Here is a 72089-nt window from a genome sequence, read left to right on the forward strand (position 1 = left end):
TTTGGCTATAACTGCTCTGATCACTGCTTCTTACCACAAGGGTTTTAGAACACAATTTTCATAGAATTTAAAGATGATTCAATCATTCTCTAGGATCACTGATTAAGATGCATTTTTATCATTCATAATTTTAAAATGTTTCTTTTAGGTTCACAATTTGCTATGGACGGTGTCATGTGAGTTTTTGGGATTTCTGCCAAATTTAGGAAAACTTCTACCAAATTTGTTCTAGACAAATTCACCCTCTGTAGAACTGCTACGTGCTTCTTTACTACCATCACAACAGTTTGGTGCATCCTGCACAATTCCTACCAGGAAAGAAAAAAAATACGGTACATTTATAATTGTATATGCTGAAAAATTGAAAATACTCCTACCAAGAGATCACTTCTTTTTTTTTTTTAAACTGAAAAAAATTTTTACTTTGATTGGGGAGATAATTGGGTTAATTAATTAATTTTTTTTAGTAGAAGTACAGGGGATTGAACCCAGGACCTCGTGCATGCTAGCTATGCACTGTGCCACTGAGCTGTGCCCTCCTGTTTTGATCGATCACTCGTGAGAATTGGACCCTCCATTTCCACTTATTGATCACTGGGAGATTGTACACAGACTAGCTTCTGGCTTCATAATCTCTGCTCTTTTCCCTTTATCACCCACTTCCTTGCTGTGTTGGGTGCCGTAGGGTAAATGTATTTCACTAACCTCTGACTCTCTCCTCCCCCCAGGGGGACAGCAGGAGGACCTTGGGAGCCAGTTTACCCTGGGGACCGCCAGCAATCACCAGACTAAACCCACAAGTCCCTGTGAACCACATACACTAAATTCTTCTAAGCACAAAGTAAGCCCCCCACCTTAGTTGAATCCAAAAATGCTCACAGGTACTTCAGTACCTCCTGATTTGAGGGGAAGCGTGCTGGAGTGCAAAGGGTCAGTGGTCTTCATCAATTGCTAATAAGATAGCTTATATTTTAATATTTAAAATAATTCAGACCTAATTTTATTTAATTAAAAATGTGACTGTGTGAGCACATTTCCTGTGCCTTAAAAGAGGACTATGTACGTGAGGGTCCTTTTGCTTCCTTAGCCTCATGGTAAATCCCCTCTGGTTCTCTCCACCCTGTCAAGCAAAGGGTGTTCAGCACACAGCTTTATGTCAGCATTTGGTTGCTGTGTTTGTTTCCTAGGGGAGCTGTAAAAGATAACCGTCAACTGGGTGGCTTGAAATGACAGGAATTTCTCATCTCAGTCCTGGAGGGTAGAAGTCTTTAATCAAGGTGTCAGCAGGGCCATGCTCCCTCTGAAGCTCTGGGTGGGATGGGGTGAGCCCTTTCTTGCCTCTTCCAGCTTCTGTTGGCTCCCAGCAATCGCTGGCTTTCTCGGCTTGTTGGTGTGTCACACCAATCTCTCCCTTGGTCTTCACATCTTCTTCTTGGTCTTTTTCTGTCTCTTCTAAGGGCACTTTCATTGGCTGTAGGGACCAACTCATGCAGGATGATCGCATCTCGAACCTCACCTTAATTGCATCCGCAAAGACTCTATTTCCAAACACAATCATGTTTGGGGTTTCCAGGTGGGTTTGATTCCTAGGTGCTGGGGGACACTATTCAACTCACGATGGTTGGGTAGTGAAGAGGGAGGACAGCCCTTGGTGGCCGGTAGGGGAAGGGCCATAGCCTTGCACAGAGAGAGGAATACTTCTGGAGATAAAAATCAAGTGTAGGGACCCAGAGGTGACCAGGGAACCTTAAGCATGCCTGTCAAATCGTGCGCAGAGAGCTGAACTTCCCCAAGTCATGGGCCGGGGCATTAGATGTTCAAACTGGAGGACCTGATAGCCACTGTTCAATTGTGTGCGCCTGTGTCCTGTGGGTTCTCTCTGAAATCTGGCTCTCTCCACATTTACCAGGTCTTTTCTGTTGAACCAGATCTGCCAACTCCAGAGCCTACAGAGATGATGATCAACAAGACCTCTAGCATTTCAACAAACTGCACAGAAGACTATTGTGCCATGCTTGGCCCTGTCCACCTTCTGGTCCGTTCTTCTCCTGTGTGCTAGGGTGGGGTGGGGAGGCTGACCTTGGAAGGCTGTATTTCTAGGATCCCACGTCAGGGGCTTCCCATCTCCCTCCCAGTAGGAAGCACTGGTGGGAAATTGCAAGGTGGGAAGAATGGTGAAGTCAAGGTAACCCTCCTCCTCCCCACCTTTGATCAGCGTCTCCGATCACAGCTTCATCTTCCTCTAAACTCCAACCCCACAACCACGCCTACTGCGTCAAGCTTCCATCGCATGATCCCAGTCCCTGGGCTCTGGGAACATGACCCTGTCCTTTGTCCTCCAGCCTAGGAATCACAAGGGCTTCCTGTTGCTCCTAATCTTTGCATCCCTCCAGCACTTCTCTGCTCTTCCTTCACTCCTGAAACCAGTTAGCCAATTATCTGCATTAAAATCCATTAGTTTTATATATGGAGATTGATATTTATTTTCCCAGTGGAAGCCTGACTGATGCAACAACCTGAGAATGCTAAGGGAGGAAAGAAGGAAATTTTCCATCCATGTAAAGTAGTATATTAGTTACAGTAGCAAACAAGGTAAGTCAGTGTATTAGCTTATACTGATAAATACTGAGTATCTATCTTTATATCTCTCTATATTGGTTATAAGTATCTTTGAAGATAAAAAGGGAGGAGGAAGTTAAAGGTCCAATGCAGAAATAATAGCCAATATAACTTTTGAGAACTTAATAATTCCTAATAGTGATTTCATAAAGGTTAACAGTTACAGTTTATGAAGAAAACACTTAGTTGATGCTCTAATCACAAGGAGACCTTTCGTGGTGGCTGATGGGGACTTTGCAGGTCAGTCCGGCACCCAGAACACCCTTCCTCGTAATAAGTGACTGGGCGGCTGCACGCTGCAGCAGGGGTTGGTCAGAGTTAGTCTGAGATCAGAGCTCAGGGCTAAGTCTCAAATCCTTTTCCTAGTGTATCAGCAAAATATGCCGGTATTTGAGGAATGTCACCTCCCAGGGACTCTTTAGTGTCACATCTCTCTGCCTGCCTGTCACCCTCAATAAAATGGTATCCCTAGTGATCACAGGTGTGCAGGGTCAGCCTGGGCAGAGCCACATGGAAGGCCTGTCATCAGTACTTCTGGCCTCTCTACTGTGACCTCTTTAGGGTTATTCCAGAGCCGTCTTTTCTCTCCTTTTTATTTGGGCTTGTGTGTGCTCCATGGCTTTGAGGTTTTCCACTTGGAAGGGGAGATCTCATCAATGCTTTGCTGTTAATTTGATTGGATGTCTCCTTTCCCAAGATTATTTACTTTCTCTGTTTCGAGGCGGGGAGGGGAAGGAAAGGAGACCACAAAAGAAAAATTCCAAATAACTTGGTACCTGTGTAAAGGAGATACTTTGCACAAGGACTTCCCACCATCCCTGGAGTCACCTTTCATAGGAAACAGTCCAGCCCCTTCCATAAAACAACTCAGCCCTTCCCAACCTGAAGTGCTAATAACTTTGGCATTTAGAAGACAGAGTGTAGTGTAGACATGGATGTCTCAGGCCAGGATTCATCATTCTCAACCCCAGATGGTATTCAAGACATGGGATTTCCCTCCTTGCTCCTTTAGTACTGTTCCCTCTTGCAAACAAAAGCTTTTTACATGTGAGTAATTTGTGAAGCATAAATTGGACTCATAAATGAGTATTTATTTTTACATAAATCTTGGCAAACTGAGGCAGCTACTTTACAGAGGTGATTAAAATTTAAAAGGGAGCATTGTGAGTAGAAAATAATAAAAGGTTGTTATTTATAATGGCCATATTTACAATAAAATGCTAAATTTATTTTAATAAATAATAATTTTATATTTATGGACAGTCATTTGTAGACAAGCAATAAAAACTTCCATTTCTGCTTACTGGATTTTTCTGTATGGCACATAAATCAAATCCTTCACTCAACACTGCATTCATACTTTGAGCTTGCTATGTTTTATCTGAGTAGTCAAGTCTGTTGTTTCTTAAATCTGTTTTCTTTATAATAAATGACTTTATTGATTTGGTTTGAGCTCAGCTCCAAATATAGCAGAATAACACTAATGGTCCAAGAAAGAGAAGGAAATGAGAGCATTTTATCAGCATGTTTCAGAGTCACAGGTAAAAACCAGGGTGGTTAGCAATTTCTTTGTACCGTAACCACTTACAAAGACTTTAAATAGGAAGCTGTTAATAGCAGAGTCCAAGTCACCATGTTTCCTTCAGCTTCTGACTTTGGGTGACTTTTTAAAAATTTTTTCACAAGTCTTTTTATTTTATTATTTTTAATAACCTCAACTGATGACAAAGGGAAAGTTTTCCTGGAGGAGAAAATATTGTGTGGTTGGGAGTTTTCCAAAGTTCTGCCTCATTCTATCATAGAAAAAGGACTATCTTAGTTTTAACCCAGAAGACAATATTGTCGAAGTAGGTTTAGTGGGTTGGGGAAAAAAAAAAAACCTCACTAAGTTAGACCAGTGAGAAAAGCCAACCTATGCTGAGATATTATTCCTGTGGTTTTCATTTATTGAGTCAAGAATTATTTATTGAGCACATACTATGTGCCAGGCTCTGCATTAGGTACTACATACAGTTAGAGCAAGTTGTCAGGAAGTTGGTCTATCCCTGGGAAGTAGCTGAGGGCAAAGTCATCCAGTGCAATAATTAATAGATAACATCCATGAAGATTTGCGTCTGTAGACAAAGAATGGGTGGGAGTAATCAAGACACTAAGAAGCAAATATCCTCTCATGGGAAGAGGGTGGAAGCAGTGGAATTTTGATGCACCAGGACTCTTATTTTAACACCTCCTACTATCATCACCTAGCTGGGCCTTAAAAGTAACTCTGACAACTGAGTGAGAATCTTGTGGACACAGGGATGTATTTGGGACTCCTGACTCCTGCTTTGTGCTTCTTTTAGCATCAAAATATCATAAGCTATAAAAAGTTACAACCAAATATGAAATGTTACAATTAAATAATTAATTCATTAGCCCAATTATCAGAGAAGTGCACATTGAAACTACAGTGAGGTAGCACCTCGCACCAGTCAGGATGGCCATCTTTAAAAAGTCTATAAATGACAAATGCTGGAGAGGGTGTGGAGAAAAAGGAACCCTCCTACACTGTTGGTGAGAATGTAGTTTAGGGCAGCCATTATGGAAAACAGTATGGAGATTCCTTAAAAAACTAAAAATAGATTTACCACTGTATATGATCCAGCAACTCCACTCCTGGGCATATATCTAGAGGGAACTTTAAATCAAAAAGATACATGACCCCAATTGATCATAGCAGCACTATACACAATAGCCAAGACATGGAAACCTTAATGTCCATTGACAGATGACTGGATAAAGAAGTTGTCCCATATTTATACAATGGAATACTACTCAGCCATAAAAATTAATAAAATAATGCCATTTGCAGCAACATGGATGGACCTGGAGATCATCATTCTAAGTGAAGTAAGCCAGAAAGAGAAAGAAAAACACCATACGATATCACTCATATGTGGAATCTAAAAAAAGAAAAAAGAAGACACTAATGAACTCATCTACGAAACAGGAACATACTCACAAACATTGTAAATAATCTTCGAAAATATGTATGTATATGCATGACTGGGATGTTGTGCTGCACACCAGAAACTGACACATTGTAACTGACTGTACTTCAATAAAAACAACAACAACAAAAACAATCTTATGGGTACCAGGGGAAAGAGGGTGGGAAGGGATAAATTTGGGAGTTTGAGATTTAGAAATATTAACTACCATATATTAAAAAAAAAAGATAAAAAACTAATTTCTTCTGTACAACACAGAGAACTATATTCAATATTTTGTAATAACCTATAATTAAAAAGAATATAAAAATGAATATATGTATGTGTGTGTGTATATATATATATGGCTGGGACATTGTAGACATTGTGCTGGGCACCAGAAATTGACACATTGTAACTGACTATACTTCAATTTAAAAAAATTAAAAAATAAAATTTTAAAAATTAAAACAAAACTCATACAAAAAAATTAAAAAAGTAAAAAGTAAAAAAAAAAAATTCATTAGCTCAGTTTATCTGTTTTTATGGCTGAACAATGACTCTAAACTTTACATCTATCCTTATTTCCAGTACTATAAATACAGGTGTGATATGGGGACAAAAACAGGGTTTTCTTCTGATATTGCACCATGGATCCAAAGTGCAGTAGACTGTGGCCCCAGTGACTCACATCTCCCAATAGTCACGCCTGTGTGACTCCCCCTCCCACATTGACTCTTGCCTTGGCCAACAGGATATTAGCAAAAACAATGTCAGTTGGAGATGAAGAAGTGCTTGCTCACTAGGGCTTGTCCTCCTGGAATGCTCACTGTTAGAGTCCAGCTGCCATGTAAAGAAGTCCACACTAGCCACGTGGAGAGAGAGAGAAATTTCAATCTTTAAGCCACTGTCACCAATGTCCCAGACATATGAGTGGAACTATCTAGGTTATTCCAACCCCAGACACCAGTTAACTGCAACCGTATGCAAGATCCTGAGTGAGACCAGGAGAAGAACCACCTAGCTGAGCCCCTGCCATCTCAGAGTCCTCAGAAGGTTGTTATTTTAAGCCACCGTGCTTTAGTGTAGTCTGCTACACAATAACAGATAACCTGAAACATCAAAGGATGTTGAATAAATGATAAAAAAAAGAAGAAGAAGAAGAAAGGGAAATAAGAAGAGGAAAAACAAAATTTAGTTCTATACATCTAAAAGTTTATTCCAAATAAACAAGTTAACAAGATACAGTTATAAGAGCTTTTCAGATCTTAACCATTTCCTCGGTTTATATATAGCTTTTAAAATTAATTATATTGTCACTGTCTAGTATATGTCTTCACAAATAGCAAATTCCAAAATCAGCCTCCCAGTGGAAAATTCACCCACACAGATGATCAGTTGTGAAAATCCGTGCGCAACTTTGTGCAAGAGCATCAAATTTAGAATCAACGGCAAGGCTTTGGGAAGCAACTCTTCCATCTCAGGGCCCATATTAGCTGAAAATTGCTCTGTTGGAGTTATAAGCTGACATCTGCAAAGAATTTGCAGCCACCACTGTTATCCAACACCTGCCTCTCCGATTAAGAATACTGACCTTTTCAAAGTTTTAAGGAAGGCTAGTTTTAAAATTTGTTTCTCTTCAGTTATTTTTTAATTGATCATTACATCGTCCTTGGACATTCAACCTTAAATCGCACAGTGCACTCTCAATTTAATCACACTGAGATGAATCTAGTGGTCAAGGAGGGATCGTCAGAAACAACTTACAAAGAAAGTCCTGAGAATAACGTAATGGAGGCAGAAAAAGCAGATACCGAGATAGAGTAGTGGTCCTCATTGTTTGTTGGTAATTCCTCTACAGTTTCTCTTCTTAACGGAGAACTGAGAACGCTTTATCCCTGTATTCCTCAGAGGATTCTGGGAGTTTGAAGAGGCCAAATTCTCTTACCTGCAGCCTGAAGATTAAGAACTTAGAGACTTCTTGATAGGCTGCTTTTCCCGGGTTACTGATAGACAGAGGACAGGAAATACTGATCGCTCTGAATGGGGCAAAAACAAGCCCAGTTTGGGGTCATTCTGCCCCGTAGACGAACTGCCTACCACGACATGATGGGATATTAGTGGTAAATAAACCACTGGTGCTTGGGGAGAATTTGGATAGAAAGGAGCATTAATCATAGATTATTAGATCTAGTTGGAGAAAGACATATTTAGAAAAAATATTAATTCATTAGAGGAACTGCTTTCACATAAAATCTAAATTAACCAAGCTCTTCCGGGAATGTCCATTTTGAAAATTTAACTTTCTCATCAACTGCATTTTTGTAAGCAGTGTTAGTTTCTTATTGCTGCTCTAACAAATCACCCCAACCTTAGTGGCTTAAAACAACACAAACTGACTAACTTACAGCCTGGAGGTCAGAGTCAGAAACGAGTCTTACAGACTAAAATCAAGATGTAGATAAAAACTGGTTTCTCTGGGAGACTCCAGGAGAGAATCTGTTCCTTGCCTCTTCAAGTTTCTGGAGGCTGCCGATACTCCTTGGTTTGTGGCCATGTCATTCCCACTCTGCTTCTGTCATTGTATTATTTTGTCATCTGACTCTGGCTCCTCCTGTGTCCTTTTTATGAGAATCCTTGTGATTATTTTGGGCCCATCCAAATCATCCAGAAAAATCTTCCCATCTCAAGACCCTTAATCCCATCTGCCAAATCCCTCTGCTATGTTAGATTACATTCGCAGAGTTCCGGGATGAGGATGTGGACACCTTCGGAGGACCATTCTTCAGCTGATGACACAAGTCAACACTTCTTTGTCAGCCTCTGCTGTTTCTAAATCTCTCTAATTAAATAATGCTACTTTCCTGCCTCGTAAGTTAAGTACTACGCTGAAAGACATGGAGTCTTTTTTGCTGTCCCAGAAACAACCTTGGGACGTTCAGTGTCGTAGGTCATTACTGGGAACAGCGAGTTTTCACTGTGAAGCATTAAAGACACAATCAAGGCAAGGTACTGCTCCACCCAGGATGGGGGGGCCTCTAGTGCTTGGTTCCGGTGGCCAGGACTCATTCAGAAGAGGGTGGCCTAAGGCAGGGAGCCACCCTCCAGTGGGAAGGAAGCCTTGGGACCCAGAAAGCAGGGGTTGGTTTGCCAGGGAGGGACATCCTAACATGGAGACCCCCTCTTATAAAATACCTTCCATCAGGGCACTTCCTAAGATGGACCGCGCCAGGGAGAATCACAGGATGCTAGACAGGGCTTTAAAAGGCATGGGCTCGGGTCCCTCACTCTGTTGATGAGGAAACTCGGTCCTGGGGAAGTGAGGAGACTCACTCAGGGGCTCTTAGGAAGACAGGGGTGGAGCCAAGATTCGCCTTGCCGCCTCACGTCTTCTATATCCACCATGTACCTCGCACAGAAGCGATGTCCAGTTCCCTCAGCCCAGGCCCACGGACTCAGGGGACTTGTATTTTGCCATCCATAGGAAAGGGGAACCTTTCCAACTTCCCACACCGCTTCATTTACAGGTGAGCAGCGGTCCACCTAGAACTCTGCCCTGCTCACAGCACGTGAGTGAGACTCAGGTTCGGCCGGCGTCCCTGCACTTCAGACTTGCCAGGGTGGGCACCTCCACTGCCCCACTGTTCTTCCCCGTAACGGCTGCCCCTCAAGGACATGCTCGCCCGTGTTTGTTGTTTTTAGCAGGCAACCCTGCTCTGGTCGGCTTGATACATCTCTCCCCGGACAGGAAGTTTCCTGCAAGAACAATCGTGGTGATCGGGGCTCCAGGCTCTTCCTGCTGCTTAGCTTCACCAAATTTCAGCGGCTAAAACCCTGCAGGCTGCCCCTGTCCCGCTCTTCCACAGTGAGTGACAAGGGTCCTGTGGACGGAGCGGGGAGAGGGGGCTCGTATTCAAATTGATAGAGCACTCACGTCCACTGCCCTGGTGCCCCTCGATACACCTGCATTCAGAAAACTTGTCACTCCTTTATCTAAGCCAAATGTCCGTTTATCAGGCACCTTTTTACCACATGCTTTAATCCCAAGAGATTTTGTGGCTCCAGTGCCTTTTAAGGGTTCTGTTGAGAATAAGAGAGGGGCTCCTTGCCTCCAAAGAAAGTGGCGCAGGGTTGATGAAGGTTGAAGAGCCCCGTCTCACCCTCCCGAGTTCCATGTGGATTCTGAGGGTGGCTTTGTTCAGGCCAGGCTGAGAGCAGTGACCCTGGTCTTCCGCACACCCCTGACAGCAACAGTAGAGAGGGCCATTAACTTTGAAGTTCACCATCCCAGCTCAGGGACAGAGCTGCCCTGGAGGCTGGGCGGGAGGGGGCTGTGCAAAGCAGCAGGTGTTTAAGGAGGCAAAGAGGCCAAAGCGTGTTGTTAGGAAAAAATTGTCCCCAAGCCCTGAATTGGCCTTTTGTCACTGTCACTCTGGCTTATAAACCCCTGTAACGTGTGGCTTTCAGGAATGGGGAGCTAAGCTCGGCGCCTGATGCCCTGCCAAGAGCTTTATAATGCATAGAATAAAAAAGACGAAATGTTTTGCAGCCACATGGCTCTCCCTCCCCACCCAGCTCCCTCCCCTGGGGGAGAATCAGAAACACAGACAGCAGAATGATTCGCCTTTATTATCTCTCGAGTTCCTTCTCTGCAGATGACCTATAGAAGTGATTTAACACAGATCTGCTGGAGTTCCCGCACTTTGCGTGGGCTCCTCCGGCCGAGGCGGGTTGATTTCTTTGGGGTGTTATAACCATGACCTGCTCCATTAAGTAGCAAACAAAGTCCAGCTGGATGTATCAAGCGCAGCTGGACTCTGCTTTCGCACAACCTTCTTGATTAGCAGCATGGCTGTGCCCTTGTCACACGGCGCCCGGTGCAGCCTGCAAATATTGGGCTGCCATTGATTTCTAAATAATACGGATTCAGACTGCTTTTCCACAGCAGTGTGGCTCTCACACCCCACAATAACCTAGCAAGGATTGTGGCTTTTTTTTTTTTCTTTCTTTTTTCCAGGCTTCTTCAGACTTATGCTGGGATTTAGTTCTAAAAACGTGTCACTCCTGGAGGTAATGTGTGGCTTATTACCCAGCGCTTTACGACGCTTTAATTGCAGCTTGATTTAGACATTTCCCATTTGGTGACTTAGTTGCAATCGTACAAACATGTCATGCTCTAAATCAATAACATGGGAGCAGAAAGAGAGCCAAACAATTTTAAGTGCCTCGTTCTTCTCCGGGGAAGGACCAGGGCAATTGTTACTGGAGCGTGGTGCTATCTTTTTATTGAGAAGTGGTGTTTATCTGGCTCTTTTTCTCAGAGTCGTTATTCATCCAGACCTGCCTTCAGGAGCCTGACCCCTCGTGTCTATGCCTCTTTCTCTGTTTAAAAAAAAAATATTGTGAAGTTTGAAAATGAGTGAGCAAGGTTCAGGGGTTTTATTATATATTCTAAGACGTGCTGCATAGTATACAAATCAGAGGGACAAAATACGAGATCTGCTGGCCAAAACTTACTTTATTCAATTATTATTTTAATTTATGGTGGCTTTTTTCAAATCACCAAGGAGGAGCAATTCAGAGCTGTGTCATCGTGATCATTTCAGCATATAGCAGTTATAGGATTTACAGGGAAAATTGGAAAATAGCATAAACATCCCACAGTGGGGATGTAATAAATAAAGTATGGCTCATTCATACTGTGTAATAATATTCAATCACTAAAAATTACGTAGACCTATATTTTAATTTAAAATTAAAAAATTTTAATTTTAATTTAAAATTTTCTTTAGTGAAAGAAACAAATTGAGAGTGGAATATATTTTTTGCTTAAAAAAAGAACAAAACACTTAAAATGTGAATCTACGTGCATATTTTCTGGGAACATATCATAACGTCACAGAAAGCATTTGAGAGATCTATATTCCAATATGTTATTAGATGCCATCTCTGAGTTGATGCTATGCATTTGAGGAGGTTGAACAATATGAAATTTCTGAGAGCCTACTATTTCACCCTATAAAAAAATGTTGTTTTCATATAGTTCAACCGAATTTCTTTCATTGTGATTTTATGCATCTTCTGCTTTGTTAATATTGATCATTTTTAGGCTTATAATAAGGAACGTTTCACTTCTCTGAACTTGTATGCGATGACATCTACCATCTTGTATTGCAATTATGCATTGGCTTTCTTCTTTCTCTCTGCCCATCCCTGCAACTCATCTAACCATTAAACTGAGGAATGCAAGTACCTTTTATTTCTGTATCCTCAAGGCTTAGCACAGTGCCCGACCCTGGTAGACACCAGTGAAATTTAGTGAATGAAAAATGCCTTATGACTGGGAGACTAAGACGAAGTTGCCTTGAGTCGGCGGGAGAGTGCTGAGCACACACACCTGCGCATGATGATGACACTGAGCAGGAATTCATTTGGAATTGTTTATCCAAAGTGTGTATCCAGAGCATTGTCCTGACCTAGTTGTATTCACTGCCCATCTTCTCTTGAAGAAGAGAAAACTAGATGTAGAATTTTGTGGCTATTGTTAGTTTTATCGTGTAGTCTTTGAGTTTGAAGATATGACATAACTAGCAGTTTAGTATTTATACAACATGATTAAATAACAGTCTTTGTTCTACATGGAGAGGTACTAAAATAGATGATCAAATTCTCACAGACTACAACAGAATCAGGCATTCTGAATAATACAGCTTATTTTAGTCATTTTTTTAAATCCTCTAACAATGTGTAGGTTATAGTGCTAATAAAATCATCAAACCCATAGATTGATGAAATCTGGCTTCATCTTCCCCTCCCGCATCCATGTTTGGGGAGGAGGAGTCTAAGTAAATGGAAAGTAGATACCAGAGAGAGACAGACAGACAGGCAGAGAAAGGGAGGGAGAGAAGAAAGGGAGGGAGATAAGAAAGGAAGAAAGGAGGGAAGGATGGAAAGAAGGAGGTTGAAAAGAAGGAAGGGAGGGTGGGAGGGAATGGAAACAAAAATACAGTAAGTCAGGTGGTTCTATATACCTGGATAATCAAACCCCACTCATCAGAATTTCCCTGCCCTGATATATTGCACATTATCTACAGAAGACTGTCCAAATATCTAAGACCTCCTAACCGTTTTCTAGAAGAAGCAGTTGATATGCTGGATTTAGAAAGCTGAAAGTGATTAACTTATTTGAAACGGATAGCATGGATAAGACAGGAATTAGTCAGTTGAGAGCAATTCTAGGAGGCAAACTGGGTAAACCAAACGAGAGCTACTCACTCAGGTGGGAACAGTGGGAAAATGCGACAAAGTCTTGCGAGAGAAGAAATAGCAGGCTTTGAAGTCCACTGAGAGGATTACAAGCTTGACAGAGTGTTTTAAGGAATCAAATAACGTGTCAAAGATGACACCTTTAGCGATACTGAGAATTGACTGTGCACAGGGAAATCATACCCAAATTCAGGATAAAGTTGAATATGATGGCAGGATTCCAGCGAGACATGCTATGAGCAGTAGGGGCAAAGGAGAAAGCACCAGATAATTTCAAACAGAAAAGAATAGCTATTTAACCACTTAACCTGAATCTTAAGGAAAATGTCCATTGCCAGAAAATATGGAAACATAACTGAATCGTTTCAAAACCTGAAGCACATCGAACATGTAGTTCCACCAGTTTTCTTTTTTAGGTTTTAAGTTCTTGTTTGGCATTTCACAGGCAGGCACTGGGCAGCTTGCAGGAAATGCTGGTAGAGTGACGCGCTCTTTGCATCATCCTCGCTCTGAAACCCACTGAAGACCCACTGAAAGATGGTGTGACCTATTGGCGCCATTTCTCTTCCCCAAATGTCACTTCTTCCTCAGAGCCTCACCTGAGTTCACCAACAGGAGTCTCTTTGGTTATGAGTTCTGTCCTTTCATGCTGGGTTCTAACTGACAGCTGCAGGGTACATGGGGCTTGATCTAAACCCTTGTGCCTTCCCACATTTTGAGTGAACAAGTCCAGAAATAAATAGGAGGCAACGTAAAAACTTGAGGTGAAAGAATAACTGGGAAATTTAATAAAGAAGAAATGACATGTTCAATTTGAGAATGAAATTGCTTTACCAGAACAAAATTCAATAAGATTTGAAGCCCAGTGCCTTCAAGGCTACGGCCGTGCCCAACTTCCTTAGAGACGAAGAAATTTGCCTTCTATTCTGAGCTAGAGTTTAAGAAGGGTTCTATTCATTAAAAAGCAAAGCAAAACAAACCAAAACAAAAACACAACTACTTGTTACAAGACTCCAAATCATTTGATATTTAAAAAATACTTTAAAAGGAGTGTTTCTTCCATGCTTTTTCCTATGTTAAACTTTATTACATTTATTTTTCACATCACACACCTGAATGCTGTTCGTTGAGCAAATATTCCAACCATTCTTTTTACATTCTCCGGTTTGCAGCTAAATCAATATTTTCTTGAAATGAAAATATAATTTGAATTCTCCAGAGGTCAAAAGTATTTGAGGCAAAATACGTGTTGTAATTACAACCCTCTAGTTTGATGCCAAAATCAATGGTGGCAACTTTTCACTGGGGAGGATTCCGTTTAGCACGGAGTTGCCCTCTGTCTTACTTCTTTGCGTAAATAGGTCAGGCTCGTTCAGTCCAAGTTCAGGACCAGCTGCTATGCAAGGAGCAGATACACTTTACATTAGGCCTTTGTAGCTCCTGAACGTTCCTTTCATGTCCCTGCTCTCATTTATTTATTAAAATAATTCTATGAATGCCTTGACTGTAAGAAACATGTCTTACCCTCTTTAACATCACCATGGCATAGCCCAGGGCCTGGGAAACATTCAATAATTATTTGCTGATTCAGTGGAATGAATGTTACTAGCCTCACTTTATAAGTGAAGGTACTTAGATCTAGAGAAAATAAGGAATGTGTTTGAGAATCACCCAGATCTTCTGATTCAAAATCTCGATCTTTTTTCTTTTCACTAGACAGTGTTGCTCCAAGATTTGCCATCCTAACAATTTTGCTGGCTAAGATGAGATGCTAAGATTCACATTCAATTCTATAGAAATGAGTAACATGGTCAACTCTAATCACTCTTTTTGCAGGATGTGAGGCAATATTCACGAAAAATGCAAGAATAGGCAGTCTCCACAGATTTAGTCTCCACTTGTCCGGCCCACACACCATTTAATTATGGGTTTGTGTGATTTAACAGTTCAGTTGAATTGATTAGTAAGATGAGGTGGTTCCTTAGTTTTTGAGAAATACTTTCCTTTAAGAGATTACGGCTGTCCTAGCACTGGGCTCCTGACTCATGCTGAAACTTGGACCTCTAGGGTACCACCTCCCAGCTTCCCTGAAGTAATAAACCCATATTGTTTGGATTTCCTGAAGCTCCAACTCTACCACTAAATCTGCTGCGTAGTCATTTGGAGAGATTGTTTCAAAACATTTTGCAACATCTATAAACTCTTCCTAACTTGGTTAACATCTAAAAGAAAAAAATATTAGACTGTAGGGGAGAGTTCCTTAAAACATGGTGCCTGGACCAATATTATCATCTGGGAACTTGTTCAAAACACAGGCCCTGTGGCCACACCCAGATGTACTGAATCAGAGACTAAGAGGTGGAAGTCAGCAGTCTGGGTTGTAACAAGCCCTCCGGGGGATAAGGGTATCTACTTAAATTTGAGAGTCACTGCTCTGTGATATCGACTACAACTTTTTTGGAGCCTAAGCCAGAAAAAAAATGAATAATAAAAATTAATTAAATTTATAAAGAGCTCCCTTAGCTAAAGAAGACAACCCAAATGGAGAAAGAGTGAAGAGAGACAGTGAGGTAATTTTGTTCCCAGAGGGAACTACCGGGTGCCCCCAAGAGGCTGAATTCCAGGGCTTCCATGTGTAGCTAAATAGTCCTTTGGGGTCCTGATAAAATGTCTCCTTAAATAGTCCCTTTGAGATTCGCCATCTCGTACATAGCGTAGCACTGATATTATCTAAAACAGCTCTTTTGGAAATGGCCGTGATTTGATGGAGCTTTTATTACTGGATTAATTTCTAACGGGCAAATTATAAGTGTAAATAAACTAGAATGGACCACTTTACTACTCAGGAGAAACTCCTTACGTTCAAACAGTAACTTTATAATGTCAAAATAACCAGTAGGTATTAATCAGTATCTGGGCTATGTAAATATTTGCTTGTTTCCATAGTGATTGGCAAGCCCAGATACAGGAAAAAAATCCACACATGTTATCACTTCCTAATAATATGATCATAAAAACACGACTCAAACCAGACTGAGAGGAGAATAAACACCATTAATTAAAAGATTTATAAAATAGAGGAGGAGGTGACAAATGAAGTATTGAGTGCAAAAACGCCACAAAGGAGGTAAAATATACCTTTTTTTTTTTTTTTAAATTCCGAGAGAAACTTGAGCAACCCTTAATTATCTTCCAAAATGCTATTTAGAATTTTCCAAAAATAAAACATCTGACAACTGCTCAAAGCACACCGCACCCCCACCCACAAAACACACACTTTTAAAGTGGATATACAGCCATGGCTGTGAAGTGTGTTTGAAAAAAAAAGTGAGACTGTTGGCATTTCACTTGAAATCAACTGAGAAGTTCTTTACTAAAGAAGTGAGAAGCTTAAAGCTGTTTTCCCAAGCTTTAGGGGAGTCGGCATACTCCGGAGGAGGAGCATTTGGTCAAAGAGTAAATTAGTACTGTGGTTCACACGTTGCACGAGAAATCTACACAGGAACCACAGTTGTCTTAAATAATCGGTCCTGTTAACAGGCCTTTGGTTATGAAATTTCTTCACCAAGCAGTCACCAGCGCAAAGGCTGTTTTTAGAAACACTTTGTTCTTCTGATATCTGCTAGGATAATGCAGCACCTTTTTTTTTTTCCCCTCCAAATGATTTCTAAAAATAAAAACAAGCACAAAAAGCACAAACACACCCTCAAGTAGCAGGAGAAGAAATGAACATCCCACAGAAGGTTATTTCAATAGGTGCTTAGTTAAATAGATGCTCAAGGAGGAGATGCAGACACAAGATCCTAAGTGGAAAAAAGTCCAAAAATGAAGATTAGTCTGCATGATCCTTGCCTGAGCACCTGGTACGACCAAGCTTAAAGCATCATAACAAAGAACGAAATGTAAGGAGTCACACAATTATTGGATGCTGTCTCCTGCCATCTGTGTGCAAATATACAAAGTAATTAAAAATTCAAATGTCATTAAAATAAATTATACAGATTATAAAAGAAAATTTCTAGGAAAGGTAGTGAAGATTTCCTAAAAAAAAAAAAAAAACACACAATATGCAGGTCACTGACAGACTTGGCCCTCTGGAGCAATATCAATTTTTGGACAGAAAACTGGATATGCAGAGTTAAGATACACAGCAAATTGGAAGAAAATATATACAAATACTATAGTGGGTGAATGTTTTACATCCTTAATATGTAAAAAATGCCTGTAAATCCGTAAGGAAAAGGTAAGCCACAGGGGGATAAAAAAAAAACAGACAAAAGAATGTAGAGGAAAGAAAGCCAATAAACATATGAAAACATGAGCATTTCACTAATATTTAGTGATTTTATCATTAGAAGCATAATAATACTATTTTCACCCATCAGAGTGACAACAATTTAAAGATTAAAAATATCCAGTGTTTTCAGATACAGGCTCACTCATGTATTGCTGATACAAATGGATAACATATTTTAGGAAATTTTTCATAGTGTGAAATGTGTTTACCTTTTGATCCAACAATTCAACTTCTAAGACTCCATACTGCACAAATATGACATACTTGGTCAAAGATTCATGTATGGAGATGCCTATTGTGGAATTTCATTATGATGGGAAAGTGTAAGCAATCTAAATGCCCATCAAGAGTGGAATAGCTAAAGAAATCAAGGTTTATATTCAACATAGTCTATAAAGAGCCATTTTAAAAGCTCCAAGATATATACTCACTAAATGAAGTAAAGCAAACTATTATAGGAATTACTCCTTAAGAGGAGATGAGAGAAAGGAGAAAAGGGAGCAAAGGAAGGGAGAATGTGGATTTTTACTTTGTTTAATTTGCAATCACTTTTTTAAAGACTTAAACCACGACAGAATACACATAACATAAACTTTCCCATTTACCCATTTTAAGGGTACAGTTCACTGGCAGTAAGGGCATCCACTTGTACAACCACCATCATCTCCAGAACTTTTTGCATCTTCCCAAACTGAAACACTGCACCCATTAAATGCTAACTCTCCATTTCCCTCTGCCTCCAGCCCCTGGAAGCCACCACCCTACTTTCTGTGTCTATGAATTTGACCACTCTTGGTACCTTGATGGAGTTCTGGGCGTAAGACCCCAAAATAGGACACCTTGGCACACTGAATATTTCAAGTGGCAGGGATGTGAGTTGCAGAAGGGCTTTTTGACCTTCCTCTGAAGCGTCACAAGACCCTCATGTGAAAGGTGCCCTCCCCGTACCCAGAGGGAAGGAACTTCATTATCTCCGAAGACAGGAACACCAAGAGGAATCTGAACAGAGGTGCTGCTTTTCCCCCAGTTTAGTACACTTAGCTCAGACCTATCACAGTGTCCCATTGCATTTTTCTATGACTCTCCACTCTTTATCAAAACCAGCATGGAAGCACTCGGGTTTAAAAACTTCTTTGGGTCCTCATTTCCTAACGAAGGCTCCTGTGTCACACAGAACTTACATTAAACAAATTTAATGCTTTTCTCTTGCCAATCTGTCTTTTGTTATAAGGCTCCCACCTGAGAACTTCGAAGGACAGAGAAGAAAGATAATTTCCCCCCCTCTACAATCTCCTTTAAGTGGAATTATAACATATTATAACATATTGTAACTGGCTTATTTCATTTAGCATAAGATCTTCAAGGTTCATCCATGTTTCGCATGTGTCAAAATTTCCTTCCTTTTTAAGGCTGAATAATATTCCACTGTCTGTATTCTGCATCCGTTTTTAACAATAAACCTGAATGGCTTCCATCCTATATAGCAATGAACGTTCAAATAAAACTTAAAACGGCTCCTCCAAGGGTACACTTATGCAAATCCTTGCGTCAAAATAGATTTGGGCAACAATAACAATACTCAAGGAAACTGAATATTAATTGAATATGTATTCCCACAGTCTGAAAACATTTATTTTACATGCTTGCTTTCACTTACGTGAGTTTGGTGGTAACTGTAGAAACTGGTGGAACTTGAGGATTAAGAGATAAAGAGAAGAAAGGAGAGAAAGGGTAGAAGGAGGAAGAGGAGAAGGAGAAGGAAGGAAGGAAGGAGAGAAAGAATATCTTTTTATTGAATGTTTAGTATGTGACAGGCATTGTTCTAAGTATGCTGAAAATGTACCTTGCATTTTTAAACTCATTTAATTCTCCTGGGAGCCCCGTGTGTTAGATCTTATTACTGTCCCCTATGTACCAAGGCTCTTAACTCTCCCCAGGTGATACAAGTGTAACACTTAAACATCTGCCGTCCAGCTACAGAGAGAGCCCACCGTCTTGGTCCCCAACACCCCTGAGTATTCTATTTAAGAAGATACCACAGCTGTTTACCAAGAGGCTTGGGAGGTGGAGTTTCCAGAAGGTTTTTTTTTTATTATTATTAATTTTATGCTTCCTGTCAATTCAATTTGCAGATCCTAATCCATGAAATGACCATCAGGGGAGATACCCGTGGAAAGAACTCCGACAAACCAGCCCGGAGGGAAAGGCAGTGTAGGAAGTGAATGCGGTCAAAGTCAAGATATTGACGATGGTGAGATTTTGTTACTTTTCTGTTTTTAAAATGTTTGTGGATTGACAGGTGAAGGGATGCTGAAGTCAAGAATTGCCTTTGCTTCCCAGAGATACACATTCCAGAAACACCTCGAGAAGGAGATTGAATTAACCACGTATTTGACTTGCTTACCTCAAATTAATTTTCAGGTCCTGTGATTATAGATGTGGACCATATGGTAGGCCCCACATATATAGTTTTAATCAATACATTAACCAAACAATGAGTTTGCTCATGATCTGATTTCTCCACAAAAAAAGTTGAATATCACAGAACATTTGGCAAACCCTATGGAGATGGAAAACAAAACCTACTGAATAAATGGACTGAGAAATACTGATAAAAGAAAAATCTCTCTTATAACTCATACTATGCCATAGATTTCTCTTTTTTTCATTGTTGTTGTGTGAAGCGATAGTTTATTCATTTTCATTGCTGTACATTATCCCATTTTAAGAACATAACAGGTATTCGATGTATGGACATTTGGGTGGTTTCCAGTTTTGGCTCTTATGGGGAGTATTCATAAACTTTCTTGTAGCTGTGTTCTGATGCCCGTAAGTACATATTTCTGTTGAGTGTATGCACCTATCAGTATAATTAGAGGATCATAGTATATGTGTGTTTTCTCCTTTACTTGGTAATGCCCACTGCTTTCCTTAGAGGTTGTTCAAACTGACATTCCCACCAGCTGTATATGAGTTTCTGTTGCCCCATATCTTTCTCAATACTTGGTATTGTCGCAATTGAGAACTGTCCTCATCTGACGAGCCATAGACTTCCCATGAACACACTGGTGGAGCTTGTCATCAAGCAGGAAAGAGGGACATTGCACAGACTAACGCATACATATACACGATCGCAGGGCACGAGAAACTCTAAGAAAGACAATGCACTGTATGTTAGGAGAGGACGTGAGAGGACCGAGTTGACTGAGACTGAAGGGGGATGCTCCCTAAAATAGTGACATTGACATCCAGACTTGAAGGAGAAGTAGGTAAGCCGGGCGAAGAACGGGCAGAAGGAGGGAAGGGGATGGCTTTGGCAGAGGCCCCGAGGTCAGAAAGAGGTTGGAGATTTAGGGAACTGGGAAAGGCTTTGCCCAGTAACGAGTGAACAGGAGGGTGGTGCGAGACAGCCAGGAGCTGTGGACCTGTGTGCCCGGCGAGGAACGGACTGCGTTCTGTGTGCAAGGGAGGTCCTCGGGGTGACTGGAGTGGAGTCTGAGACCTAATTTGCAATTCTAAGAGAATCACCGTGGCTGCTGTCTGGAGCAGGGATGAGAATGGAAGGAGAATGAAAGAAGGAAGAGGCTTCTGCCCAGGGTCCTGTGAGAGAGAGTAACTTGGACTAAGGTGCAAGCAGTGGAGGCCAGGGTCACGTCCTTATGACACATCGCTACTTCTGTATCCAGATGGTTTAGGTGGAATTCTGTTATTTACTACCAGAAGAATCCGGGCTGATGATCAGTTCATCAAGCCTCTTCAGTCACCAAGGCTTGAGCTCTGCTGCTCACACTCCTTGGGTTGCCAGTGCCCCTTTCTAGGTGGAACATTTCTCTGTAAAACCCAATTACCTTCTTCAGAATCAGGGGCCCCTCTATGAAATCCCCATCACACTGTGTGTGCACCTCTGTCTATTGCATGATATTTTTCAGTCTGTCTACCCAGCCCCTGCACCATGTGAGTCCTTCCCTGGTCTGCCCAGAAGTCATCTGCTCCAAATAAAACAAACTCATCTGGTGTCCTGGCTACCTTTCAGGTACAGTCTACCCTCAGCTCCAGAGGGCTTAGCAAGGAACCCCTTTGTCCCCAGGGCCGCGCATCAGAGGCCCTGGGTGGGCGTGGGGTCCTCACTGATGAGTGTTATTTACCAAGTAAGCTCCACCCTGGGCGGGGGGGGGGTTGGAGCCTCAGCAGCAGGTGAGATGCACTCTCCCTCCCTCCAGGGATGCTTCCATGAGTTTAGAGGAAAACATAGGTTGGAATCTGCATTCTAACACACATGGCTGCGTCAACATAAAGGGACCCTTCAAACACAACCACAACCAGGCTCAGACATAAACAAGCCAGGCCGTTTCCATTATGTTTTGACCACAAGCATCCAGCTATTCGGCATCACAGAGATCAAATGTTTGCATCAGTGACTGGATTTTTCTCTTTTTCGATTGATGTTCTACAGCCAGGGTCACTGGATATTTTTCTTTCAAAAGTCAAAGGAAGCAAAGGTAGACAGCTGCTCCTGGAAGGGTCTGGAAGGAAGGAACTCTCCATCCCATTTGGTGAAAATTGTCCAAACTTAACATAATACATTTTATGTGGTAAACATATGATTTCTTTGTGCTTTCAAGGAACACCGGAAGGAGTGTGTCCTCTCTGCTCTGTCATCCTTCATAATTAAGGTTATATACACCCAGGGAACAGAGACCCACATCAAACATATGACAGGGAAACTGGTGCTTTGATGCTAACCCTTTAGGTCCAGCTTTCAAGGTGACAGTTCTCCATTTCTCCTGACCTGGAGAACAGAAACAGTAATGAGCTCTTCTTGCCTGAGTCCAGAACTAGAACACAGCTGAGCGTTTTCAAAGAAAAAAATATTTAAACAAATGTTTTCTAGAGTCAATGAATCCATTTTTTTCTTCCCTAAAAGAGTTAGAACAAAATTGGGAGAAGGATGGTCAGACAGATAATCTGACATCAAAAAATTCTTTACCATAACCGTATAGTTTGGGTGTTTTGTGAAAAGCTGGAAAAGAAAATGAGCCGCAATTCTCTCTCTCTCTCTCTCTCTCTCTCTCTCTCTCTCTCTCTCTCTCTCTCTCTCTCTCTCTCTCTCAGAACTCACCCTCTAAAACAACAACAAAAAAATATTGATACAGGCTCATGACAAATAGACACACAGACAACTGCACAAACATTAAAAAAATTAAACAAGACCAAAAATATTGATAGAAATGTTCCCTTGGACTTGTACAATTTGTTTGTGCTGCATATTTATTTTTCTCACTTTTCTTTTATATCAGAGGCATGCGGCTGAGGAAGTGCAGAGAATGACAGATCAAAGGATGGCTGGAGAGAGCATTGGCCCAGACCATGCAGGGGCCAATGCAGGTCCTTCCTGGAGAGACGCTGCCACGTCCACCATAGCAGGGGCTGTGGACAGCTGAGTTCTAATCTGAGCCCCGCTACTCATTTTCTACTACTTGGGTTTCAGTGCCTTTAATCTGTGGAATGAGAGTGATGACCACCCACTCTGGCTATTTCACACAGATGCAGAGGCAATAGGTGAGGACATACTTTAAACAACCACGTAAAGACACCTGTGGGAGATTTACCTTTAGAGCCTTCTGGAAGGCTCACTCTCTAGGCACTCACTATTTTATCCAGACAAAACTTCAAGAATCTAGTACTGGTTCATGCTAGGTTCACAATCAATCTAAACTCGTCCCGAAAGGAAATAATCTGTTTGTGTTTTTTTAAAAAAAGTATAGGGTGGTAAAAATGGCTGAAAACTTGCTCAGCAAAGAAGCTATTTATTCAAAGTAAATGATTCACTGAGGAGGAAGGAGGAAGGAGCTGGAAGGAGAGAGAAGATTAGTTGGCAGTGAATACAACCCTTCTGGGCTCTCGCTCCACCTTTCTCCCCAACAGATATTTTAATAGGAAGAGGACATCACCAAAAGGAATGTAAAGGGGAGAGGTGGTCCAGGGGCTGGGAGAGCTTGAGAAATCTAAAGGGAGGTATGATCCCAGGGTTCATAGGGGTGGGGGGAGACTCCTTTTGCTTGGTGAAAAAGGAAGCAGAAAGCTGGTTCTCCTGGGGAAAGTTAAGACATTCAGGCGAGAGAACACAGTGACAATAATGGAGCTTTGGAGTCCAGGGACTTCTGTTTACATCTTCCCTCAGCATCACATTGGCTGTAACTCTGGTTCAACTTCTTGTGCCTCTGGGAATTTGGGGGGTGGCAATGTCATGTCTGTCATGGGAGCTGTGGTGAGGGGTACATGAGAGATCATCTGTAATGTTTCTGGCACTCGAGTGGCAGTTTCTTTGTTTTTTTTTTTTTTTTTTTTCAGGAGAGGACCACAGTATCGGAAATTTTTAAGCATCCATGAATTTTTCACTGATAATCATTGGTGAAATATGGCCTCTTCATTAAAATGTGTGTTTCAAAAATAAAACAAAAATAAAACTAATCCATTTTATACAAAAGTATAATTCTTCTAAAAGTATATTTGTAAGGCAGGACTCAGTTTGGGGGAGCACGTTGATGAAAACAGTGGTATTTTGGCAAGCTGAATTATTCTCCGTTATCAAAAGTCTGGGGAAGATAGTTTGACTTTTCTAGTCGTTGAAATAAACTTTACACCCAACATATAGGGCTGCCAGTGAGGAATTCGAAAAGTTTGGACTCAACATAGAAACACTGAAATTCACTTGCACAGATGAAACACCTGCGAAAAAGGGAAGAAAAAAAAAAAAGATGGAAGTTGGAGGGAAGGTTACAACAATTTAAATCAAAAGAGAAGGCTCAGGGGTCCTGCTCCCAACTTATCATCCACTGTGACAGTTTGGGCTTTGATCTTTGCACATTTTGCTTCTGACTCCAGGTTTGAATCACTGAGGAGAGCACCTGGCTTTGATTTTAGCTGCTTCATTAAAAACATTACTATCCAAATGTTGGCTGGAGCTTGCCCACAGAGCCAGAAATGTCAAGATGGCTCTGGGATTCAGGCAGTGTCTGCTTGGTGAGCCGTGATAGGCTGAACCATGCCAAAATGACAGCTTCCTGAAACTTCATCCCACAGTATTAGTGGGCACTTACTACATGCCATGGGCTGGGGTAAGCGCGGACGTTGGCTCTGCAACGGCAGCCGGAAACGCTTAAAACACGATTCATATGCATGCCTTTGGAATAAATCTACTTCAAACAGTTACACACACAGACACACACACACACACACACACACACACACACACACACACAGATGCAAACATAATTGGTGATTTCATCGTTTCTAAGGAAGGTCAGCAATGCAAAATGAATGTTACGCGTAAAATTCAATTGCCACAGGATCTAATCCAATGGAATTCTGACTCCCTCCACTTTCTGAAATCAATGAGATTTGTGTGTTTTCCCCTATAATTTCAAGTTCAGTATATTCTTTTGTTTTTTCCATATCAGGAAGAAACTGCATTCTTAGGCGCCGCAGAGGGCATGAAACATCCCATATTTTAGAGCCCTCGATTCTGAGCAGTGTCCTTGATCTGATGAAGCAACGCCGTAAATCGCTTCAATGAGATGCTTGACTGCATTGTCAGGCCACGTTTAATTAAATAAAAACTCGAAAGTCTCTAACCCTTCGCAAACAGAGAATAGGTTCCAAATACAAATAACGCAGGTCGAGTCACTTCTCCACGGCATCTCGCTGCCTGGCCCACCGGGGGAGCTCACCACTTCCATCTCTCACAGCCGGCCTTGCGGGCAACCGACGGTGCTCAGAACGGCCCCGTGCTTGCGATTTAACACTCTGCAGTTGCTGCCTTGAAATTCTTAATTTTATCTTCGAAGAGGTGTTTTGCAGGTGAAGTCCCAAAGGGGGGAGGTGATGAGGGGGAGGGGAAGTGGAGAAGCAACGGGGAGACTTGGCGCATGCGCGATCCCACTTTTTTTTTTTTTTTTTTTGCAGCCCCTGCATTGGCCCCACCTCCTGGGGGCACCCAGCTCCAACTGGCCTCACTGTCCCCATAGTCCCCATCCCCTGCGAGGTAAGACTCTTGCTGCCTTCCACCCACTTCTGCACGCACACATCCCAGGGGGCCTGGAGAGTCCATGCGCACCCCAGGAGGATCCAGTGCAGGAGGGAGTGTTCCTTTAGGCCTGCGTTGTGCCTTGAGAGACCCTCTTCCTTCCGACATTCCTGACTCCAGCTCGCTGTTGTCTTTTCTGGTCAGTGTGAGGCACCCTCCAGAGACAGGCCCCGAAAAGATAATTGTGTACGTTCAGTAATTCCACGTGGGGGGAGTTAAATGCTCTGATATTTGCACTTAAAACTAACATTATACACTATGAAATGAACAAGAAAATCCACGTTCGTAACATAAATTTAAAATTTTTCTTTACTTAGAAAAACATTAAATAACAAATAAAAAGACACCTTGACAAGTTGAAAGACAGAGAACAGAAGAAAGGGAAAAAAATCCATTATTTTAGTACCTTTAATGGCAATTTTTCCCTACTTTTTGAACAAAGGGTCTTACATTTTTATTTCACACGGGGTCCTGCAGGTTACGACGTGGCTGGCTGGCGCAGCTCCCATGGCCCCAGGCAAAAACTGTGGTTGATGAGTTAGAAAACAATCAGTTTAAAACCCTTGCTTCTCAGCCGTTTGCTGAATTTTTTTGAGGACACAAGTCTCCCTGATAATCTTTCTTTCCATTTCTTTCCATTCCCACATTATTACCTACATTTTTTGGTATATATATAGATCCCAAAGCCAGATCTTGTTTCCTTCTGTTTTACCACCTTCTGTGAACTATGTTACCTGTGAAGTTTTCTCTTTCTGGGGCTCCTGTGTGGTTGAAACATAACTAGTCATGGAAAACCATGACATGGCTTTTCCTCATAAAATATATATTCCACAACTCTTCTTCTTAAGTTTTTTTCAGATTTTAATAAATAACATAAAACTATCACACAAAAAATCTAGTCTAAGACTGAATAAAGAAATACACTTCATTAACAAGAAATAAATTTCATAATAATTCAAATTCTTGTGTTTTTGCTATTCAACAATGACACCTGTGAATCTTCTTGAAAGTCCCTGCCTTCCTCCCACCATTTCCCGCTTGCACAGAGTTCACCCAACTAGGAAGCGACAAAGCCAGAATCTAAACCCAAGCAGTTGATTCAAAAGTCAATGCTTCTTAGTACACTTATGTCAATGGTTCCTAAATTTTAGGAAGCAGAATCCAAACTCATGTGGGTGGCTTATCAAAATGGATCCTTGGGTCCTACTCCAGAACTTCAGATCCATTAGGTCCGAGGTTCTGCCTTTTCTTAAAAGTTTCCAGGTGACGCTGATGCCACTGGTCCAGGTCCACACACTTTGACAGCCACTGACGATGGAGTAATTTAAAACATGAATCTCAGGAAGGAATTACATCTTCCCAGGGCTCTTTCTCGGTCAAAGGAAGGGTACTTATCCTTGTGGTCTTCCTTCAGGAAAGGCATCTACCTACAAAGAGTTTTCTTTAAGTCTTCAAGCATGTTGCAGAGGTGTTTTTAAATCTTACCTGAGGCTGCCTTTTGTGGGTGACGGGGAGCAAAAGTTGTCACTTCTCCCAAAGGTAGTGACTTTGGGACAACTGCTCCTTTCCTCTGCAGCCAGATTTGCTCAATGCTGCCAAGACCAGGTCTTCTAAAGGTATCCGTTGCCTGTTAAACTCACAGGCTCTGTGTGGAGGTGTAGACACCAACCTGGGCACTTCTCATCCAACAGTTCCAGGGAAAACACCACCTACTGTCACAAGTAAAGATGACAATTTGCTTTGAAATTCATTGAGACTGTAAAAGTCATTGAGCGATATCAGTCAGCTTGGAGTTTCAAGTTACACAGAACGAGGAGAATTACCAATTGCTCTTCTGGAAGCTTTCTCACTTTTGCTCCGAAATAAGTTAGTAGAATAAATTTTTTTTTTTGACGTGTTCATTATAAAAATAATTCTAAAAATTTACAGGTAATTTAGAAAGATGGGGTAAATGACCCATGAGCTCACCACTCTAACAAAACTGGTATTGGCATTCGGGTTTATTTCCTTCTAGTTTTACCTCTATTCATATTATTTAACGTGGTCGTAATTTGTAATTATATAGTCATAACTCTCCTTTCACTTAACAGTCTAAAGGATAATAATCCATGTAATTACTTGGATTTCAAATACAGAAGAGTCTTTAAAGGTCCACAGTGTTTCCTCCAGACATGTTATGACACAGTTAACAGTCGTATTTCAGATAGACCCAAGCTTTCCCTTAGTACCCAGGGAGTCCTGTGTCTGCTCATTTTTGCTCCACGGTATTCATTCAGATGGTTATGTGCTTAGCCCAGAAGGAGGGAGGTTCTTCTCAAGCCCCACTTAGACACCTCCATGTTCGCAGATCAAAACTAGCAACCTCTCCTTTGGTTGGAGGCCAGCTTGCTTCTTGGGTTTCACATTTCACTCCTTCACTTCTGTTACTGTCTCCGTAGAACTGAGCAGCAAGACAGTTGTTCATTATTATCTTCATTATAAAGGCTTCCTTCGTTTATTTGGGGGAAGGGACACACTTTTCCCACCAGAATTCCTTCACGTCCCTATTCATCTTTCCAAGCGAGTGGCCTGCATCTCGCCCTGTTTGGACAAGATTGCATCCTTTCATGGGGCACTCATGTCCCCCCGTGGTCCTGCTCATACTATACGCTCTATTGTCCCCAAGGACCCTGGACCACCCCAGGCTGCAGAAACTGCATCGTGCTGCAGAAATTGTGCAGCAAACCCCCACACAGGGATCAGGACTGAAATGAGACATGATCGGGGCATGGAGGGGGGTCCTGCAGTAATCACTGCTCCATTGTCTGAGGTTTTCTGTTAGAAAATTAATTTATTAGGTTTTTAAAACTCAAATACTGAGTAGCAAAGAAATAAATTTTAACGATCGAGATAATCAAGAGTGACAACAACAAAGAATAATCACAGAGGAGAGTGCCTTGAAACCTTTTCTTTTAGAAAAAGAGCCTTAAATAAACACTCGGGTACACAGACACATACACACACACACACACACACACACACACACACACACACACACTTATAGAGGCACCATCCCAGGCAAAGAGAATTGTATAGGAACTAGGGCGAACAGCAAAGCTCTGTGAAGAAACTGAGAAACGTGTTAATGGTCTGGAGTGCCTCCCCCTCTGACCCTGACCCTTCCCTCACTCCATACACGCATCCCCCACACGCACACGGACATGCAACATCTACGCAGAAATGCACACAACACGTACATACGTTTTTTCGGTCTGGAAAAACTGAGGAAGCCTTTAGTACATGTATATCATCATTTACTGGGGAAACATCAAGTTTTAGTACTTTAAGAACTTGTGCAGGATAGTTGAGTCAGATAAAAGGCAGATATTAAATTGTCATTCAAACTGAGCTCGAATGCTGCCGTGGAAAGTTGAGCTATTAAGCAATTAATCAGTACTTTGAACACATACCAAACTCAGGTTTTCCTCCTTGCAGCTTTAAATTGCTCAGATAAGTTATCTCAATACTTGAATCAATGCTACCTTTTTGACGATGAAGACATAGCCTGTTAACTTCATCTTCTACCATTTGGGGGGCGGGGAGCAGGCAAAGCAGCCGTATGTAAAACAAAGAAAGACAAATTCCTCCTTCAGATATTCACCCATAAGTCCCTCTAATTTCATGTCAACATGCACACATTTTTCTGAGCAAAGAATCTGGCCGAGACCAACCAAATGCTAATTTAACGTTCTTGTCAGATTTAACAAATTATGTGTAACTCGGTGCATATGCTCATCAAGTTTTTAGAGATGAAGAGCATATTTACCCTAGTCAATATTCATATCTTTGAAAAAAAAGTAATTTTTTCTTTTTTCTTTCTCTCTCTTTTTTTAATGTATTGGTGCTTTGACGTGAGCTCAAGTGAATCTGCTTATTTATTCTAAGGGGACAGTCTTTATTTGACCATCAGAAAATAGCAAAGATTCACCATCTCCTCATGATGTTTCCTGAATCCTACCTGAACTCGGAGCAGCGACCTTGATTAGTTAGCCCTGCATTACAATCTATAACACCCGGAAAATACATATGGGTTGCACGAATTTGAAATCTCATCTGACATCTGAGTAATGTTAATCTTGTTTATATGACAACCTCATTATGGTGCATAATTGCTCAGCAATCTCCTAGCAAATACTGGGTTAAAAACGCCTGGAAGATGCTTGCTTGTTCTTGTTATTAATTAGCACGTGTCCACTTCGCCAGATCCAGTGCCCAAACTTCATTTGTTATGTTCAGCCAAATGCATGAATAGCTTTGGAGTAATTATTTTCCAACATCATCTAATACCTCTCTGCACATCAATTAAAAATCCTCTTAACAAGGAACTGCATTTTGTTTGAGATCAAATGCCTGGTCCAAAGCTATATCAATCATGTAGAGCTAATTAGTGGCACTGCTTTATATCATTTGTTTTACTTTATTATTTCATTGTACACTTCCTAATGAAACCAATTGAACAGTTTTAAAATCTTTGTTCAATTAATTGAAGGCTTAGAGGCCAGCTACCTAGTCAAGCTTTCTTCACTTTGAAAAGAAATACATGTAAGGGTGGGGAGGGGGGACCCCAAGATGTGTTATTATACCTGTTTATTTTCTGAAGTGCCTGCTCTACCAATACAAGTTTTAAAAGGTTTATCACCATTCTTATACTGCTTGCAAGTAATTCATGGTTCACCCTACCTTTACAGCTTTCCTCTACGTGGCCGACCATTTCAGAAGGAGTTGAAAAAATAATAGGAGATGTAGCGCAGTTAATCTTGAAGACAGCGCGGAGAAGTGCTCTAAATTACTGTGTATTTCTGTCAGCATTTTATAAACTGGTTGACCAGCTTTCTTCCTTAGTGCAAAAAAAAAAAGAAAAAATGCTGAGCTGTGAGAACTGTTTAGGAGTGCTCCTTTGGGGTCTGGATAGAGCTGTGGACTCCAATACAAATGTGAATGGATTAAATGCATACTAACTACCCAAAGTTGGAAACTATCATGAGAGAGGCACACACTCCAGCTCTTTAGAATTTGCCGTGGCTCATCAGAACCAGGTCTCAGGGCGGGCCCGGGCGGGTCACACAGGGGCCGGGGGTGGGGGGGTTGGGGGGAGGCCTGGCTCGTTTGCCGCAAGAGCACAGCATCCCAGCCTGCGACCTCGGTCACGCCCACCCTCCCTTTTGGAATTCATTGCGATTTATGAAACTGCCCCCCATCCAGCCAATCCTTGTGCAAAGTGGTTTCCCAGTCATAAAGCGTATCACAATTAATGCAAAATCATGGGAGTTAATGTTGGTAAAAGTAGAATTAATTTTCTCCAGTGCTAGCGCCTCCAAAGGGCCCCTTCCTCACAAACCTGAATCCATCTGAACTAAACAAAACTGACAAATTAGCAGATGTCAGGGCCTCCAACAATTGGGCTGTGGCTCTCTCTTTGGTCTGTGCCAGAAGGGGAAAAAATCAAGACCAAATTTTCTGAATAGTTAGGCTGGTTTTAAAGAATGCTACAGAGTGCTGCCCGTCTATAAACTTACGGCGTGTATTTATACATTTGTTACTTTGAAAATAAATGGATGGGAGGAATTCTATCCAAGCATAAGATGAATGTGAATTTTTTTAAGCTCTTACAAGATCTGAAAATCCTCCGGAATCACTGGGGGATGGAGATTAAAAGACTTGGGAATCCCCTAATTTACTTGTTCCTCCCCCGGACGCCTGTTCTTTATAATGATTAAGTTACTAACCTTTATTTGTCAGTAATAATTGAATTTTACACCAAAGTGAATTATCGCCACGAATGAACTGCTCGGCCGCAATGTTAAATAGCCTTCTTTGCAAATTATCTCCCATGATTTATATTAATCCTATAGGGAAGGCAGAGAAAAATTGTATGAGGATGGATGGTTTAGATTTAATGTAAATGGATAAAAGTATGTGATAGCTTCTCACGGTTCTGCCAATGAATTTAACACGATGTCCTCCTGGCTCCAGTATTCATTTCAAAATCTGGGTAGCAAGTTCGAGAGAGAGAGACGACAGAGAGAGAGAAACAGAGTTTTTTTTACTTAAGGTCACATCACTTTCATTACTCAGAAAAAAATGGACTTAGAGGGTTAAGCACCTCTATAAAACACCCTTTTGCAGCTCACCCAGGGACTCATTCAGTTGTATGAATTTCCCCTTTCCTGCTGATATGAACTTAGACTCAGTTTATGTTTCCTCCAAGAAGCCTTCCCTGAACACTTGTCCTCTGACCTTTCTGCTTAATTTCTGCCCATCCCTTAGTGCCTTTCTCATGTTCTGGCAACCCCCAATAACTTCCCTGATCATTCTAGCTCAGGGTTTCCCGAACGTCTGTGATAACAGAAATCATCTGGAGAAGAAAGATTCCCAGGCCTCTTCTCTAAAGATTCTGAATGAATAAATTTGGAGTGGGGCCCATGAATCTGTGTGTTTAACAAGCAACCTGGGCAATTTAAAACATCAAGAAAGTTCTAAAAGCACACTGGGAGAGGGCATGGAGCTTGTCCGAATACCTAAGTAATCATAGCACTGACTACACATTTCTGTCCACAGTGTTTACCTCTGTGTCATATCCTATAATTATTTCATTTATGTCTCCTCCAGGGAGTTATAAATAATCTTGAATGTGGATAATACTTTATTTTGAATTCTTCTACTCCATCTGATCCTCCTAGGATACCAAGAATAACTTAGAGACTCTTGATAAGAAATAATTGGATATAGTTTAAACCAAAGTGTTGTCAACACTCCGAAACACTGCAAAAGAAATGGCAGGGAATGTGAGTGGCCAGGGAGAGCGAGGGGCAAAGGAGGTGTTTTCTGCCTTCTGAAAGTAAGTAAGTTTGTCATACTGTCCTCATAAATACCAGTGATGTTTGCTTACTTTTTCTGATGAAGCAGTATTTGTAGAAATATTAGAAAACATGGAAAAGCACATTTTTTCTAAAAGGAGGGGGTAGGAAAAATAGGTGAAGGTGGTCAGAAGGTACAAACTTCCAATTATAAAAGAGGTAAGTCCTGGGATGAGATGCTAAAAAAAAGTTAAGATGGCAACCACCGAGAAATCATTATTGTTAATATTTTGGTATTTGTTTTTCTAATTATTATAAAGCTAGTTCTTCCAATTTGGAAATTGTTGCTTCTTGGGAAAGTCCCATGTGGAGCTGGTGAATTTGACCTTTGCCCATGATGAGGACAGTCAGGGAAGTTTATCTCATTTGTGCCTTTGGAGCTTACAATGTTGGGTCCCATAAGCCTGGTACTACAGACAAGCCCTGGAAAAGAAACAAAGAAATTCCCAGCAAAGTAGAGTGTTGCTAAAACCAAAATGAGTAAGAGAATATTCAAATCCAAAACAATCAGAGTCCTGCCACTTGAGAAGACAGCAATGGCCAACCAATAAGACAGAAATGTGGAAAATGGGATGATTGTTTATACATTGACTTGAGGTTGGGGAAGAGGATCTAAACTTAAGGGGAAAAAATCAAAATGCAAATTTCAAAGGTACTTGAAATTAGGAGGCTTTGAGAAGCCTGAGTATTTTAATATATAACAGATGAAAGTAAAAAATTTAGTCATAGAGATGTGAATGATAAATTGAACTTTTGATTTATTTAGATGTTTGATAACGGGTAGATCCACCCACATATTAAAGTGAGCTCTTATCTTCTGTCCTGCTTTTTTGCTGTTATAGTTTCACAGATTTTTCAAAGAGGAACATTATTTCATCAATATTATGCTCAATTTCTACACAAACCTCACAGTGTCTCATGATTAACACATACAGAGACAACATCAAGGTATTTGATTTCTGTCTGTGTTTATTTTTAAAATGCATTTAAGCCTAGTTCAAATACGAGAACTCTCTTCAAATTGTGGGGGGAAAAAGCATAGATTCATCTACTTCCCAGTGTCTTCCTGAATGTTAGAGAATATTTTGAAACCTAAATCTGCATATAAATAAAAGTCCCATCTATGAGAAAAACTTGGGGATAGACAAAAGAAAGACAAACATAGCTAAATATTCTGTCTAGTATTTGTACTGTTGAAAGATAACTGTCTTATTTTCTTCATTCTTCAAAACTCATTGAAAAATTTAAATGTTTAAGAAAGTGTTTCCCAGAGTTCTTTTTCAGAATTCCAATGGCTATTTTTACTTCTTTGTCTTCCAAATAAACTTTATAACCAACATGATTGGCTGAAGAAAAAGAAAAGGTGGTATTTTTATTGATGTTAAATTAAATTTATCTTTGCAGTATTGAGTTTTCCTATTCGAGAAAAAGGTGAGCCGAAAATGAAGTCTTCTTTTATATTTCCTTTTGGGAGTATTCGTAAAAGCTATTCTTTTTAAGGTTCGTTTTATAACATGCTGATAGCATTGTTACAGTTTTCCCTTTGACTCTTGGTTTCTCCAGATTTACAATCATACCACTTGCAAAAGGAGAGAGTATTTACTTCTTGTACCAATTCTTTTGCCTTTAGAGCTTTTTTGTATAATTGCATATCAACTAATACCTCTAATATTATTAGATAAGAATGATTATACTGGGCATGCTTTACCCATTCACGGATTTAGCAGAAAAACCTTTGGTGTTTCTCTACAAATTAAGAAGCTAGTTCTATCAAACTAGCATCTCTCTTAAAGCATGTAGCCATCCATTCCAATAGTACTGCACATGTATTATTGTGAATGGATGCGAAATTTTTCAAATAATCTTTTATACATCTGTGGAGATATACGAATTTTTTTCCTAGTGCTATAAATATGATGGATTATAATAATTGATTTTTAAAAGACATTTAAACTTCTTGCAAAAATTTCTCATTTAGTCATGGTGCATTATTGTTTTAATGTGCTCTTGGATTCTGATTACTAATATTCCATGTACTTTTTCTGTTGGTATTCATAAAAGAGATTGTTGTGTAGTTTATATTTTGGGTGTAAACTTTGTGTGGTCTCGGGTATTCCCAAGTTGTAGTTTTGAGGATTTCTTCTATCCCATTGCTTTTTCTGCTATCCTCTCTCTTTTACTTAAATACTAACTTTGTATGAGACTCACAGTGGTATTTAATTTTAAAGTAAATATTAAACCTTTGTGTTTGAACATGGCAGTGGTGGTGACATGGGGTGAGGGAGCCATGGGGTGAGATTTATGGGTGAACGGAGAGGAAGGGAACATAATACTCATCTTGGTTCAAAGAAAGAACACTACACCCAAAGCTGGCAGAAGAGTTTGAGTTCTGGCTCTGCCTTATCTTCTCTGAGCCTTGGTTACCTCATCAGTCAAGTGAAAATATGGTTCTACTTATCTCACAGGGTGGTTGTGAGAATCAAATGAGGTACTGATTTTGAAAGAGCTCTAAGAGCATTAAAAACTGTCGAGGATCACATAACTCTAAGTAAGAAAGTGAAAAGCGACCCCCACCGCAGGAGCTGGCCCGAGGAGACAAGAGTTTCCTGCCTAGGGGCAGCGGCAAGCACACAATTTGACTTCTGCTTTCTCTTTCACCCACTCAAAACCCTACCCTCTGCTTCGCCGGAGCTCAGAGAGCTCATGCAGAAAACCACAAGCTCTCATCTTCCCTAGCCTCGACAGACTGCGAGCATCTGTTCAAAAAGGAAAATTATGAATGCAATCTTTGCATCCAGCTTGCTTACCAACCCTTTATCTCAGACAGTTAGCCTGAGAAGATACCCTAGAAAATCATCAAATACCCATCCTTTTTCCTTTGGGCAGAATTAATGACAAGATCTTTCTTCAACCGGGACAGAACAAAACAAGTAGAGAACAAAAATATTCTATGATCCCATGTAGGCTTTATACAAACATATATTCATACTGCCAGTACTAAATGAGATGATTTTGAAACACAGATATTTTGTTCTCAACAAATTGTGATTATATATATCATATCACATGAAGGAGAAACCATTGTATTTTTCAAAAAATCATATGAGAAGGCAATTTCAAACCCTTCTTCTTGAGTGTCACTCATTATTTATCCTTTCATTTTAGAATGTCCTGACATTCTTCTATCATTGGAATATTAATATTCAGGGCTGCTCCTTGTCACTTTCCCTTAGCGATATCCTTAGTGAAAAGGGGAGACTAGTTGATGGATGTCATTGTAGCCTCTAAGCCCCAAACATCTGATATCTGGTCCCTGACTAGTGAAGTACATGAAGTGTCCTATTCTGTATCCTACAGCATCTCTAGTGCAACATGGGGACTGGGTCTCCGTGAAAGCTATAATTTTTATTATCAACAATAATTGTTATTAGAAAGAAGGTATTAAATAGGGACAAAAAAGGGAAAGAACCTTTCACTCAAGGCAACTACAAAAAGCTTTATAGCAAACTTGATGATTGAAGGCTGACTTTAAAGCAAAATGATTAGAATGCAAAGTATGTGTTGATTGAGAATACACCATTTACACCCAAATGAATTCACAAAACATTAATAAACTATTAAAAAATTTTTGGGTCAAATCTGTATGAAAATAGAATTATCATTTACTAAAATTTTGAGTAATGTAAAGAAACTAAGGAATTACCCTGGACAACTGTTTTATTTTATTTCCAGTTGAGTCTTAGTTTCAGAGGGTTCAGTTCATTACACTTCTTAGTTCATGGCATACAATCATTGTACGAGGCATTTATTTTGTTTTATTTATTTATTTGCTTCCTTTTATCCTCTTTTATCTCTTCAAAAATTTCCCCCTTTTCTACTCTCATTCTCCAAACTCCTCCGTGATCACCAGACATCCTCCCTGTCTTGGCATAGCGAAGAATGTGTCAATGAACATCCTCACACATGAGCCCTTATATGAGAATTTCTTTGGGGTTAAGAGCCAGGAATGAAATTGATATCTGTGTTCATAATTTAACTATGTTGTACCAGTTTGCTGTCCAAGATGGCTGGATCAGTCTACATCCCATCAGCACTGCATAAAGCTTGCCTGATTATCCCACCAACACCTGGCATCATCTATCTCTATTTTTTGTCTATTTCATGTTTTTGTATTAGTTGCATTTTCCAGGCTACTCATTATTCTATCTGGGTTTCTGGCTTATCCTTGCTGCTTTTCAGCAACTCTCCATGTAATCTAAATATTTGTTTCTTGTCTGACTTAGATATTACAAATATATTCTCCCAACCTATCATCAACCTGTTAACTTTTCATAGTGTTGAACAGAAATCCTTGTTATGGATGTAATCACCTTTACTTACAGGGTTTTTTTGGTTTACGTTTTGTTTAAAAAACCTCTCCTCATTCATCCATTCATTCAACAATTTTACTGAGTGCTCACTATTTGCCAGGTACTGTTTTAGTAGCTGGCAGTATTTCAACGAATAAACAAACAAGAAACACTGTCTTTCTGCAGCTTACATTCTAACTGGGGACAGCATATCATGATCAATAGACATGATAAATAGGTGAATTACATAGTATGTTAGGAGACAGTAGACCAATGGAGGGAAACATGGGGCAGGGTAATGGAGATGAGGACTGTCAGTGTGCAGAACGGAATTTTTAAATGGGATAATCTGGGCAAGTGTTATTGATTTAAAGATATAAATTTCCTTCTAAATGCTATTTTAAACTTAGACTTCCTTACCAGCTGCACTGGTGGGCGAGATTCCTCTTGGGTCCCTTGGAGTATGGTTCTAAGATCCAAAAGGCACACCAAAGCACTTTTGTTCATGCTTGGATGTCTAATTTGTTGACTGAAAAGGGGGATTAAAAGGAGAAACATCTTACGCCACCATGTTGTTGATGTCACTGAACCTAAATTTAGACTTCCTTTGAGGCCAAAATCGTGGTCTGTTTTTGTAAATGTTCCATGTGTACTCAGAAAAAAAAATATGTTCTTTCAATTTCTTGAAGATATATACATATATATATTTACACAAACATGCATGTGTCGCTAGAACCCCAGATACCAAGATCATGGATGCTCAAGTCTCTTATATAAAATGGTCTAGTGTTTGCATATAGTCCTCGCAATCTTCCTGTATACTTTAAATCATCTTTAAATAAATATTTTAAATACAATGTAAATGCTATGTACATAGTTGCTGGAGTGTGGCAAATTCAAGTTTTGCTTTTGAAACATTCTAGAGTTTATTTATTTTTTTTTCTGAATATTTTTGATCTATGTGGGTTGAATCCCTGGATGTGGAACCTGCAGATATGGAGGGCTGACTGTACATATATACTAATATTTATATATAATTAAAACTTTATTCATTTTATTGTTTATTTCCCTAAACCAGTGTTCGCTGCTTGATCTTAGTTTCTGAGAGACATTCAGTAGAACCTCCAATTATAATGTTTGATTTATCAGTTTTCCCTTTCATTTTATAAATTAAAAGTCCAGGTAGGATTCATTTGAGTTAAAAACTTTGATTCACTTTCATCTTTAAGCAGTAGCTCAAACTGCAGAAGACTTTTTATTATGTAAGTTTGTAAGCCTGGACTAGCTACTGCGTTGACAGTGAACAGCAAAATAAGTTTAAAACATCATTCTTATCTTAACAATGTCCTCAACAAATGACCTCAGCAGATTTTGAAACTACAGTTATATTTGTCATTGGACTACATGGTCTTAACTTATCTCATACAGATTAAAGTGGAAATGAGACACAGTGCATTAGCAACATAAATCTATTGCATAAGTAGAATGAAATAGATGAGTCTCGAAAATCTGCCACTGTTAATTCAAATGATAACAAGGAAAATGACTAAAAGTGAAACAGTAATGTAGTAAAGGCTTCTTAATGGGACGCCACTGAAGAAAACGCCTATTGAAGTCATTGTTTCCATGAGTTTCAAAACTATACCCCTTGGGTACCTGGTTTCCTCTTCCTCCTTAGAACCCTTCCTGACTCACCAGTCACATTGTTCTTTCCCTTTTCTGAGCTCTTTATTGCCGCTACTTAGAATCAACAGCATCTAAAATAATGCTTAGATATTTCCTCTTTGATTTCATTTAACAGAATTATTTTGAACTCTCAGCCTACGTGTTACACGATGCTGGACACGAATGAGTATGTGGATAGAAGAGGGTCAGGGAAGGCTGGTGCAAAGACGACTGAGCCATGGTCCCTGTCCTCACTAGGAGCTCAGAACCTGGTGATGGCACAGAAAGATATGTCACCCAAATAGTATCCGGCTGTAAAGAACAGGGAGAGGAGACAGCCTAGGGCTGAGATTGATCTGAGAATCAAAGCAGTTACCTAAGTGTCAATGAGTTGAGGGTTGCTTTTCAGTCCCACCCCAGTGGTGCAGGCAACAATAGACAGCCCTACCTGGATCTGGGCATTTGTGCTGAATGGCAAGGACACGAGAACAGACTTAAGTGTGTGATCTTACTGGAGAGGGGGGGACACGCCTTAGACTGCCTATACTACGAAGCACCTGGTAGGGTCTTGTAGAAACTTGAAAATACATAAGCTGGTCTGTAAGTCGGTGATGAAGCCAGGCTGGTTTAAAATCTCCCCCAGGCAATTCTGCTATAACCTGGTTGCAGGTCATGTGTTTCAGAGCCACAAGTGCCAGAGCTTTGGAGGTGGACATACGTGAGTTTGGCAAAGTGGAGCTCCTGACGGGGAGCCGGAGGAGAGGTGGCGGGACCAATGGACTGATTATGGCCCCTGCGCAGCCTTGAATTGGAGTTGAGTTTGGACTTCTGTTGTCAGCAGTGGGCTGTCTTCCACTCAGCTGGGGCCTCCGAGTGGGTGAGTAATGTGATAAAAGCTGATATTTCCAAAAAAAATCAGTTTGGGGTGCTCTTTAAGATAAATGAAACAGGAAAGAAGTTGGAATGAGGAATTCCCTGTCCCTCCTGGAGGCTGTAAAAAAAATCCATTAGACCTCACACACCAGATTTTTAAAACAAGAGCCTATGGAGCTATTACTTATAACATCTTCCGTCTTGGTCTGATAAAGATGCCTACATCATTTAAAATACACTGGGTGTGGCTTAGGTGGGCATTGATTCAACTATTCTGAGCAGAATCAGTTGTTTGCAGCCATCTGAGTGGCTCAGTGCAAAACAATGGATCATTCGGTGGAGTGGTCCGTCCAACCCAGACAGTTCAACGTCTGAATGATGATGACGGGTCACCACTGTCATTGCCCAGAATACAACCTCCTAACGGACAAGTCAGTGCACCACATGGCCACGGCATCTGCCTTAAAAACCTGGAATGGAGAAGAGGAACACTGGCACAGGTCAGTGTCGAGGTGAAACCTTTCATCTTCAGCCTGTCACATTATTTGTCATTTCCACATGGGCCACTGACAGCTGTCAGTCAAGCAAGACTTACCCTGCCGCTGGCAAATCTCAAGGCATACCAAAAAAGAGACTAACGCAAGCTTGTCTTAATTAGGTGATAATTAAACATTCCAGCCAGAAACTTCCAATCAATCTGACAGAACACACCCGTTCAAAACACGGGTTTGCAGCAGTATTCCAACAGACTGATAAGGCTTTGCCTGTCTGGGAATTAAAAAAAAAAAAAAGAAAAACAAAAGCAAAACTTTTAAGTCCTCATCAAGTCTCTTGCAAAATTGAGGTGAGAATTAAGCAGAAAGGTACCCAAAGGGAATCAGGAAACTGGGGCATCCCTAGGGAGTTGAGTGGCTCTTCCCCTGCGAGGGAAACTGGGTAACAAGGAGCACTGTGAGCAGACTTCAAGGAGGATAAGAAGCCAGGAAGGCGAGAGTGGTGTGCTGGCTTAGAGAGAATGAATTACTGGGAGACCCGCTCCCACCTGGCTCCCATAATGGTGGGGAGAGAGGTACCCAGGCTAATTACTCGTGTACCTATGAGCCTCAGCTCCCTCCAAGCACTCACTGGCTGAGCTGTTGTTCTCATCCCTACAGAGCCTCTGAGTAATGGTCCAGACCCCGGGCAGCTCAGCTCAGCTCCCACCGAGACTTCTGGAGAGAACGCTTCTGTTTCTTAAAACACAAGTCCAGGAGATGTGGTGCTTCAATCAAGGAGCTTTTAAATATTATTAAACTCAGAATTCCCTATCTAGCAAGTTCATGGCACACAGAGTTAAATGTAGAAAGAGCATTTATACAAAACCTGTATTAGGTACGTTTCCTGCATAACTGATATCATTAAATAGTGAATTGACCCAGAGTGCTGAATATGACTTTCTGGTGGGAGCAGGGCCACCAAATATCTGAAAGTCTTTTGTTGTTTCCCTGCTGTAAAGGATTGAATTAAGCTGCAGTTCCCCAGGCCTCATTTGACCTAAAATTATTCTGAGGCTGAAAGGCTTTTCCAGGTTATGTGCGATCTAAGACTTAATTAGACCATCCCTGGAAGTTCGTGGGGCAGCTGAGTGGTGACAGTGTGGCACTTCTGGGAGAAATTCCTAAGTTCTATTTCTATTCTGTAGCTGTCACGGATCTGCGTGTGCACACACGCACACACGCACACACACACACACACACACACACACAGCAAAGTGGGGCATTACCAGGAGCGTTGGTATTATTCCTTAGAAACCTTACTAAAAGGGAAATGTAGACATTTCTGTGTCCCACTAAACCCAAAAATTAACAAGAGGCAAAATTATAAAAAGGAAAATTAAATTCTCTGATGGGTTGGGGTCGAGGGCATCAGGAGAGGAGACTCATTGGACTAGAAGGTGCCCACATGATTCAAATGGGGGAGCTTCTGTAGGGAGATTTATAAAGATGTAACAATTTCCACCCACACTGTGAAAGGTGGCCTGATTCCACTCCTCCCTCTTAATATTCAGTTTGTCTGTTTCTTCTCCTTTGTTTCCTCTGTGATAAGAGCTTAATGTCCCAATCTTTCACATTCTCAGACAAAAGCAACCACAACATTTTTTCAGTCAACTTCAAAAGCTTTTATGTCACTGTTAAGAGTTGGTGTGCTTTTCTGTGTTCATGGGATTGGAATCACGTTGTGAGAGCCGAGAAAACTTGCTCTGAATTTTTTAAGAGGTTCAGCATGTTCAACCAGAGAACTCGTCCATGCAGAGCAGGAATAGGTGCCTTACAGCTTCTGCCTTCTAAGAAAAGAGTTCACTGCTGGCTGAAGGAAAAGATCTGATTGCCAGGGTGTTCATTCTCCAAGGACACTGGGAAGTTTCTACCTCTGAATCTAGCATCTTGTGTCCTGAATAAAATGTTTCTACCCTGAGGACCATTTCCTTTGGGGACTGCCCCCCTGTCCCCTCCTCCCACACCAATTAATTTGCGGTTCTGAAGTTCTCAGTGTTCCTGCGTTTCAAAGACCTCACTAGAGAACAATTGACCTGACTGTGCAAAGAGGTTTGGGGTCAAAGTACACACTGCTTAAGTATTTGCCAGAGAGTCTTCCAAATGACCTTCACTCCCTGTCCCAAATAATTACTCATCTGCAGAGGAAGTGACATACCTCACTGTAGCCCTGATAAATAAATAGATGTTTTTGAGGTTTTGTGTTTGTTCTGGTCATTTGCCTGTTGGCTCTCAGATCCATTTTCCACCCTTCCCCTGTTTTGCTCTCTGGAGAGCTGATCTCTGTACGTTACGTTTCCCAGGCTCCCTTGCTCATTGGCTTCCATTAAGACCAGGTCAATGGGCAGCACTGGTGGACACTAGAGAGTGAGAGGAGGGGAGAAGTCCACTTCTGCTGAGTGCCCCCAGAAGAACCCCTGTAATTCCAACTCCTGGCATGGTTCCAGCTCCCACGAGACAACCTCCACCATTCCAGCTCCCACATGTTGGCCATCTGGACCCCCTCTCTTCCCTTTACCCTATCAGTCACCCTTAGTAGCAGCAACTCACCTATTTCCAACTCTTCCAACTACTGTATAGTGAATCCTTATTAAAGTCACTGTGTTGCTATACCTGGCTTGGGCTCTCTTTGGATCCTCACTAATAGAATTTTATTCATTTAAAAATTTAAAATGTTTGAATACTGACATTTAGAAAACAAAGTAGTGATGATAACATAATAATAAAGTGGAAATCAGTGCCCCACAAACACATATAGAGAAATAAATATCTTTGCAGCTGAGAAGAGCAAGTTATGCTGTGAAGGAACTCAGCGATGAGAATGCGCTTGTACCTTCACCTAGAAGTGAGGAAGCTGAGGCCGGGGCTGCCGAGGCACATTGTGAGAACTCAGATCTCCTCCAGTTCTAGGTGATGGGATTTATCAAAAGTGTGAGCACATAGCATAATGGAGAATTCAGATAATGTTCTTGTTAATTCTTGATAATTGTGTCTATGATCAATAAGCCTTTCTTATTGTCATCATTCCAACAATGACTAAAGGTTACTAACAAACTATAATGTTATAGGCTGGAGTTATCCAAATGCAGCAGCAAAGGGCAACTACTGTATACCCCGAGAACCTATTTTCCTAGGAATATAAATATTTCTTTTTCTCTTTATGCTAAAATCAATACCATATCCAAAACAGAGGAAGAAATGAAATTCATTGCTTTATTTCTTCGTAAGACTGTATTTGTTTAGAGCTGTGTTAAGTTCACAGCAAAATTAAAAGGAAGGTACAGAGAGTTCCCCTGTATCCCTGGACCGCAATATGCACAGCCTCATTACCAACGTGACTCACTAGAGGGCACATTTATTACCACTGATGAACCTACATTGTCAAATCATAATCACCCGAAGTCCATATTTTACCTTATGGCTCACTTTCAGTGTTGTACTTTCTTTGGGTTTGGTCAAGTGTGTAATGACATGTACCCATCATTATAGTACAAAAATGTAGAGCATTTTCACTGCCCTAAAAATCCTCTGAGCTCTGCCTATTCATTCAACTGCCACCCCAATCTTTGACAATCTCAGATCATTTTACTGCCTCCCATAGTTTTGCCTTTTCCATAATATCATATTATGGGAATCACATGGTATATAGCATTTTCAGATTAGCTCTTTTCACTTAGTAATATGCATTTAAGTTTCCTCCATATCGTTTCATGGCTTGATAGCTCATTTCTTTTTAGCACTGCATAATATTGCATTGTCTGAATGTACTACAGTTTATTTATCCAGTCACCTACTGAAGGACATCTTGGTTGCTTCCAAGTTTAGGCAATTATGATTAAAGCTGCTATAAACATCCATGTGCAAATTTGTGTGTGGACGTGAGTTTTCAGCTCCCTTGGGTAAATACCAAGGAGTGAGACTGCTGGATCATATGGTAAGAGTATGCTTAGTTTTGTAAGAAAATGCCAAACTGTGTTCCAATGTGGCCGTACAAATTTGCATTCCCATCAGCAGTGAAGGAGAGTTCCTGTTGCTCCGCATCCGTGCCAGCATTTGGCGTTGTCAGCGTTCCAGATTTGGGCCATTCAATAGGAGTGTTGTGCAACATATCTCAGGAACTCTTTTCATCTTGTGACGCTGAAACTCTGAACTCACTGAGCAACTACTCAATGTTTCTTCCCACCCCAGACGCTGGCAGTCACTATTCTACTTCCTGTCTGTCAATCTGACTACTCCAGATACTTCATATAAGCGGAATTATACATTACTTGCCTTTCGGTGACTGACTTATTTCACTAAGCATAATATCTTCAAGTTTCATCCATGTTGTGGCCTGTGTCAAAATTTCCTCTCTTTCAATAATATTCCATTGTATGTGTTCATCCATTTATTTGTTAATGGGCATTTGTGCTACTTCCAACTCTTGGCTGTTGTGAATAACGCTGCTATGAACATAGCAAATATCTTTTTGAGACCCTGCTTTCAATTCTCTTGGGTACATACCCAGAAGCGGAATTGTTGGATCACATGGTAGTTCTGTTTTTAATTTTTTGAGGACTCTCCATACTGTTTCCCATATCAGCTACGTGATTTTCATTCCCACAGATACTTGAGAAGGGATACAATTTCTCCACATTCTTGACAACACTGTTATTTTCTGGTTTTTGTTCTCGGGGGTACTCATGTCAGCCTAATGCGTGTGAGGGGATATCTCACTGCGGTTTGGATTTGCATCTCCCTAACGCTTAGTGATGTTAAGCCTCTTTTCATGTGCTGATTGCCCATTTGTACATCTTCTTTGGAGAACTGTCTATTTGAATTCTTTGTCCATTTTTGAATGGGCTGTTGTTGTGTGTATATGTATTTTTGTTGTTTATTTATAGGAGTTCTTTATATATTCTGGATATTAATGCCTAATCAGATATATGATTTGCAGATATTTTCTCCTGTTCTGTAAGTTGCCCTTTCAATCTGTGCATAGTTTCCTTTGATGCACAGAAATTTTACAGTTTTTAGACAGTCCAATTTATCTATTATTTTCCTTGTTGCCTGTGTTCTTGGTGTCCCATCTAAGAAATTATTGCCAAATCCAAAGTGAGAACATTTTCCCCATATTTTGTCTTCTAAGAGTTTTATAGCTTTGGCTTTTAACATTTAGGTCTTCAGCCATTTTACGTCCATTTTTGTATATGATACAACGTAAGGGTTTGATTTCATTCTTTGCAGGTGGATATCTACTTTTCCCAGCACCATTTGTTGAAAAGACATTTCTTTCCCATTAAATCATCTTAGCACCCAAATCAGAAATCTTTTGAGCATGTATGTGAGAGTTTATTTGTGGGCTGTTTTATTCCCGTGGTCTCCATGTCTGTCTTTATGCCACTACCATACTTTTTGATTACTCTAGCTTTATAGTAAGTTTTGAAATCAGAAAATGTGAGAAATACAACTTTGTTCTTCTTTTTAGATTGTTTTGGCTATTCAGGCTCCTTTGAGATTCCATATGAATGTTAGGACGGATTTTTCTATTTCTGCAAAAAAAAGTGCTATTGGATCTTGCCTTAATTTTAACAATTTTTAACACTGCTTAAAGTCCAGCTTTAATCCACCACTTTCAGAAGCCTTCCATGACTTTCCCACCTCCTGAAAATGATAATATTTTATCAGGATAGTTCACTCTAGCTGTCACACAAGCAAATCAATCTCTTAATGTAAAGGTTTATCTCTGGCTCACATCATAGGATGAGATAGAGCGAGTGGCTTTACAGGGCACCACTCCTCCAAGTGGTGACTCAGAGATCCAGGCTGCTTTCCTCTCATAGCCATGCCATTACGGATACATCGTCTCTTAAGTTTGCCCAGCAGAGGAAGAGCAAGATGGAAGAGGCACACTGGCCTCCACCCCAAAGATACAAACAAAACTCCATTTCCATTCCACAGAAGTGAGCTAGCCCTAGTGGCTTGGCCCTGTTAACTACAAGGGAGGCTGAGAATTGTGTAGGAGTGTTTCATTTGTTAAACACTGTCTCTGACACAAGCACAGACTGTGGTACCTTTAATTGCATACTTTGTATGCTTTTGAAAGACATCTCTTCTATTATTGGCTTGTCTTCCTATTTAATTTTGTGTCTGTCATGGCTCCCAGTTCTACTGTAAGTACTTTGAGAATAGAAACAGTATGTCACACATCTTTGTGTCTCCCTTCATATCCAGCAAAATAGCTTTCCTAGAATTGGTTCATTCAACATTCAGTCAACAAACACTTATTGGGTTCCCATTATGTGCACTGCTTTAAGCACTGGAATACACTAAATTCTGCATACTGCATTTCCACCATCCATTGCATATTCACACAAATAAACAGAAAATTGCAACTATGCTGAATATTAGGAAGGTAAAATACACTGTGTTTTAAAAACTACTCATAACTAAATTTAAAAACAATGATGCTGTTGAGTAAACTGAAAAAAAAATCATGTGGATGGTGGGAACTCTTGCCCCATGGAGATTCCAAGAGAAAGGGGATAAAGGCAAATGCAGTGGTGCCTGGCGATTAGCAGGTGCTTCTGAACTCCCTGGAGGAATAAAACTTTCGGATAACATTCCCCAGTCTCCTGCACTGTGCCTGGCGTGATACACAATGTCAGGAGTAATAAAGAGAAATGGCAGTGTAACCACAAACAGAAGATACACATCTTTGGTACATTTCCATCCTGTCAGCAGTTTTCTGTCATACTCTAATAAGATCATATGAATAATTTTGTTTTCTCTAATAGGAACCCCCCAAAATATATAATCTCATCAGGTTGTTGTTGTATCACTCTATGAAAAGATGAATGCTAACATGATGAAAAGAAAAGATAAGCAATAGAAATGCCAGTGAAATGGGATATTTGTGGACATGATTATTTTAGATATTCTTGTGGCATCTATGATAACAATGTTGTCTCTGCCCGCTCTTCTGCACTTGATGAACTATGGGTAGTTACCCGAGAACAGCAGGCATCTTTGTCTTCCTATGTTTTTATACTGGGAAAGGAATGTGTCTCCTTGACTTACATATGTTGTTTTATTTATTTATTTTGCTCCCCCGTCCGCTTTTGAGCTTTCAGTCTGCTCCTGTGGCATAATCCAAATGACTTGGACAATTTGTCACTGTCGGCTTTTGAGATGAGTACACGAAGGCACCCTGCAGCCCTAAAAGCATATCAGTTCAAACCCTGAAGATTGTCATTTAAAATTATTTCAGCACAGGCTCCTCCTTTCCTTCCCAAATTGTCTGGGGAATTTTATTTGGCTTTTGCCTGAGTTATTAGACAAGTTGCTCATAGGCTGTGTTGTAATCCAAAACTGGATCAACCATAATTCACATACTACAGTGAATGCATATAATAAGCATTTAATAAACACTGGGTTGAAATTAAGTCAGTTGAATTGAACTGAACTGAACTGAAAAATTAAAGACTTGTGTGGTTCAGCAAATTAGAACATTCTGTTAAAAATGGACAATCCAATTGCTTGCCCTACAGCGACATGGTCTGCTTCTACACAGAGCGTAGGTGTAGAAGTAACCACTTGCTTAGCTAGTCATGTATTCAAGCACTGAAGGCAGGTTATTTTTGTTGCATAATGTCATTGTGAGTTTCCTGTCTTTGTAACTCAAAAAATATGGGCCTTCACAAGCCAAGGAGGAAGGAATGAATTATTCAACAATGGTGTTGGGAAAACTGGCTCATTATCTGGAAGAAAAAAAATCCTCAGACCACACAACAAAATAAATTCCCCCGATGTTAAGTAGCGAAATGTAAAAGGTGAAGTCTTCAGAAACCGGAGGCCCCTCTGTGGATCAGGATTGGCGGAAGTAAGGGGGTGGGAAATGAAAGTACCTCTGCTTTTATTTTCTATTTCTCCATCATCTTTGTAAAAACAGTAAGCAACACTTTTATGCATAATTTTCAAAATGAGGAGAAAATGCAGGTAAATATTTTATTGATCTTGGGGTGATGACTTTCAAAATTTAAAAGCAATGGAAGAAACACCAAAAGAAAAATCAATAAATTTGGCACAACACCTGTATGTCAATAAAAGCAACAAGATGTTAAAGATGCAAGAAAAGTTGGGGAAACGTTTGAAACAAATATTAACAGAATGTTAATATCATCAATGTATAAAGAACAGTTACAACATAAGAAAAGCATGCACCCAAAATCAGAAAAAGATTTAAAATTGATGTTGCATAGAATATATATTCTTAAAAGCGCTGATAAAGTAATAAATAAACATACAACAATTGTTGCACTAGGATGTTCATCATAGCTTTATCTATAGTATTAAAAATAAGGTCATCTCAATGTGTAATAAAAGAATGTTAAGTGGACTAATGTTTGAAAAAGATATGTAATAGTGCGGGAATATTCTAATTATGTAAGTGTAAAAAGACTTCAAAACCAAATACAAAATATTTCATTTTGTGAAACATGTATGTGTGTATTTTTAAGTGCAAATGCACATTAGAAAATGTTTAGAAGGAACTATATCAAAAATATTAGTGGTTCTTATCTCTTGGTAGTAAGATTATGTCATTTTGTTTTTCTGTATTATACTTAATTTTTTTGATAAAAAGCATGCATTATTTTACAGTCAGAAAAAATAAAAGAAGCATTTATTCTAAACTCAGTCTTCTTTCCTTTCAAAAAATTCCAAGTATTACGTTTAACATTTTTAACCAGAAAAAAATACTGAGGAAACTTTGAATGAAAGATATTGAACATGATTTCTGTGCATCTAACTTCCCTGGATTTCTGGTTTCATGTACAGCATAAGACAGTGAATTCATTTAATTTTACCTTGACCCATTTAATATCTATGCCCACACGCTCTCTTTTCTCACTGTCTTCTCCTCTCCTACTGGTCTGCTTATTTTTTTTTTTTTTAACCAAAGTGCTAGTTAATAAAGGACACCTTGAGGGTGTAAATTACACTTTTTGAAATAAATCATGTCTTTTTCTCACATCCTTTGGAAATTTATTAATGAAAGAAGTGGAATAAATAGCTGAAGAGTAGGCGCTTAGGGATAAGTTCGTTTCCTCATTAGGGATGTAGAGTGAGGCCCACGTTATAAATTTTTTTTCATCACTGGGACAAGTCCTTCACCATTAATTGCCTTTTTGTGGCCCAGATGTAAAGCATCCATATCGTTCCTAAATGAAAACACAAGTCTCCCTCATGCTTTAGCCACCCGATACCTTTCTTCAATAGTTACACTTGTTGTCTGTCCGGTCCCCTTTTCCATCACTTACTTCCAGTGTGTTTTCTTTTTTTGTTTTTTGATGGGGATTTGGGGGGATTCCTTGTTTGTTAGGTAATAAATATGGCTGTGAAGGACAGATATTTATTGTTTTAATTAAAGTACGGTCAGTTACAATGTGTCAATCTCTGGTGTACAACACAGTGTCCCAGTCACGTATATACATTCATATATTTGTTTTCATATTCTTTTTCATTAAATGTTGTTACAAGATATTGAACATAGTTCCCTGTGCTACACAGATGTGAAGGGTAGATAAAGAAGCAGATTGAACACAAAATTGGCAGAAGACACTTGACGGTCCTAAATGACATATTGATTAAAAAAAAAATCAGTCATCCATCTAATGTGCATGAAGTCCATCCCTAAATAATTGTATTTCCCTTGGTAATGCCTAAAATTGTTTTATTACTGAATGATTATTTGCAATCAGTGCCCTTTCCAGATAGCCTCCTAGAAATGGACTAAAATTTGGGCTAAATAGGCCTGAAAATGGAGTAAAGAGGCCTGAAAATGAAACTAAAATTTAGACTAACCACACCTGAAAATGGACTAAATACTCCTGGAAGTGAACTATAGCTTTTAAAATAAATTCCCACCCCTCCTCACATAAGAGGAGTTTCCTTTACAATTTTATTTGTTATTAGCCAAACCCTGTGGGCTCAGAAGCTAAAGGTTCTACAAAAGGAGGATGGGACAAATAAAAAAAAAAAAAGACAACAACAACAACAACAACAAAAACATTGTAAACTTTATAACATGTATGGGGGAAGCCCCCACACACATGCCCAGAATACCCACTCCCACCTGAGCGGAAAGGAAAGCGCTAACTGAGAGGGACAGCCGCACAGGACCGCGGGCAACTCTTGCTGCCCACCACCTCTGTACCATGAGTGTCCAGGGATGTCCCAGTGGGAGTTGGACATGGATAGCGCGGCCAGATGTTAGCCTCTGGATCAACTTCTTCATCAGAACAGGAAGGGAAGGACAATGAGATCACTAATGAAAAACCCACACTTTGACAACCCTGGCTGTGTCTCAGCTAAAACAATAAGATGTGAATTACAGAACATGACCCAACAATGGGAAACCAGACCAGCACTGAGGGTGTTTTTGATCAACAGGGGCAGTTCCCTGCCGCCCCCCGCCCCCGCCTCCACCGAGGTCTTGATGAATGCCCTCAGCAAATCTAGAGAAAGGGATACGGCTTCCACACCAGGCAGGCTGAGCACACCATCCTGTAATGATGCTCATCCGTCTCTGACATCCGGACCCAAGCCACGCCCCTGTGGCAGAACCACACACCTTGTCCTAGGACAGATCATGAAATATAATGAGAGTCTTTCCCAGCTCCACTTCCAGCTGCATCACAATGGCTGCTAATAAAGATGCATAGCTTTTGTGTTGTCCATCTGTGTCCCAAAAGCAAACATGGAATTGTGTTTTCCGATTTGGGCTGCTCCCAGCCTAGAAAAATGTGTCTGAGGAAAGACGAGCCAACCTTCAGCTGACCTCTAACTGCTTTCATCAGGCTGGACTTCAACACGTCTGACAGTGCTTCCAGATCTCTTGCTTCCATGGAACATATTTGTTTATTTTAAAAGTATAAAAGAACCATCGTTGTCTTGCTAGGAATCCAATAGAATCAAGCCTTGTTCACAGAAAGCACTTGGATTCAAGTATGTGTGATTTTACCCTGGGTTGTTTATTTTCTGTTTAATCCAAGAGACTTCAAAGGGTGGGTAAAAGATTTGAAAGCGAAGTTTGAAAAGGACTTGGAGAAGTTTTGCTTTGGAACCTAAGTAAAAATTCGAGATTATTATCTACTTTACGGTATGATTGTTTTGAGCATTTATGAGGACGGGTGTTTGAGTGTAATCATTCTCTAAGGCTCTCATGCCCTAACAATTTGGCATTAATGTTTTGGGGGCCTTTGAAACTAAACAACTAACACCTAATATTGCCAAAGCAAATAGCACAGATATATTGGCCTTCTGTTCTTTCTGCTCAGAGACCGTTGAGTTGAATCAACTGAATTTCTACCAAGAACCTTGAACAAGAGAACATAGAAGATACAGTTAACTCTCAGGAATTTCTCTTCTTCCCCCAGCTATGGAAGCAACATTTATGGGACTAATCTTTACGTGAATAATTTTTAAGCCAAAATAATCCACTGCCTTGAGGCACTGGGAGGGGATTCAGACATAGGGCTTGCCGGGCTGTGACAACAAGACCACTATGCAGACAATGACAGTAAAGGAGTGACTGAATCTGGGGGGAACGGGCAGCTCCAGGACCTGCAAGTGTGCGAGGAACAGGGGCGACAAAGGATGCTGGTTGGAGCACAGATTGAAAGGATGTCTCTGTACATAAATAGATCAGCAGGTGGCCCATAGATAGAAACAGAGGGGAGCCAACAGGTATAATTTTTTTTGGCTTTTCTCATAGTGGAAGAAATATTTAAAGCTCCCCAAAGCCACCAGTGTCTTAGGTAAACACACCCTCTGAAGGCAAAGATGGTATTCCGTTCTTCTTGAATTTCACTGTAGTAATAAACTCACAAAAATGTCGGAGTTAAAGAGACTATAGATACTGCCTGGCTCAGATAGTGGAGACACAAAACCAAGATCTGATGGTTCCTCAAAAACTTTTAAATGAGTCTTCTTAGATTTGAACACAAGCACTTACGATTCTCCATTTGATTCATTAGCACAATCCTCCTTTATTTAGGGAATGTTTCATCATCTTTAAAGATTTTCCTATTTTTGTCAAGACTTTTTGTCTCATTGATAATACTATATACACTTGCAAGTGTATTGGTGTTATAGAATATAGAATATGTATGATAGACACACGCACACACACTCACATCAGTTTATGAGCCTCTGTCCTATACAGAGAGAATTTACGAGAAGAGTTTGTAAACTTTGGCCGTGTCACCTGCCCCGCCCATTTCATTCATGCTTCTTCAAACCCACCTCTCTGTCAATATTAGAAAAGAAAAATAAAGTTGCTTATGATAAGACACCGATGAGATGCATATTGAGTTTGTTGCTGAATTCCATCTGGTAAGACAGAGGCATCGTCAGTGCCACATGATACAGTCACTGAGTCCCCTGTGCCTCAGTTTTCTCGTCTGTAAAGGAAGGATAATAATAGAAACTAACCTACCTCAGAGGCTTGTAGCGAGGCTCAAATGAGTTAATACATGTCAAAGACTTTACATAGCTCCTGACAGCTACTTAACACTGAAAATATATGGTGCTAGCGTTAGTGTGCAAAGCCATAAATTATACGAGATGAGTTGTCGCCGACTCCTAATAGAATTCAAATCGAATCAATAACTATGCATCATTTACTATTTAGAATCATTATTGTAGGGAATAAATGTTCATCAGAGGCCACTCAGTCCATACTCTGTTAAATGTTTTGTGGTTATCTGAGTGGACCATGGGAAATCAGGGTTAGGGGCAGTATTCTGCTTTCCCTAGTCTGGTACTAGGAAAATTTAGACAAGAAGAACGCTCTCATTCAGATTGGGGCCAGTCCAGAACATGAGGCTAAAGAAATCTATTAATAAATGGTGACTTCAGTAATTAAAGGTACACACATGGGTATCGTGCGTGCTAAAATGACATTTTGTGAATAGACTGTCCTGGCAGTTTGGGGTGTTCTTTTAAGCGTTTTAGCAGCAACAAGCTGCTTCCTAGTCAGGCATCTTAAAATAACTATGTCATTACATAAACATTCTACATCCACCTTATGCCAAGCCGCGTTCTGTTTCTTTTGGAGGAGAATGAAATAAGAGGAGTGGACATGACCCAGGAACCTGTGTTATAGAATGCTAACATTTTTTTAAGATGGCCAATGTTCTAAAATTGGTGAAAAAGGACCAGTGTTAAAGGTATGCCTGACCTTTGCAAGATGATTTTACTGCAGAGATTCTTTGGTTTTACAAGCTGACGTGCCAGAATCAACATAAATAAGGTGCTAGGGGAATATTGCCGCAGAGGGATGAGCATAAACATGCCGCTATCTCAGCATGACCAACTGGGCTCCGGGGAGGGGATCCGGGGACTCTGAGAGAGTCCACACGCCTAAATAAATAGCAAATATGCCCAGGCCAACAACTCAAAGAGCCCAGGGCTTATTGTCTTCCGAACTAAACTCATTAGAAACAAATCCAGTACAGTGACCACCTCACCCTAGGCAGACACAGGCTCTAGGCAACTGACTTCAGCCTCTGAGCAGAGCTCCTGTGTTAGTGGAACTCAGGCAGCAGTGAGCCAGTTCAGACTGATGTTTGGGTTCAATTCGAACAGATCCCAGAGGGAGAAATCAGACTTTTTAATGAATAAGAGAAGGCTCAGCACATGGGGAGTCAGCATTGAAAGAGACAGGAAGGAGGAACATATCTAAGGATGCTTTAGGTAGTTGGCATGGAAGAAGCTTCGCAGCATGTAATCTATAGTCAACTAGAGACTCTAGAGGAGAAGGGCAGAGGCCAATGACCGAATCCGCTATCTAGATGGTTTTCAGGCACAAAGGACAAGCCAAGAGACCAGGGATTAGGACTGGAACCACCAGTCTAATCAGAAGCTGAATCACTGGAGTAATCTTCCCCACCCTGAAATTAGGGCTTTAGAAGAAAACGTGCTTAATCTTTTAAATAACTAATCCTCAAAGATGGTGCCCAGTGAGCTACAGCCTTACCAAATTGAATTTGAGTTGCCCCTTGTCACTTGCTTTGACCAACAGGATCCAGTGGAAGTGACACTGTGTATCTTTGAGGCAGGGTCTTAAAAGATTTGCAGCTTTCACTTTTACCTCCTGGAATGCTCTCTGGGAGCTCAGAGGATGTGCTGTGAGAAGCCCAAATCTCCTGGAGGGGCCACATGGGGGAGAACAGAGTCCCTCTGATCAACAGTCCACAGCAAAGCCAGCACCAACTGCCAGCCATGGAAGTGAGTCATCTTGGATGTCCAGCCAAGCCAAGCCCCCAGGATGCAGCCTCCACCCACATCATACGGAGCAGAAGAACCACGCAGCTGAGCCCAGTAGACTCACAAAATCATGAGAGATAATGAAATGATTATTGTTCTAAGCCACTCAGTTTGAGGACATTTGTTACATAGCAACTGAAAAGTGAGTCTGTAAAGATTTTGGAGAACACAGAAGTAATAATAAACTAAGCAATGACCACATCAGCAGGCATTTGAAATGATGAACTTGAATCTTCTTTTTTAAAAAAATTTAATTTTAATTCAGTGCACTCTCTTTTAAGAAGATAGGGTTTCTGGTGTATAGCATAGTGATTCAGTTCTACATATATTCCTTTTCATGTTCTTTTTTTATTATAGGCTATTCCAAAGTACTGAATATAGTTCCCTGTACTAAACTGACTATACTTCGATAAAAAAAAGAAGATAGGGTTTTACATAATATATGAAAGAAACTTTTCCATCAAAAAATACTTAAGATAAACAATGTTTTATGATTGAAAGGCAAACATAATTTATCTAAAGAGTTTACTTCTCACTGTGTTGCTATGATTCAATTAAAATAGGATGAGGTGAAATACAGAGGTTGGAAGAAAATGTCAGCTTTCCCAGACAGTTTTACACACAAAACCTCCACCAATGATTTTGACTGTATCATGTCTTCTCAAGTCATTGCTGTTCCTTAATTTTGCTGTTATATGATTTCCTCCATTGGATTTCCCAACCTTAAGTAAGGTCTCTGATTATCGCAGTTATAGCTTATGTGCCATTACCTCTGTGTCTGTTCCAGAGGTCAACAACTTTAAAGCATCACACTAAGCATAACCTCTCCAGAGGTTAGGAGAAGATCAGAAGAACGGGTCAGATTTGGAAACAAGTTAGAAAGAGAACCCAGGTTCTAACCCTGAGGGTTGTCACAGCCATGGCCAAAACATCAAAGTGCCAAGGTGAGCCAGGGTGGGGCAAGGTGAGCCAAGGTTTTAGGAAGTCAGGAAATCAAGACAGAGGTTAGCATCTTCCTGATTATGCAAGGTCAATAGCCATCCAAGGGTCTGGAGATTGTGACATCAAATAAGGAAAGACTTAACTATCAGGTCTCAGAGTCCAAGCTTGCCAAGATCTAGAGTCTAGAAGTCATGGAGATGAAATCAATTACCCCAGCAGTCAGAACTCAGAAGTGACCTCAAGGCTCTCAAGTGGTGACCAGAAGAGAACAGACCATGGCCCATGAGTACCTGTAGAGCCAAATTCTTTCCTCTTAAAACTAAACAGTCAGGCTGATTCCAAAATAGAGGTTGAACTCCTATTACTTTTTCCCTTCTAAGACTTTTGAAGTATGGGAAGAATACTGCTGGAACAATTCCATTACAACTGTTCCCATCACTTGGCATTCACTGCCCATGCAGAGAATGCCTTAGTTGGCACAGAGCACATAACTTTGGAGGGGGAGGGTTCCTCCCTTTGCAGAATAATCATGACTGGCATAGACCTATGTGACTACACATGCTGTCTTTGATTGTCTTCCCTATGGTGTGACTTCCAGAAGTAAAGCGATCACTCGACATCATGAATTAAAAATTCCCCATTCCTTCATCATCTGTTTCTCAAAGGAACTACAAGATGAAAATAAACAGCCACTTGGGCAACACTTCTCAAGAATCACGACCCAAATGACAATTTGGTTGGACTAAATACTGACCAGGTTTGGAATGGGAGATTTCCCACTGCAGATCCAAATCTCAAGTGACAGCTTCAAAGTCCTCTCAGATCATATTGGCTTGAAGTCCCCTATGATGGGTTGGGCACCCAAGTGGACACATTGGTCATCCATTTCCTAAGGGGACTGTGACTTCACCAAATGATAAACCACAAACATTTATGCAGTATGTGACAGTATTAATCTGCCCCCCTCCTTCAGAAAGCTTAACCAATGAAACTCAGTGGCCAGAACAAGAGCTACTGGGTTTTCATGAAAACTTCATGGCTGATTACAAGTCTGGAAATAGCATATCTTCGGGAGAGAATATCCTAAATCTCTTAAATTTGTACTAATGGTAAGAGTAACCAATTTGTAAGTGATGGGGTTTTTAAAGAAATTAAGCTTACAAACTTCAAATATACACAGTAATTCTAGGTTAACAAAATCCTGACAAGTGAAATTCACTGGGGATCTGCGCTAATGAATACAGGGATTAATTTCAATTAGTATATTCATTGTTTGCTTATAAATGGCAATGACATTCTAACTCATAAATACCAAATCAGAAAAGTCCAAATACTTTTTTTAATTGTAAAGAATTCTCTAGTATCTAATTCAACAAACTTTTATTGAGAATCAGCTCTAAACCAGTCTCTCTGGTAGATACTACAGTTGTAAACATTAATCAGGCATAGCGTCTGCCTCAAGGAGTCGACTGTATAGTGAAGAAGGATGTGGTTAATTACTATATAATGTGATAAATGCTATGCTTCTGTGATAAACAGTATGCTTTCAGAGGGCAAGGCCAGTGAGATTAAGTCTACACTGAGAATGCATAAATATCTCATAGAAGAAATAATATTGGGCTTGGGCCTTAAAGACTAAAGAAGAGGCCACCAAACAGAGAAGAGTCAGGAATATCCCACAGTGGAGAATAAGCATGAATAACGGTATGATGTTATGAAGAAGTGAGGCATCTTTGGGAAACAGGACAGCAGCAAAGGGAGCCCGGGAGGAAGGCAGGAGCTGAGGCTCGAAAGAAGTGTGATGTCAGACCACTGATGCCTTTGAATCTTTTTGGAGTTGGGACTTTATCTTATAGACAATGAGGAGTTAGAAAGAGTTGGAAGACAGAGAGCGATTGGAACAGATTCCTGTGTGTGGAAATAATAACTCAGTCAGAGAGAATTAGGATTCTTGTAGTATGAAAGCCACACAAAAGAGTCCATTTCAGCTTTCAACTTCTAAATTAATAGTGAAAGTCACCGCTTTTAATTTCCAACAACCAACCAAGATATTGAGAGAAAAAAAGTTTTCGCATATCAAAAGGCAACGCCCAGACAGAGCTGGCAGAATGTGTGAAAACACAGTAAAGAATAACTAATTACTGCCTAGTCTCGGAATGTATCCCCACCACCCACATGGCTTAACCAACAACTCACCAGTCCCATCTAACACTCGTTCATCAATCTAGAGTCTCTCTGAGATGATGATAAAATAACAAGGAAGAGATAATTAGGTTCAATCTAGAAGGGTTAATATACCCATAGGGCAATTGAAAAGTTTATCCATAAAATTGAGAAGAGAACAGAAAAGAAGTAGAAGAAAGAACACTGTGTTGCCCAGATAGGCATTCTACAAAACTTTCTGTGGGGGTTAAGGGACCAGTGGGGCTCTCTGGACCTAAAGGACCACTGGGGGAAGTAGGGCTCAGCCTGGAGAGAGAACCCAGCCTCTGAGTGGGCACCTCCAGTGGCCAGAGCCAGGGAATCTGAGGGATCTAATTCTGCCTCCTCTGATTGTCTCCACATGAGTGAACATCACCAGTGTCGCTTGCCCCAAGGGGCCATCCCTCAAGGACATCTTGTCAATAACTGCCTACACTTGGACACGAAACACGCCCAGCCCTCCAGTGTGCTCAGTTCAGCCAAATCCCCCATGTGGAACAGCTCCCTCTTCAAAAGTCTAGGACACTTGTAAGTTTCAAAAAGAAAGTGGGGCTTTGACTTCACGGAGGAGACAGGGCCTTCACACCTCAACTTAGAGAAGAGGGGAGGGAGCTGGAGACTGAACAAGGCCAGCCTGAGATTTCCTCTCAGCTGCAACACTGGAGAAACTTGCTTCTGCATAAAATCACATGAATGCATTTCAAGATATATCACCTATATCCCTGCCCTTGGTACATTTTTGCAATCCCCAAAAGACTTTTGTTTTATTTGAAGAATAAGTATTAATTTTATTTGCCTCCACCACAAGACAGCAGGGCTTCTGTCCTCAAACAATTCCCCCAGAAGGCACTTCTCAGTTATTCATGGAAAAGGCAGTTGGGTCTTGGGGAAAACATTACGTCATCCAGGTAGTCACATACCACTAAGCAACTGATAAAGCACACACAGGACATGCAAAGGCAGTTCTTGGCACTTATCAGTCATGGATATTTGAAAACACCTGCTCCTCACGTGCAGTCCTGAAGGCCACCAACTCCCCAGCAAATATTCAGAGCACTCGGAGTATAAAGTCCTAATCTATTTTAATGGATGGATCAGGACACAAACATACACATTCACCCTCGATCAGATTTCTTTATTTCCAGCGAGATGAAGGAATATGTTGATGGCTAAGGAATAATGTCATTTTCAATTTTGTAAAATGGCTGCTCGGTTCTGTTGGTGGCAGATTGGCACCAAATACCTGGATTTTCTTCCAATTTGTTTTCCATGTATAGATGCCTACAAAAAGATGAGGGGAAACAAAGACACAAGCCACGACCTCTGCTCTGCCCTTTAGGACTGTAGAATCTTACAGAATCTCCCAAATTAAAATCCACGGGAGTTGATTTTATGGACTCCCTAATATCCAAGGCATTGGAAAGCCTTAGGAGGAAAATCCAAACTAAAAGAAAAAATTTTGCTTCCGTGAGTGGAGCATGCATTGTTTAAGAGAGCAACTTTACGAGAGAACTAAATAACTCTTGCCCTTTCTGGAGGATGGCTGGGAAGAATTAAACATCTAAACTAAAAAAAAAAAAAAAAAAAAAAAGGCGTGCTCATATAATAAAAAATTACTAATCTTTGCCTAACCCCTAAATCCATGTGATCTAAAATCAATAAATTTCTAGTTCTATATACTCACCATTATTTTTTCAACCTAGAGCCTAAGATGATGCTAAAAAACAAACAGAGGAAAAAAAAAAAAAAAAAGAAGCAGCGATGGTTGGGTTAAATCTACCACACTGGAGTCCAGAGGAAGAAGGTACGGTTCTCCTAGGATCCTAGAGGAAAATAAAAGTTCTTTGTAAGGACAGAAAAAATGAACTTGGGAGAGGAATTCAAATATATTAACTATCAGATGGTCTCACACCACAAATGGAGGTCATCACATACCCACTGGGGAGAAAACCTCAAATTTTCTGTTCACTTCCCAACCCTAGCAGAAGCACCGGGGGTTTTCTGTCCACAGCACCTGCAGCTCCTCCAGACGTCTCAGGGCCTTAAGTTTTGCTTTGTGGAGTTTGCAGGTGTCCTGACCATTAACAAGGGGTTTGTCCGCTTGGGAATTTGGCCGGGCTGAGCTCTGATATGGGGTCACGACTGCAAGATCCAGAAGAAGGGGCAGACAGGTGTTGATGGGATTAGAAAGCATGGAGATATTTCAAGAAAGTTCTTCCTACATGTAATTGAGAAAAAATGAGTTGCGCACAGAGGAAGCAGGGGGCAGATTGCAGGTAGGAGAGTGGACGCAGGGCAATGCAAGAGAGAGGACCTCAAACGGGCAATGGCAGTGGGAGTGGAGAGCACCTTTTAGATGCAGCCAGTTGAGGATGGGAGACACTAAAGGAAGTGAAGAGGAGGAAACGGTAGATTAGGATGACTTTCAGGTTTTAGCGTGGGTGGCAATAGATCGTGAAGTCATGTTCCACAATAAGAAACAACCGTGTAAGGAAGAAAATAATTTGGAATTCTGGAGACAAAGCCAGATTGCATTGGAAAGAAGAATGAATGTAATTTAAGGAAACAGAGGTTTGAATGACTGGTTCAAAGCTGAGGACATGAAGGGAAGGTGAGAGGTGTAACGCACTACCTACGCATGCTGAGAAACCTACGCTGGTGCTCTTCGATTGATTCCCCTTTCAAGCCCCTGACAGGTGGAGAGGCACGCTAAGACTCAGGGGCTCCTCCATTAACCTCCCAAATTATGGCCCAACCCTCTCTCCTTATTAATGGAAGCCGGTTACCCCTACTCCTTCACACACACAAACACACACACACACACACACACACAAAACACATAGACTTCAGACTCAATAGAGACTTTCTACTGTTGCAATTTTTCTTGCCCAACCTCCAGCAGAAAAAAGAAGGAACTGATCACCATTCTCTGTAGAATTTCCCTCCTTGGAAATCAAAGTTAATTAACATTTACTGAACCTTTCCTGGACACATGGCACACTGCCAAATTCCTAAAGGAACATGAGAACAGATGGGTGGGTGTGGTACTAAAAACACATCAGAGGAGAAGAAGCAAGCCAGTTTACAGGGTGGAGGTGAGTCAAGCACTTTTTCTTCCTATGGCTACGAGACTCAGCCCCCTCGATAAACAAACACCCTCATCATAGAAAGCTTTTGCGTGCATAAATGCACAGTGCTTAAGTTTCTTGAAAATCAATTCATAAGCTCAAATACTGAGCCATCTCTAATCACCTCCCTGCAAGTAATAAAAAAAATGCGTATAATAACATTTAAAACATTTTCCACACTAACATCACAAGCCCCATTAGTCCCTCAGAGCCATAGCGCTCAGAGGTGCTTTCTCAGTGGGTTCACTCTAAACTACAACATGAATAAACCTCCTAAAAAATATGGTGCCTCTAGATGAAAGACAATAGAGATATCAGAAACTAAATCAATAATAAATTTTCAAGAAGTCCATTTTCAATAAATGATGAGAATCCAAAAAGTGAGAAAATCTGTCTTGGGTATTCCCATCTGACCTGACAGCCTCATTTTAATTTCCATGAATGTGCTTTACTTACAAATGCTCACATCCTCTGTGAGAAGAGAGACTGCCAGCCTTGATGCTGGGTTTCTGTTGTTTCCTGGTTGAATTCAGGGAGTTGAAGGCATAACACTTCCTGTAGCATGCTGTTGGCTTTTGTAGATTTATTTCCCTCAGCTCTTTCAAGGAGGGGACGCCCAAATAGGAAATTCATCGGATGCTAGTCAGGATGAAAAGAGGGACTCATCACTCTGTCTGCAAAAGGAGATGTGACACAGGTCTACCACTATGGCTCATTACACACCATGGTAATCCTCTGAGAAGATAAAAAACAATGAACTTTATAAAAAATGCCCATCAGTTGTCCACCCATCCCTATCACATAAATACATAATTTACTTTCTAAACATGAATATTTTGGGCAGTCAAAAATGTATATTAATTACATGGTAGTCTGCCCATTCCAGGCCATTTGTCTAAATATTGAGTTGAGAGACTTCTTAAATTGCACAGAATTTACCGGGTCGTCTTTAATAGTAATTGACTAAATGCATCATTAGAGTATTTTAAAACCAGGTATTTAGACTCAGTAATCTTTAATGAACTTTTGCATCATTTTAACCTAAGATGTCAAGACTCAGTTAGAATTTGAAATTCACAGATCATTGGCTGAAGCACATAACTGGCTCGGGCAGGTTCACAACAGCAGATCACCAGTGAACTGACTCCTTAAAACAGCCACTCAAACTTCTCCGTCAAAAGTGTGCTGATTCGTCCGCTTGGTATATTTCTTACAAAGAATTAACCACTTTAACATTTTTAAAGGAGGAATTTAAATTTTTTCCCCAGTTGATGTGGGAAAGCGTCTCTTTACAAATGAATATCAACTAATTAAAAGTAGAAGGAATGATAGAAATCTGTTAAATTATCATTTAGCAATCTAAACCCCACCCGCAAAAGCAGTGATTCAGACAAGGAACATCAATGGGGACCAAAACCACTGGATAAAACATTGTGAGGAGGAAACATCAGTCCCAAGGTGTCATGTGTCATCCTATTATTTGCTAACTGCAAAGAAAAATATCTTTATAATGAAAAGTTCTGGGCATCTGGTTTTATCTTCACTATTAGTGGATCCTGCTCAAGATGTTCTGAGATGAAATACATGGTATCCAACAACATCTGTGAGGTCCTCTCACTGACAGTGTTTACCCTGCTGCTAATCGAGCTTTGAGACTTAACCTGCAGTTTTCAGGAAGTAGAGGAACAACATAAATCACTCCAGCAGGAAGCAATCAGACTAACCTAGGATGGGGGATAGTCCAAGACAATGATCCAGTCACTCCAAAAAGTCAATGTAGTAAACTTTAAAAAAAATGAGGAACTATTATAGATTAAAAGATACTAAACACATACACACACACATACATACAAGCAGTAACCACAAGCAATGTGTGAACTTAGGATCTTCATTTAATGCAACAGCCGTAGAAGACATTTTAGGAACAAGTGGGGAAATTTTAATTTGGATTGGCTATTAGATTACTCTAGGTAATTATTGTTTGGTTTTTTTTTTAGGTTATAATGACCTCGTGGTTGTGTGGGCAAGATGTCTCATACTGAGGAAATATTTACTGAAATATCTCTTTATGATGAACACAACTTACTCGAATCATACAGCACATACAGAGAAAGATATAAAGCAAATATAACAAAATGTTAAAAATTGTATCTAAGTGGTAGGTATACATGAGTTCATTAAAGAATATTTACAAATTTCTGCATGTATATAAATATATATATATATATTTAACATATATGTATATATAGTAAAAGGGAAAAAACAATTCTTGCCTTCATATTCACGTATTATATTTCTTGGCTTGCCAGTGGTTTTTATGAGTGTGGGTATTTGTGTGTCATGAGGACACTTCCCTAGAAAGGTGTGTATTTGACAGAGTATGTCACATAGCCCTTGTCTATTTACTATCTGTGTTTATTTGGATCTTATCGAATCAGAACTTACTTACAGTATGTGGTGCTTCCAGAGATGCACTTCTTTCTGCACTACTGTCAGATTCAGTTCATTCATTCTAGCTGTTTACATTTATTTAGCACCTACTAAGTGCCAGGCACAATGCTAGTCTCCAGGAAATCATGGCAAGCAATGCAAATGTGGATCCAGATGTCATGAATCATATTGTCTAATAGAGAAGAGAGACTTTAGATCAAATTGTTACATGGATAAACAGTAACAAGCCATAATAAGTGTCATGAAAGTAAAGCTTAGGGAACTAGGAGACTAAAACAGAAGAGCCCAGTTTAGTGTAGGGAACTCAGTACTGAGAGGTGATGAGTCAGTCAGCATTTAACTAGAGGAAGGAGGTGAGGAAGGAAACAAAGTCTCCAAGATGGAAGGAGTATGGCCAGTTCCAGGAGCAGAAAAGCCAGTGTGGTTGCAGCAGAAAGAATAGAGGAGATGGGGGTGCCGATTTGGCAGAGGGGTAAAGAAAGTCCCGCTCACTCAACGCCATTAGGCCGGCTTGAGGATGCTGATTGTTACCAAAGAGGACTGGACAGTTTTAAGTGTGAAAGTGACACAATCTGAAAAAGATCTCTTGGAACTAAAATATGGTAAATGAATTGATGGGGACCAAGAGTGGAAGCTGGAAGAGAAATCTGGAGGTGATGGAGACAATCCAGAAAAAAGACAACAGCCGCTTGGGTGGTGGACATGGAGATGGAGAAAAGCAAACAGATTAAAAAAAAAACTTAGAAAGTAAAATTGACATGTTCTGTGACTGATCAGAAAAGAGCAGATGATGAGAGGCACCAAGGATTACTCTTGGGATTCTGAATGAAACAAAGATGAACATTTCCTGAAGCCGAGTGCTAACCGAGTTCTGGTCCTGGCTCTGTCTTTCGACAGCTGGTGATCTTTGGAACGCTATTGAAGTTCTCTGGCCTCAGGATCTTCTGAAGAGGATGGAATGTGATTTCTAAACACCTTCTTGTTCTAGAGTTCTCCGCCTGTGTCAGACTCTGCTGCTTGTGTTGTCTGAGTGGCTCAGCATGCTAACCTTGTCCTTAGTCCACATACGGAGACACTGAACCCCATACCTGTCCTCTGATTGGCTGGACAGCCTGAGCTCTGGCCTCACATTCGTTCTCATGACTCAGAGAACCACAGCATGACTGGCTTGGCCTGATTTGCAGTCTCAGACTTTGTTTCCCAAACCTCCAAACTGAATAATGATGTCACAAAGTGAAGGATCATAGAGAGCTGGGATCATGTACTTCAGGGAGGCCTTGAAGGGTGGGAAGGGGGTGGATTAGTGGAGAGGAGGAAGGGGACTCCAGGCAGGCGAGGGGAGCAGCATGGGAATAGGAATGCGCAAGGAACGCTCAGGGCTCACTCCACCATGATCAGAGTGTTTGCATCAAAATGTAGTTGGATTCAAGAGAGGTATTCTAGAATTCAAATCAAACATGAATTTTGCTCCTTTGCCAACATCAGAGCCAGAGGTGAAGAGAAGGTTCAATAAAGAATTTTCCAAGTGTGAAACAGTGCTACAAACACGCACTAGAATAAGGTTCTCTCATCAAATATGATGGTGATGGCTAAGCTCGCACTTGCACGTGCTGTTTAAAATGCATCGTATACATTGGCAAACACAAACATCTCAAAGGAACAAAGGTGACTAAACGGAGAAGAGACGGTCTGTGCTTCCAGCGACCCCACTCTTTCAGAAGTGGGTAGAGAATTAGATGGTGCAGGCAGGAGACATTTGGTTGGGACAGGGTTTCTCTGCCAACTCAGCCTCTGCCATGTCATGAGTCACAGAACTGGCAGGCTCTGAGTACACATGCAGTCTTAAGACCCTCCATGCTTGCCAGTTCTACTGGGTATATGGTGCCCAACCAATGCCCACTTCTTTGGGGAGGATTATTGTGAATGAAATTTTTCCTTCGAGGGGGAAAAAGACCTACACATCTTCCTTTATAGTAAGTTGATAAAATGTTCCCAAAATTCAAAAGGGGAAAAGAGTTTACTTCATCCATGGCTGGGATTTTCCTTTATCCAAGATAATTTAGACTGAAGGGGAGTTTGCAGGCTGCCAAAGCTCCCAGGACAGGCTGCTGGCAGCAGGTTCTCTGAGAAAAGCAGCAGATGGCCTCTGGGGAGCAGGGGGAGTCAGCCAAGATTTCCCGGGAGAAACACTGGATGGATGTCCCGATTACTTTGGGCCCACAAGCCCCTAGGCCCAAACCAAGCCCAACCTTCAGTTAGAGTTTTAAAGCCTAGGGTTATGTGTGAGTCGTATGCCACAGAAGACACTGGTCCCATCCAGTTCTTCTCCCCAAAGCCAGCCTGGCTAACACGAGTTCTCACAATGCCTAACTTCTCCCAGCCCAAGCCTTGAATCAGGTACTGTCGCTCTTCCGGTCCGCCTCGCCGGTAGTCTTGAAGACTCGTCTGCCCAAGTCATATCAAGCTGGCTGACTGGTTTATGCACAGTACTTGCTAACTTAGAGTGCCATGAGTTTGATCGGATAGGATCATCTGTTCTGGTGGCAGGTTTGTATTTCTGGAGGGGGGGGGTTGACGGAAAATAAAAAGAGAGCTTTGTTTTTACCTAGAGCAGCCTGCACTTCAGGTTAAAATAGGATTTAGCCTAAGTCAACTCACAAGTGTTCATTGGATGCTCATTCCTATAAGGCATCTACCATTCTGGGATGAAGCAAAAAGGCAGACAAAGAACAACAAAAAAAAAAAAAAGGAAAAGAAGAAGTATGGTCTTAGCCCTTTTTTAAGAAGTCATCAATAAATGGGTGTTGATGAGTGGTGATTCTGATCACCACCATACTTCGAGGTGTTGAGTGAGGCGGAAGAAGGCATTCTCAAGGATGCTTTGATCTAGCAGGGGAATTGGGACTCACACATAAAATACCATATAACAGAAACAGGAAGTAAAGGACCTGACATCTCCAGCTCAGGCCTTGCACGCGCCTGGCTCTGTTACTTGGTCATACTGCTCTCTCTGCCTCCACTGCTCAGGGGCTCACCTCTGGATGCCCAAATCCTCTTCATCATTCAAAGCCTCCATCGGATGCCAAGGTATCCCGCTGTTGACTACAGTATTTATTAATATTCCTGGTTCCAATGATGTCTCCTACTATGTCAATTCTCCTTTTATATCATGTGGAAAAAAAAGGCAATGAAGGCATGCGTTCACCATCTATAGGTTAAGATCCTCCTGCTACCCAAGAATGTTTTGAAAAAATATAACGAAGTCTTTCTTCTTTTATCTCTCGACCTCCTCCAAATTGCTCCTCTGTGCCCCATTCCGCAGGAAGGAGCCCACAACATGTCGTCCTGGGTAACCCTGGAAACCAGGAGGCTTGGTTTGTCTAGAAGAAATTCAGTTGAGTTTGTAGCCTAAAAAAAAAATGAATCTAGAAAAGCTTCAGCTAAGCATTCCTCTCTTCTAGCTACCATAACTGAGTTTTGATCTCTCACCTACTGCTCCAGCTGCCTTGAAAATAGCCTGAAATGTATCCTGAATCTGGTTTTTAGGAGAAAGGCCTGACTAAGCACTCACAAGGCTGGTGGGAACAGCTGCCTCTCCACACCCAGGAGCTGGATGCTGCCCGCTGGACGGGGAAGGAGAACTCTTCACGTGCACGGATCATCACTTCAGCTTCTGTGCCCTGTGGTCCCCACTACCTACAGGTGCCTGAAAAGGATGCTGGGGCAGTTAGAACAGACGTGAGTCTGGTCACCACGGTGTCTTAAGTCCTTGCACTTTGAACCACACTGCTTTGCAATAATCTGTTTTGCTCAACGATACATCAAGAGTGTGTTTTCTTGTTTTTCTAGGCATATGGTCATGGCAGCTTTTTACGTGGCCCCAAAAAGTTTCTAAATATGATGTCACAACAGAAAGTCAGCAAAGCAAGAGGCGGTCCATCTCTGAGGGCACAAATCTGGGCCTCAATGGAAGAGGCAGGATTTAGCAGGACTTCAGAGACCAAGGATTAATAGAATGAATCACCTTACTTCCTCTAAAGGTTTGCCCCAGGGTATGATTTGTGCCCACTAAGCTGATATAATGATGAAGAGTCCCTTTTATTAATGTCGCTAAATATGGAACGTGTGGTAGGAACTTATGTAACCTGAAATAACACACGACAGCTAAAGGCCACTTCTCCCATGAGCTCTTGGAGCTGAAGTTAAGTTGGCATCTAATGAAAAGTGTCAATTTGGAAGCATTTATCCTGCTACCTACACTGCACCTTTATCTAAGTTAGACCTTTCAGCATTAAGAGCACAAGAAAAAGACTCAGGCCACTCCATAATTTAGAGTCCCGAAGAGGAGCAGCCAGGGAGGTGGTGGGAAAATCAGCAGGTACAGTGTCTGCATGAGAAAAAAAAATATTTTGAAAAAGGAAGATGTGGTTACTGTGTCATATGTAGCTGAGACATTAAGTAAGATGGAGACAAAAAAAAAAAAAAAGGCAGCTGGACTGCACTTAGTTTGTTTTTGTTTTAATTGAAGTATAGTTTAGTTACAATATTAGTTTCAGGTATACAATATAGTGATTTAATATTTTTAATGTTGAACTCCATTTAAAGTTCAGGCTGCATTTCTGTTTACATCTTTATCCCTCTCTCAGCAGACTATCTTACCTCCTTCTCTGCCTAATCAACTTGTGACTTCTCCACTTACTTTCCTCAGAAAACTGTAGGAAAGAATGAAATCCTCATTTCAGCACACTGAATATAAAGAAATATCCTAAAGTGATTGAGAATTAAAAAAAAAAAAAGCTTCTCTGCATAAGGAAAAAGAACATGGAGCAAAACAAACAAAAAAACCCCCCAAGAATAAACATTTGATTTCTCATTGCTGTCCTGCACTTCAAGAGATCAACAGAAGGGGCTGGGAGAGAAACCAGAACTTGGTGGGACCACGAAGGATGAGAGAAACTTACATGGGCAGATCAGAGGAAGGGGGTGCTTTCCAAAGGGGGCCCGGCAAGAGAGAACCAGAGATGGGAAGACACAAAATGTGCTCGGAGGACTTCGCAGAGGCCCAGCCAGCTGCAACGAGGGCTGCTTCTGCAATACGCAGTAGCAAACAAATGGCTCCTGGTGCCAAGCAGCAAACGAATTCACATTTGTAGAGACGTTGCATTTAGCGGCGGCGGCTGCACGACCCTAGGGAAATGAATGGGAGTCTCTCGCTGCTGTCAGGGGCATTTTCCTGGATGATGAATTGACGGCTCCGCAGCCAAGCCCCAGTTCCTCCTGGAGGCCGTGACCCTTGCTTGGTGTGCACCTGCCACCGCAGACCAAGCAAGAGAAAGTGTTGTCTTCTTCTTTTTCTTCTGGGTTCTGCAGCTGCTGGACGGCCATAGGAAATCTTTCTTTGCCTCCAGTGTAAACCTGAACTTCTCGGGTTTGCAGGGTCAAAGTGTCACATGTTGAGCCGATATAGGGAAGTGGTACTTCAGAGGCTGATTAGCCAGACCCCGCGCTCCTCACATGGCACTGAAGGCTGTCCCCTCCGTCCTGCCTTTTTTCACTTAGTGGCTTTCTGACCACTTTCCTCCAAGCCACATCATGCTTTGTGACAGCTGGAGCGGTTGCCTGGAATCCTGGGGAGGCGGGAGCCTCTTGCACGGAGGAGCACGGAGCCACTTCCCTAAAGGGAAAGCAAACTGGGCTTTTGGTGCATAAATTCACAATCCGTCCCTCCATGTCAGACAGTTCCGGAAAGACCAGGCCAGTAGGGTAACGCTGCCTGGTTTAAAAGATGTTTGTGGCTTTCAAAGAACTAAACTTTTCTATTCCAGTCAAAGAAACACTAAAAGTTAAGTTTCTTGTGGCTTTTTAGCAACATTTGTGGTGGCTTCAAATTGGGACTGAAAGACTTACCATGAAGAATTCTAGAAGCCAGAGACTTTGGGGAATTGAAAAACAAGAGCCACCATCCCTGACCGTTCGCCTCCGTGTCGCACATAAATCATCTCAGTTAATTTTATTTAATCCTAACAACAACCCTTTCATTCCTTCATTAAGTATTTATTTGTTAAGTGCCAGTTATGTCCCAGACACTCTGTTCCAGTGGATGGAGACACAAAGTAAATATAATGATTAAGTAAATCATATGGTGAGGTAGGAGGTGATGAGAGCTATGGAAATAACTGATTATGAGAAAGGGGTTCTGGAATCCTGGAAAGTGGCAAGGATGGGGTCCCCAGATCTCACTGAGAAGGCCCCCTTTAACAAACACAGGGAGAATAAGAGCGAGTCATGCCGCATCATGGGGGAAAAATGATACAGGAAAAGGCAACTAACGCTGGTTTGGGTTAACACAAGCAGGGAAAATAAAAATAATTTCTTGGAAGAATAATAGAGAGATGATTGAATCTAAATTAAAGTGGAAATTGGGTATTATGTATGCAGTAGTCAGAATAACACCGCCCCCCTCCCCACTCCCCGGTTGTCCAGCTCCTAATTCCAGGAAGCTGTGAATAGGTTAGTTTACATGGCAAGGGGGAAATAAAACTGCAGATGGGATTAATGTTGCTAATCAGCTGACCTTAAAATAAGGAGGGTACCTTGGATTATCCGGGTGGGCCTAATATAATCATTAAGGGTCCTTACAATTACAGGAGAGAACTAGAGGAGAGAGAACCAGAGAGATGGCAGTGCGAGACTTCATCCCAACGTTGCTGGATTTGACATGGAGCGAGGGGCCGTCAGCCCATGAGCACAGCGGTCTCCAAAAACAGAATAAGGCCAGGAAACAAACTCTCCCCTGGAACCTCCAGAAAGGAGCACAGCCCAGCTGAAACTTTGATTTTAGCCCAGGGAGACTTCCAGCCTCCAGAACTGTCAGGCAATACATTTGTATTGTTTTACGCCGTGAAGTTTGTGGCAATTTGTTCAACAGATATAAGAAACTGACCCAAGCATATCTACAGAAAACTCCCCAGTAGTTCATCTGCCTTGGGCTTCAGGACATGTAGGCACCAGAAAGTAGGTCGATCTCTTTGGATTGCCCAGGATGAACCTGCTTCGGCCACTTTCCTAACTTGGGTCACTTCTCTTTCCATTCAGATTGTGTCTGGTCTGTTTGAAGAACACCATGGTCAGTGTGGACGGAGCTGAGTGAGAAAGTGGAAGCTGGGAGAAGATGGGGTCTGAGTGGTGATGGGGTCCAGGCCTGCCAGCTCTCCTAGGCACCTGAGACACATACATACTCCCCTGGGGAGATAACAAAATCCTCAATTAACAGAGGAGGAAACTGTGAGATTAAATAACTTTCCCAAGTTTAAGCAAGTGAGATTTGACTCAAGCCTCTTTGCTTTTAAAGACCTTGAGGTTATCAGCTCAGCCAAATGGCTCGAAACAGTGGAAGGATAAAGACTGACTCCTAGTGATGCCATTACAACATTAATGGGTCACCAATCCCCCCGTGATGGTAGGTTAAGATGGTCCTATTTGTTGATGTCACCATGTTAGTCAAGAGTATTACACCATCTATTAAAAAAAAAAGAAGAAAAAGTCCTCCTTATTTCAGGATTTTAAGTAGATCCAGGCCACACCATGACATAGACCTTGACTCACTCTTACCCTATTCCTCACACCCTTTCCTTTCCCCTCATCCCCTGCCTTTCTTCCGTTACTGAGATACCAAAGGGATCCTTCTGGCTTTCCAGCTACAGGTTTTGTTTAATTAAGTAAGAAACTTCTACACAATTTAGCTGGACTTGCTCATAATCTTGTTGCTTGTTAACCACACTGAGCCCAAGACTCTATGCTTTTTCCCAACCCTTGAGGTTCAAGCTGAGCTCTTCTCTGTGCGTATGCAGGTAGCAGGCCGTCTGTTATTTCTGCCTGCCAGTGTTTCTTCACTCTTCTCTAGCTAAGAGTGTCCAAATTTTCCTGGAGATCCACCCCACCCACAATGTATCCAGTCTCGGTGGCTCCATCAATCCAGGTGTGGCATCCTCTCCTGGCTCTAGACTCAAGCGTAGCCAGTCAGACTTCCTGTATTTGAATGTAGCAAGCAGTGAACCAAATATGGAAAATGCTTGAAGCTGGTTTGCCCTGGGAGATCTAATCAGACCAACATGTTCCAAGTACATGTCTTTCCTTGAGGCCGTGAATTGTTGAAGAGTTTTCTAAGTTTTCTATGATGATCCCCAATTTTCACTTTTTCTAAGGTTCAGTAAGCTCTCCATAATCTCACAAAAAAACACATTTTTAATGTTATGTTAACACAAGTCAGTGTTGGCTACTTGCAGTCAACAAACTTAACTAATGAAATCTTGCCTCTTGAGTAACTAGTTTAATTTACTTGGGCTTTAATATTTTGTACTTCAAAGGCTATTAGCTCTCTGTGTAACTAAATATGACTCTACCCACCATTAAGACATAGATTTTGCTACTTAACATGGAGGAGATTTTTCTCTACATGTGTGCTTTTTCCTAATCATAAAAACCCCATGGTTGGAATAAAGCAGTTCATCTTGCAACTTATCCAGTAACCAGAATCTTACCTTTATTTAGCCTTTTTTTTTTTTTTAAAGGAGTAGGTAAATTGAGATTTGGTCCAAAATTTCAAGCCAGAATCCAAAAGAGAAAATTTGAAAATCAAAAAGGCCTTGACAAGGGAAAATTCTACCATTGGAGGAGGCAAGTAGACTGGGGCACTGATGGAGCATTGGCTTTCTGACCATCACAGATTTCATGATAAGAAGAAGAGCTCCTAGGTGCAAAGACAGATATCATATTCATTTCTCATCCTTTTAACTTAAAATAGCTTTGCATCTACTGGGTTCAGTTCTCTCCTTGGAGGACAGCAGCAGCACCTTCCTGAAAGAAGAGATACTGGGAGTTGAAGATGGTTCATCCATTGCCTTGCCTCCACTCCATCTGGGCTTGTTTGCTCCGTGATCACCCAGCCTCTACCAAGTCCTCATGTCTAAACAGATGTCCTGAAAGGAGATCAGAAAGCCCTCACCCAACTGGCCAGGAGAAATGCTGTCTTCTCAGCCTTCAAGGACACCCCTAGGCTTCCTGAAATGAGGAATTTGCCTGCAATGTTTTGCAGCTGAGTAACATCTTTCCTATAAAAAACTATTCTGAAATTGTTTTTACCACCGTATAAAGTAACCATCAGGGATTTCTCTTATTACAGATTTTTCAAGTGTCCTTTTTAACAAAGTTGTCCTTAAGGCATGGTAAACAATTCTCGGAATTTTCTTTCTGATTAATATAAAATTATGATGGCAGAGAATTGAGGATTTAAGGGATTTGAGCTCCATGGTATTTTTTTTTTCTTAAGGAGAAAACAACCCAGCGTTCATTTAACAATCTCTCTTTGTAGCGTTGAACCGGTTCCTTGTCGGTGTTATCTGATTTTGGCAAATTTACTGGGAAGACAAGATTACAGTGTCCACACTCTTCAATCTTTTTGGAAACTTACTTGGATCTCTATGTCCACAGAGTGAAGAAAAGAC

The sequence above is a fragment of the Camelus dromedarius genome, chromosome 28, assembly GCF_036321535.1.
Source record: "Camelus dromedarius isolate mCamDro1 chromosome 28, mCamDro1.pat, whole genome shotgun sequence".
In the NCBI taxonomy this organism is placed as follows: Eukaryota; Metazoa; Chordata; class Mammalia; order Artiodactyla; family Camelidae; genus Camelus; species Camelus dromedarius.